Genomic DNA, 72,089 nt, shown 5'->3' with positions numbered 1-72,089 from the left:
TGCAGAAGGGAGTCTGATTTTGGACTCTCCAGCTTTAGTAAATAAACCCTTATATGACAAAAAAGTTTCCAAATGATTGAATCCAGGTATTTCCAGTGAAGGATACTGTTAAAAAACAAATCCAGGCACCTTCATTTTTAAACTTTTCAAGCCCTTGGTTTTTCTACAGCACGTGTACACAATAGTAAGTGTTTAATTAATTAAATAAAACTCCACAGAATGTATTGCAAGAGTCACAGTTCTAGCTCCCTGTCACTCATTCTTTGCTTTATGAATGGTAAAGCACAATAGAGCGGATGGGGGGCACAGCACCATCCTGGTGTCTTTCATGGACACCTTTCTGATGTGATGGGGAGATGGAAGTGATACTCTCTCTGTGCTTTAACAGAACAGCTCAATACAGCCTGGAGACTTGTATTCAATTAATCAAATAGTAATTATTTTATACACATGTAGTAGAAAGGTTTGGGATTGAAAGGTTTGAAAACAAAGGCTCCTGAAGTTGAGCTTTACTGCTGTTTTGTGCATTTCCAACCTTGTGGCCACACTGTGGTACCCATCCTGTTCCAGCATGACTGTGACCTTTCTCCAAAAGCTGTGTGCATAAAGATCAATCTATAACACAATTGGTCCTAGGAGTCCACAGATGTGATTCCAGTGCTTACCCAATGTGCATAAGGATATACACAAAATGATGTTGGGTGTCAGCACAAAAAAAAATATATCCAAGCCAAAGAAGAAATGTGAAAAGAGACACCAACTAGAAGCTACCAAATCATGTTTATTCAATAATAACATGTAAAAAATCATTGCACAGTATCAAAACCTAAAATGTTTATATCACAGCAACATATCTGCATACCTAGCCCTCTCCCATTTCCCAAGAAACCCTCACCTAACCCTAAAAACCCATCCAAACTACGCACCCTCCCTATCAGGTAACTACTGTCAGAGTATAATAGCCTATATCTGACCTGCATGTACCTAATATATCTCTGGGAATAATTATCAATAATACTATCCACAATACCATAATAGGCACTTCATAAGGAATATAAGCACATCAAGTCAGAGAAGGCCAAAAATGAATTAGTAAAGTAAATAGTATGTGCTATCACATAGATGAACTGGTTCTGAATGAAAAATTGGGTACATCTACAAATGATACAATATAACCATGTCCAAATATCCAGAAGAACATAAGTCAAAAGACTCATATTAGCAATGTAGAGATAATAATTGTGGATCAAGGACCAGCACTGAAAGCTTGAATGTAAGGACAGGCAGCCATAGGTATGTATCATACAATGGGCAACTCTGAGTATAAGGCATATTTGCTAAAGCTAAGTCATTTACTGGTACACCATGTGTAGACATGTAAAAGTCCTCTTGATCATCTATGGTCCTCATATAGAAGCTGCCTTGCTGCTAGGATAGTCACCAGTCAAAGCTAGATTGAAAAATATGATGCTGCTTGGGAGCAGTTGTGTGTAAAATCCTGCTATCTGCACTGGCCGGCTATACATTATATGTGGGTGTCCATACATCAGTCAAGATAAAATAGCAGCGGTATGACTGGTTGGAACTTCCACAGTGTAATATAATTATCTGCAAGTGTCTAGTTAGTGGTGTACAGGCTAGGTTACACATGGAAAATCATCAAGCCAGCATCACCTCAGTAATGAAGTAATCATACAGTCTCAGCCACTCCTGGTTAGACTTGTGAATTCCATCTATACTCTATGTTGTAAAACAAGGCTGCATAATCCTGTTGGCATAGACAGCAGTTGTTAGTTGAAGCACATTGCTAGTGCGGGTTGGCGTGCACTCCAGTCTGCCATGGAGATTGAGGGGATGTGCCCTGTGACATCAACGCGTTTAATCGGTAGGTGCATAAAGACTTTCTATGATGAGTTTGGTGAGCAGAAACTCCAGTGGCCTGGACAATTCTCTGAGCTCAACCGTTAATATCTTTTGGATAAATTGAAACATTAATGGTGAACCAGGTCTTCTTGTCTAACACAGTACCTGACTTCGCAAATATTATTTTGGTTGAATGGGCACAAATTCCCACACACTCCAAAATCTTGGGAAAGCCTTCTCAGTAGAGTGGAGGCTGTTATACTCACAAACTGGGGGTCAATTTCACCTGACTGTAACAAGTTTACACTTTGTGTGCCTCTAGCAGCAATCATTGCAGGTAATCACTGGCTCTGCAGACAACTACAACTAGCTGTGGCCACTGAGGACCTGCCATTGAAATGTACACGGCTTGGTGACCACAGTTAGTCTTTCACAAGTAACCAAAACAGCTGCAAGAATCAGCAGAACTCTGACGTTGTCATTTGCACTGGTGCTAGTAGCCAGTGCTAATGTAGCCTAAAGGTTTATAACCACTTTAATCCACTGAAGATCCAAAAACTGGATATTTGTCACACTTTCTTTACAGGTAAGGAAAATATTAATATTAGTCATGGTCAGTGTTGCAGAATCCCTTTGCTGACTCATCAGTGTTTTGTCATTTTTAAAAATTCTGGATAAGAGAAAAAAAATCTAATGCTGTCATGTGAGACATACATAATAAATATTACTAATAAACCTGTATACTGTTGGATCGCATGCCCTAGGTGTGCTATGGGCTTAACGCATCAAATGCTATGCTGAAAGCTAACCCGTGCATTGCCTACCACTAAGTCTCTGACTTAGAACATATACTGTATGTAAATCAAGATCTCCGACTTTGATTTCACTTCACCAGCTGCATACTTATCGGGTTAGTGAGGTTTATTTACTAAAGCTGGAGAGTGCAAAATCAGATGCACTTCTGCATAGAAACCAATCAGCTTCCAGGTTTTATTGTCGAAGCTTAATTGAGCAAGCTGAGGTTAAAAGCTGATTGGCTATCATGCACAGCTACACCAGATTCTGAGTGAACCAGATTTAGTAAATCTCCCCCAGTAAGTTAGAGAGTACTGAGGACTGAAATTGTCAGGAATAGCATTTTCAACAGGTCAACAATGGCAACCTTTATATTTTACTAACAAATAAAAAACCCTATTACACCATCCACATAACTGATCTTGTTGCAGCATCAATACTGGAAAGATTATTGAAGGACAAAAAGAATATCCATCCTCACCCCATGCATGCTGACTACTATGCTTAGGATTAATTGTGGCCAGGTGCTGATTGACAAGCAGCAGTGAAAATGCTGACAGCCATGCCCCCTACAACATGCCCCCTACAACATTCTTTTTTATTCCATTCTTGTGCAAGTAGGCACAGTCTATATGTGAGTGGCAACTCGTCTTTGAATTCAGGAGCAGTGCAGCATTGTTGCCATGCCATCACAGGAAGCAGCAATAGGTAGATTTCACTGATAGGTTCAACAGGTATTTGCAAAACAAGTGTTTGTGGAACTTTGCAGGGGGACTAAGAAAACTGTAAGAGCAGATAAACGAGCTGCAGCACGTAATCTTTTTATAATGTTATAATATTTATAATGATAAAGCGGAGTTCCAGCCGTTTTTGTGCTTATTAAAAGTCAGCAGCTACAAAAACACACACTTACCTGTCCTGGGGTCCAGCGATGTACTCACCTGCGCAGTCCCTTCTCTCCTTCTGTCCTCCACGGTGCCGGCATCTCGACTGTGGCCACCTGGTTGTGAGAGCTTGCGGCTTCACAGCCTGGTGCCCACTGTACATGTGTGAGTTGTGCCGTGCCTCCTGATTGGTTCGGCAGTCTCCTGGGACCTGTGAAATTTCCCAGGAGACTGCGGGAGCAAGGAGGGGGCTTTACCTCTGGGTCACTTCACCACGGCGAACTGAGACGAAAGTGAGAGCGGGTACCTGTCTAAACCAGATACCTCCCCAAAAGGTGCCAAATATGGCAGTGGAGGGGGGGGGGCAAATAAAAATAAACGGAGCTTCTGCTTTTGAGTGGAACTCCCCCTTAATAAAGCTATTTAATAATTTACAGGCTAAAATATATATTTTTAATCTTTTGGTATGGCTACTGATCAAAGCTACCTCGTAGAAGTTCTAATATATGTGTGTGTGCTTGATAGAGATGAGCGAAGTATTCAAAAATTCGATTCGACTGATTCGGCGAATTCGTGGAAAAATTTTGATTCGAGTCGAATATATTCGCTGTGAATTTAACTTAAAAAAGGGTGTTTCTAGGCTTCAGAGAGACTTAATATTAGTGCTGAACACTGTACCTTTAATTTAAATGCCCTTGGAGTCTGCTGGGGAAGAGAAATAATACTGTCAGTCAGTATGACATGCAGATGAGTGCCGTCGATCTTAGAATCACCGCACACTTCACTCATTTGGGCAGTCACGGGGCCAAAACCAGAGTGTGGAGCCACAGTGTGGCGGTGGAGGCAGCAGCAATGGGAGGCCATACAGCACCCTATGACAAAAATGGAAACCACCAGCAGTGTGAGGAGACCTGAAAGTGGCACATGCAGAGTGTGGCGATAGAGACAGCAGCAATGGGAGGCCGTACAGGGACCCATGACACACTCTGGACCTGGCAGCAGCATGAGGAGGCGGTACAGGGGCCCATGGCAGATTACGGGCCCGGCAGCAGCATGAGGAGTCGGTACGGGGGCCCATGGCAGATTACGGGCCTGGCAGCAGCAATGGGAGGCCGTACAGGGACCCATGACACACTCTGGACCTGGCAGCAGCATGGGGAGGCGGTACAGGGGCCCATGACAGATTACGGGCCTGGCAGCAGCATGAGGAGTCGGTACGGGGGCCCATGACACACTCTGGACCTGGCAGCAGCATGAGGAGGCGGTACAGGGGCGCATGACAGATTACGAGCCTGGCAGCAGCAACTTGGACAGGAGGACGTTCAGCTTCTGCACCGTCTGGTGCGTGCTCGCAAACTGTTGTCTCTTGGAAACGGATTCCAAGAAAGACTGCTGACGGAATCCGTGAAGAGGAGTAGCAGGAGAAGGAGCATCTGAACGAGCGGAATATGCCAACAAGCGACAACAGGGGCCCATGACAGATTACGGGCCTGGCAGCAGCATGAGGAGTCGGTACGGGGGCCCATGGCAGATTAGGGGCCTGGCAGCAGCTATGGGAGGCCCGTAATCTGCCAGCACCCTATGACAAAAAATGGAACCCACCAGCAGTGTGAGGAGACCTGAAAGTGGCACATGGCAGAGTGTGGCGATGGAGACAGCAGCAATGGGAGGCCGTACAGGGACCCATGAGAGACTCTGGACCTGGCAGCAGCATGAGGAGGCGGTATAGGGGCCCATGGCAGATTAGGGGCCTGGCAGCAGCTATGGGAGGCCCGTAATCTGCCAGCACCCTATGACAAAAAATGGAATACACCAGCAGTGTGAGGAGACCTGAAAGTGGCACATGGCAGAGTGTGGCGATGGAGACAGCAGCAATGGGAGGCCGTACAGGGACCCATGAGAGACTCTGGACTTGGCAGCAGCATGAGGAGGCGGTATAGGGGCCCATGGCAGATTAGGGGCCTGGCAGCAGCTATGGGAGGCCCGTAATCTGCCAGCACCCTATGTCAAAAAATGTAACACACCAGCAGTGTGAGGAGACCTGAAAGTGGCACATGTTTGGGGCATGATTCATGGCGGATTTAGTCAGTTGTGTCAGGAACTGGTGGTTTGAAATCCAGACTAATCCACGCCTGATTCATTTTCACAAACGTCAGTCTCTCCACACTTTGGGTGGACAGTCGTGTCCTCCGCGGAGTTGCAATACCTCCTGCCGCACTAAACACGCGCTCCGATGCCACGCTACTGGCCGGGCATGACAGCCTTTCAAGGGCAAATTCAGCTAGTTGGGGCCAAAGGTCAAGTTTCGTTGCCCAGTAGTCAAGGGGATTGTCTACCTCGGTTGGCAGGGTGCTGTCCAAGTAGGCCTAAGCCTGTTGTTTGAGGTCCTGCTCCAGGTCCACCTGATGCTGCTGCTGCGGCTGGTTAGTAGTTTCCTCACTGCGCTGGTGAAGAAAGCTACTCATCATCGACTGCAGACTGAGGCAGCCGCTGCTGGTGGAGCTGCCACTGCTCCTACCACCCCACCCCTCCCCTGCTGCCATGGCAGCGGAACGCGAGCGCACAGGGCCCACAGTGTCTGAGGATGGACGTTGGCGCAGACAGGCAGAGACCAGCTGACTACATAGGTGGTTTTTATAGTACGTTATTTTGGCCTCCCTCTCAGCAGGTGTGAAAAAGGCCACCATTTTTGAACGGTAGCGAGGGTCCAACAAGGTGGACAGCCAAAAGTCATCCCTCTGTCTGATGGTTATTATTCGGCTGTCGCTACGCAAGCAACCGAGCATGCTATGGGCCATTTGTGCCAAGGAATGCGAGGGACTCCCTGCCTCCATCTCCACAGCATACTGCCACGGTGCGTCTGGGTCCTCTGTCTCCTCCTCCTCCTCCTCCTCTACCAGATGCTCCTGCTCCTCCACTCCTGTCCGCTGAGTGGAAAAACCACCCATTTCACTCAAAAATTTCTTAGCACCAATGTCCTCCTCTACCTCCTCCTCTTCTTCCTGTCCTGCCCTGCCCCCACAGGGGTCATGTGGCGTTGAGATCTGTGCGCCACGTCTACCGCACCCTGACCAGCCATTGTTAACAGCATTTGTTCCAGGACGTGCAACAGAGGAATGACGTCGTTCATCCCATAGTCCTGCCGACTCACGAATAGCGTGGCCTCCTCAAAGGGCCTGAGCAAGCGCAGGTGTCACGCATGAGCTGCCAATGGCTGACATCTAAGTTACACAGGGAGTACCTTTATCCGCTTTTAACATCAGGAAATCTGTGATGGCCTTTCGCTGTTCGTAAAGGCGGTCTAACATATGTAGGGTTGAATTCCACCGTGTTGCAACGTCACAGCATGAGGAGTCGGTACGGGGGCCCATGGCAGATTACGTGCCTGGCAGCAGCAATGGGAGGCCCGTAATCTGCCAGCACCCTATGTCAAAAAAATTCTACACACCAGCAGTGTGAGGAGACCTGAAAGTGGCACATGGCAGAGTGTGGCGATGGAGACAGCAGCAATGGGAGGCCGTACAGGGACCCATGAGAGACTCTGGACCTGGCAGCAGCATGAGGAGGCGGTATATAGGGGCCTATGGCAGATTAGGGGCCTGGCAGCAGCTATAGGAGGCCCATAATCTGCCAGCACCCTATGTCAAAAAATTCAACACACCAGCAGTGTGAGGAGACCTGAAAGTGGCACATGGCATGAGACACTGTGGACCTGGCAGCAGCATGAGGAGGCGGTATATAGGGGCCCATGGCAGATTAGGGGCCTGGCAGCAGCTATGGGAGGCCCGTAATCTGCCAGCACCCTATGTCAAAAAATTCTACACACCAGCAGTGTGTGAGGAGACCTGAAAGTGGCACATGGCAGAGTGTGGCGATGGAGACAGCAGCAATGGGAGGCCGTACAGGGACCCATGAGAGACTCTGGACCTGGCAGCAGCATGAGGAGGCGGTATATAGGGGCCTATGGCAGATTAGGGGCCTGGCAGCAGCTATGGGAGGCCCGTAATCTGCCAGCACCCTATGTCAAAAAATTCTACACATCAGCAGTGTGTGAGGAGACCTGAAAGTGGCACATGGCAGAGTGTGGCGATGGAGACAGCAGCAATGGGAGGCCGTACAGGGACCCATGAGAGACCCTGGACTTGGCAGCAGCATGAGGAGGCGGTATAGGGGCCCATGGCAGATTAGGGGCCTGGCAGCAGCAATGGGAGGCCCGTAATCTGCCAGCACCCTATGTCAAAAAATTCTACACACCAGCAGTGTGTGAGGAGACCTGAAAGTGGCACATGGCAGAGTGTGGCGATGGAGACAGCAGCAATGGGAGGCCGTACAGGGACCCATGAGAGACTCTGGACCTGGCAGCAGCATGAGGAGGCGGTATATAGGGGCCTATGGCAGATTAGGGGCCTGGCAGCAGCTATGGGAGGCCCGTAATCTGCCAGCACCCTATGTCAAAAAATTCTACACACCAGCAGTGTGTGAGGAGACCTAAAAGTGGCACATGGCAGAGTGTGGCGATGGAGACAGCAGCAATGGGAGGCCGTACAGGGACCCATGAGAGACTCTGGACCTGGCAGCAGCATGAGGAGGCGGTATATAGGGGCCTATGGCAGATTAGGGGCCTGGCAGCAGCTATAGGAGGCCCATAATCTGCCAGCACCCTATGTCAAAAAATTCAACACACCAGCAGTGTGAGGAGACCTGAAAGTGGCACATGGCATGAGACACTGTGGACCTGGCAGCAGCATGAGGAGGCGGTATATAGGGGCCCATGGCAGATTAGGGGCCTGGCAGCAGCTATGGGAGGCCCGTAATCTGCCAGCACCCTATGTCAAAAAATTCTACACACCAGCAGTGTGTGAGGAGACCTGAAAGTGGCACATGGCAGAGTGTGGCGATGGAGACAGCAGCAATGGGAGGCCGTACAGGGACCCATGAGAGACTCTGGACCTGGCAGCAGCATGAGGAGGCGGTATATAGGGGCCTATGGCAGATTAGGGGCCTGGCAGCAGCTATGGGAGGCCCGTAATCTGCCAGCACCCTATGTCAAAAAATTCTACACATCAGCAGTGTGTGAGGAGACCTGAAAGTGGCACATGGCAGAGTGTGGCGATGGAGACAGCAGCAATGGGAGGCCGTACAGGGACCCATGAGAGACCCTGGACTTGGCAGCAGCATGAGGAGGCGGTATAGGGGCCCATGGCAGATTAGGGGCCTGGCAGCAGCAATGGGAGGCCCGTAATCTGCCAGCACCCTATGTCAAAAAATTCTACACACCAGCAGTGTGTGAGGAGACCTGAAAGTGGCACATGGCAGAGTGTGGCGATGGAGACAGCAGCAATGGGAGGCCGTACAGGGACCCATGAGAGACTCTGGACCTGGCAGCAGCATGAGGAGGCGGTATATAGGGGCCTATGGCAGATTAGGGGCCTGGCAGCAGCTATGGGAGGCCCGTAATCTGCCAGCACCCTATGTCAAAAAATTCTACACACCAGCAAGATGTGAGGAGACCTAAAAGTGGCACATGGCAGAGTGTGGCGATGGAGACAGCAGCAATGGGAGGCCGTACAGGGACCCATGAGAGACCCTGGACTTGGCAGCAGCATGAGGAGGCGGTATAGGGGCCCATGGCAGATTAGGGGCCTGGCAGCAGCAATGGGAGGCCCGTAATCTGCCAGCACCCTATGTCAAAAAATTCTACACACCAGCAGTGTGTGAGGAGACCTGAAAGTGGCACATGGCAGAGTGTGGCGATGGAGACAGCAGCAATGGGAGGCCGTACAGGGACCCATGAGAGACTCTGGACCTGGCAGCAGCAGGAGGAGGCGGTATATAGGGGCCTATGGCAGATTAGGGGCCTGGCAGCAGCTATAGGAGGCCCGTAATCTGCCAGCACCCTATGTCAAAAAATTCTACACACCAGCAGGGTGAGGAGACCTGAAAGTGGCACATGGCAGAGTGTGGCGATGGAGACAGCAGCAATGGGAGGCCGTACAGGGACCCATGAGAGACTCTGGACCTGGCAGCAGCATGAGGAGGCGGTATATAGGGGCCTATGGCAGATTAGGGGCCTGGCAGCAGCTATGGGAGGCCCGTAATCTGCCAGCACCCTATGTCAAAAAATTCTACACACCAGCAGTGTGTGAGGAGACCTGAAAGTGGCACATGGCAGAGTGTGGCGATGGAGACAGCAGCAATGGGAGGCCGTACAGGGACCCATGAGAGACCCTGGACTTGGCAGCAGCATGAGGAGGCGGTATAGGGGCCCATGGCAGATTAGGGGCCTGGCAGCAGCAATGGGAGGCCCGTAATCTGCCAGCACCCTATGTCAAAAAATTCTACACACCAGCAGTGTGTGAGGAGACCTGAAAGTGGCACATGGCAGAGTGTGGCGATGGAGACAGCAGCAATGGGAGGCCGTACAGGGACCCATGAGAGACTCTGGACCTGGCAGCAGCATGAGGAGGCGGTATATAGGGGCCTATGGCAGATTAGGGGCCTGGCAGCAGCTATAGGAGGCCCATAATCTGCCAGCACCCTATGTCAAAAAATTCAACACACCAGCAGTGTGAGGAGACCTGAAAGTGGCACATGGCATGAGACACTGTGGACCTGGCAGCAGCATGAGGAGGCGGTATATAGGGGCCCATGGCAGATTAGGGGCCTGGCAGCAGCTATGGCAGGCCCGTAATCTGCCAGCACCCTATGTCAAAAAATTCTACACACCAGCAGTGTGTGAGGAGACCTGAAAGTGGCACATGGCAGAGTGTGGCGATGGAGACAGCAGCAATGGGAGGCCGTACAGGGACCCATGAGAGACTCTGGACCTGGCAGCAGCATGAGGAGGCGGTATATAGGGGCCTATGGCAGATTAGGGGCCTGGCAGCAGCTATGGGAGGCCCGTAATCTGCCAGCACCCTATGTCAAAAAATTCTACACACCAGCAGTGTGTGAGGAGACCTGAAAGTGGCACATGGCAGAGTGTGGCGATGGAGACAGCAGCAATGGGAGGCCGTACAGGGACCCATGAGAGACCCTGGACTTGGCAGCAGCATGAGGAGGCGGTATAGGGGCCCATGGCAGATTAGGGGCCTGGCAGCAGCAATGGGAGGCCCGTAATCTGCCAGCACCCTATGTCAAAAAATTCTACACACCAGCAGTGTGAGAGGAGACCTGAAAGTGGCACATGGCAGAGTGTGGCGATGGAGACAGCAGCAATGGGAGGCCGTACAGGGACCCATGAGAGACTCTGGACCTGGCAGCAGCATTAGGAGGCGGTATATAGGGGCCTATGGCAGATTAGGGGCCTGGCAGCAGCTATGGGAGGCCCGTAATCTGCCAGCACCCTATGTCAAAAAATTCTACACACCAGCAGTGTGTGAGGAGACCTGAAAGTGGCACATGGCAGAGTGTGGCGATGGAGACAGCAGCAATGGGAGGCCGTACAGGGACCCATGAGAGACCCTGGACTTGGCAGCAGCATGAGGAGGCGGTATAGGGGCCCATGGCAGATTAGGGGCCTGGCAGCAGCAATGGGAGGCCCGTAATCTGCCAGCACCCTATGTCAAAAAATTCTACACACCAGCAGTGTGTGAGGAGACCTGAAAGTGGCACATGGCAGAGTGTGGCGATGGAGACAGCAGCAATGGGAGGCCGTACAGGGACCCATGAGAGACTCTGGACCTGGCAGCAACATGAGGAGGCGGTATATAGGGGCCTATGGCAGATTAGGGGCCTGGCAGCAGCTATAGGAGGCCCGTAATCTGCCAGCACCCTATGTCAAAAAATTCTACACACCAGCAGTGTGAGGAGACCTGAAAGTGGCACATGGCAGAGTGTGGCGATAGAGACAGCAGCAATGGGAGGCCGTACAGGGACCCATGAGAGACTCTGGACCTGGCAGCAGCATGAGGAGGCGGTATATAGGGGCCTATGGCAGATTAGGGGCCTGGCAGCAGCTATGGGAGGCCCGTAATCTGCCAGCACCCTATGTCAAAAAATTCTACACACCAGCAGTGTGTGAGGAGACCTGAAAGTGGCACATGGCAGAGTGTGGCGATGGAGACAGCAGCAATGGGAGGCCGTACAGGGACCCATGAGAGACCCTGGACTTGGCAGCAGCATGAGGAGGCGGTATAGGGGCCCATGGCAGATTAGGGGCCTGGCAGCAGCAATGGGAGGCCCGTAATCTGCCAGCACCCTATGTCAAAAAATTCTACACACCAGCAGTGTGTGAGGAGACCTGAAAGTGGCACATGGCAGAGTGTGGCGATGGAGACAGCAGCAATGGGAGGCCGTACAGGGACCCATGAGAGACTCTGGACCTGGCAGCAGCATGAGGAGGCGGTATATAGGGGCCTATGGCAGATTAGGGGCCTGGCAGCAGCTATAGGAGGCCCGTAATCTGCCAGCACCCTATGTCAAAAAATTCTACACACCAGCAGTGTGAGGAGACCTGAAAGTGGCACATGGCAGAGTGTGGCGATGGAGACAGCAGCAATGGGAGGCCGTACAGGGACCCATGAGAGACTCTGGACCTGGCAGCAGCATGAGGAGGCGGTATATAGGGGCCTATGGCAGATTAGGGGCCTGGCAGCAGCTATGGGAGGCCCGTAATCTGCCAGCACCCTATGTCAAAAAATTCTACACACCAGCAGTGTGTGAGGAGACCTGAAAGTGGCACATGGCAGAGTGTGGCGATGGAGACAGCAGCAATGGGAGGCCGTACAGGGACCCATGAGAGACCCTGGACTTTGCAGCAGCATGAGGAGGCGGTATAGGGGCCCATGGCAGATTAGGGGCCTGGCAGCAGCAATGGGAGGCCCGTAATCTGCCAGCACCCTATGTCAAAAAATTCTACACACCAGCAGTGTGTGAGGAGACCTGAAAGTGGCACATGGCAGAGTGTGGCGATGGAGACAGCAGCAATGGGAGACCGTACAGGGACCCATGAGAGACTCTGGACCTGGCAGCAGCATGAGGAGGCGGTATATAGGGGCCTATGGCAGATTAGGGGCCTGGCAGCAGCTATAGGAGGCCCGTAATCTGCCAGCACCCTATGTCAAAAAATTCTACACACCAGCAGTGTGAGGAGACCTGAAAGTGGCACATGGCAGAGTGTGGCGATGGAGACAGCAGCAATGGGAGGCCGTACAGGGAACCATGAGAGACTCTGGACCTGGCAGCAGCATGAGGAGGCGGTATATAGGGGCCTATGGCAGATTAGGGGCCTGGCAGCAGCTATGGGCGGCCCGTAATCTGCCAGCACCCTATGTCAAAAAATTCTACACACCAGCAGTGTGTGAGGAGACCTGAAAGTGGCACATGGCAGAGTGTGGCGATGGAGACAGCAGCAATGGGAGGCCGTACAGGGACCCATGAGAGACCCTGGACTTGGCAGCAGCATGAGGAGGCGGTATAGGGGCCCATGGCAGATTAGGGGCCTGGCAGCAGCAATGGGAGGCCCGTAATCTGCCAGCACCCTATGTCAAAAAATTCTACACACCAGCAGTGTGTGAGGAGACCTGAAAGTGGCACATGGCAGAGTGTGGCGATGGAGACAGCAGCAATGGGAGGCCGTACAGGGACCCATGAGAGACTCTGGACCTGGCAGCAGCATGAGGAGGCGGTATATAGGGGCCTATGGCAGATTAGGGGCCTGGCAGCAGCTATAGGAGGCCCGTAATCTGCCAGCACCCTATGTCAAAAAATTCTACACACCAGCAGTGTGAGGAGACCTGAAAGTGACACATGGCAGAGTGTGGCGATGGAGACAGCAGCAATGGGAGGCCGTACAGGGAACCATGAGAGACTCTGGACCTGGCAGCAGCATGAGGAGGCGGTATATAGGGGCCTATGGCAGATTAGGGGCCTGGCAGCAGCTATAGGAGGACCATAATCTGCCAGCACCCTATGTCAAAAAATTCAACACACCAGCAGTGTGAGGAGACCTGAAAGTGGCACATGGCAGAGTGTGGCGATGGAGACAGCAGCAATGGGAGGCCGTACAGGGACCCATGAGAGACCCTGGACTTGGCAGCAGCATGAGGAGGCAGTATAGGGGCCCATGGCAGATTAGGGGCCTGGCAGCAGCAATGGGAGGCCCGTAATCTGCCAGCACCCTATGTCAAAAAATTCTACACACCAGCAGTGTGTGAGGAGACCTGAAAGTGGCACATGGCAGAGTGTGGCGATGGAGACAGCAGCAATGGGAGGCCGTACAGGGACCCATGAGAGACTCTGGACCTGGCAGCAGCATGAGGAGGCGGTATATAAGGGCCTATGGCAGATTAGGGGCCTGGCAGCAGCTATAGGAGGCCCGTAATCTGCCAGCACCCTATGTCAAAAAATTCAACACACCAGCAGTGTGTGAGGAGACCTCAAAGTGGCACATGTTTGAGGCATGATTCATGGCGGATTTAGTCAGTTGTGTCAGGAACTGGTGGTTTGAAATCCAGACTAATCCACGCCTGATTCATTTTCACAAACGTGAGTCTCTCCACACTTTGGGTGGACAGTCGTGTCCTCCGCGGAGTTACAATACCTCCTGCCGCACTAAACACGCGCTCCGATGCCACGCTACTGGCCGGGCATGACAGCCTTTCAAGGGCAAATTCAGCTAGTTGGGGCCAAAGGTCAAGTTTCGTTGACCAGTAGTCAAGGGGATTGTCTACCTCGGTTGGCAGGGTGCTGTCCAAGTAGGCCCAAGCCTGTTGTTTGAGGTCCTGCTCCAGGTCCACCTGATGCTGCTGCTGCTGCTGCTGCTGCTGCGGCTGGTTAGTAGTTTCCTCACTGCACTGGTGAAGAAAGCTACTCATCATCGACTGCAGACTGAGGCAGCCGCTGCTGGTGGAGCTGCCACTGCTCCTACCACCCCACCCCTCCCCTGCTGCCATGGCAGCGGAACGTGAGCGCACAGGGCCCACAGTGTCTGAGGATGGACGTTGGCGCACAAAGGCAGAGACCAACTGACTACATAGGTGGTTTTTATAGTACGTTATTTTGGCCTCCCTCTCAGCAGGTGTGAAAAAGGCCACCATTTTTGAACGGTAGCGAGGGTCCAACAAGGTGGACAGCCAAAAGTCATCCCTCTGTCTGATGGTTATTATTCGGCTGTCGCTACGCAAGCAACCGAGCATGCTATGGGCCATTTGTGCCAAGGAATGCGAGGGACTCCCTGCCTCCATCTCCACAGCATACTGCCACGGTGCGTCTGGGTCCTCTGTCTCCTCCTCCTCCTCCTCTACCAGATGCTCCTGCTCCTCCACTCCTGTCCGCTGAGTGGAAAAACCACCCATTTCACTCAATAATTCCTGAGCACAAATGTCCTCCTCTACCTCCTCCTCTTCTTCCTGTCCTGCCCCCACAGGGGTCATGTGGCGTTGAGATCTGTGCGCCACGTCTACCGCACCCTGACCAGCCATTGTTAACAGCATTTGTTCAAGGACGTGCAACAGAGGAATGACGTCGTTCATCCCATAGTCCTGCCGACTCACGAATAGCGTGGCCTCCTCAAAGGGCCTGAGCAAGCGGCAGGTGTCACGCATGAGCTGCCAATGGCTGACATCGAAGTTACACAGGGAGTACCTTTATCCGCTTGTAACATCAGGAAATCGGTGATGGCCTTTCGCTGCTCGTAAAGGCGGTCTAACATGTGTAGGGTTGAATTCCACCTTGTTGCAACGTCGCAGATCAGGCGATGATGTGGAATTCCGTTCTGCCGCTGCAGCTCAAGGAGGGTGTGCTTTGCGGTGTAGGAATGGCTGAAATGCATGCAAAGTTTACGTGACATTTTAAGGATGTCTTGCATTGGGATGGTGGATTTTAGGAACCGCTTGACAACCAGATTGAACACGTGAGCCATGCATGGCGCATGGCACAACCTTTCTTGACGTAGAGCAGACACCATGTTCTTTCCGTTGTCGGTCAACATGGTTCCGATTTTCAGTTTGCGCGGAGACAGCCATCTGTCGATTTCTCTGTTCATTACACTCAGAAGTTCCTCCCCTGTGTGACTACGTTCGCCTGGACCTGGCAGCAGCATGAGGAGGCGGTATAGGGGCCCATGGCAGATTAGGGGCCTGGCAGCAGCTATAGGAGGCCCGTAATCTGCCAGCACCCTATGTCAAAAAATTCAACACACCAGCAGTGTGAGGAGACCTGAAAGTGGCACATGGCATGAGAGACTGTGGACCTGGCAGCAGCATGAGGAGGCGGTATAGGGGCCCATGGCAGATTAGGGGCCTGGCAGCAGCTATGGGAGGCCCGTAATCTGCCAGCACCCTATGTCAAAAAATTCAACACACCAGCAGTGTGTGAGGAGACCTGAAAGTGGCACATGGCAGAGTGTGGCGATGGAGACAGCAGCAATGGGAGGCCGTACAGGGACCCATGAGAGACTCTGGACCTGGCAGCAGCATGAGGAGGCGGTATATAGGGGCCTATGGCAGATTAGGGGCCTGGCAGCAGCTATAGGAGGCCCGTAATCTGCCAGCACCCTATGTCAAAAAATTCTACACACCAGCAGTGTGTGAGGAGACCTGAAAGTGGCACATGGCAGAGTGTGGCGATGGAGACAGCAGCAATGGGAGGCCGTACAGGGACCCATGAGAGACTCTGGACCTGGCAGCAGCATGAGGAGGCGGTATATAGGGGCCTATGGCAGATTAGGGGCCTGGCAGCAGCTATGGGAGGCCCGTAATCTGCCAGCACCCTATGTCAAAAAATTCTACACACCAGCAGTGTGTGAGGAGACCTGAAAGTGGCACATGGCAGAGTGTGGCGATGGAGACAGCAGCAATGGGAGGCCGTACAGGGACCCATGAGAGACTCTGGACCTGGCAGCAGCATGAGGAGGCAGTATATAGGGGCCTATGGCAGATTAGGGGCCTGGCAGCAGCTATGGGAGGCCCGTAATCTGCCAGCACCCTATGTCAAAAAATTCTACACACCAGCAGTGTGTGAGGAGACCTGAAAGTGGCACATGGCAGAGTGTGGCGATGGAGACAGCAGCAATGGGAGGCCGTACAGGGACCCATGAGAGACTCTGGACCTGGCAGCAGCATGAGGAGGCGGTATATAGGGGCCTATGGCAGATTAGGGGCCTGGCAGCAGCTATAGGAGGCCCGTAATCTGCCAGCACCCTATGTCAAAAAATTCTACACACCAGCAGTGTGAGGAGACCTGAAAGTGGCACATGGCATGAGACACTGTGGACCTGGCAGCAGCATGAGGAGGCGGTATATAGGGGCCCATGGCAGATTAGGGGCCTGGCAGCAGCTATGGGAGGCCCGTAATCTGCCAGCACCCTATGTCAAAAAATTCTACACACCAGCAGTGTGTGAGGAGACCTGAAAGTGGCACATGGCAGAGTGTGGCGATGGAGACAGCAGCAATGGGAGGCCGTACAGGGACCCATGAGAGACTCTGGACTTGGCAGCAGCATGAGGAGGCGGTATAGGGGCCCATGGCAGATTAGGGGCCTGGCAGCAGCAATGGGAGGCCCGTAATCTGCCAGCACCCTATGTCAAAAAATTCTACACACCAGCAGTGTGAGGAGACCTGAAAGTGGCACATGGCAGAGTGTGGCGATGGAGACAGCAGCAATGGGAGGCCGTACAGGGACCCATGAGAGACTCTGGACCTGGCAGCAGCATGAGGAGGCGGTATATAGGGGCCTATGGCAGATTAGGGGCCTGGCAGCAGCTATGGGAGGCCCGTAATCTGCCAGCACCCTATGTCAAAAAATTCTACACACCAGCAGTGTGTGAGGAGACCTGAAAGTGGCACATGGCAGAGTGTGGCGATGGAGACAGCAGCAATGGGAGGCCGTACAGGGACCCATGAGAGACTCTGGACCTGGCAGCAGCATGAGGAGGCGGTATATAGGGGCCTATGGCAGATTAGGGGCCTGGCAGCAGCTATAGGAGGCCCGTAATCTGCCAGCACCCTATGTCAAAAAATTCTACACACCAGCAGTGTGAGGAGACCTGAAAGTGGCACATGGCATGAGACACTGTGGACCTGGCAGCAGCATGAGGAGGCGGTATATAGGGGTCCATGGCAGATTAGGGGCCTGGAAGCAGCTATGGGAGGCCCGTAATCTGCCAGCACCCTATGTCAAAAAATTCTACACACCAGCAGTGTGTGAGGAGACCTGAAAGTGGCACATGGCAGAGTGTGGCGATGGAGACAGCAGCAATGGGAGGCCGTACAGGGACCCATGAGAGACTCTGGACTTGGCAGCAGCATGAGGAGGCGGTATAGGGGCCCATGGCAGATTAGGGGCCTGGCAGCAGCAATGGGAGGCCCGTAATCTGCCAGCACCCTATGTCAAAAAATTCTACACACCAGCAGTGTGTGAGGAGACCTGAAAGTGGCACATGGCAGAGTGTGGCGATGGAGACAGCAGCAATGGGAGGCCGTACAGGGACCCATGAGAGACTCTGGACCTGGCAGCAGCATGAGGAGGCGGTATATAGGGGCCTATGGCAGATTAGGGGCCTGGCAGCAGCTATAGGAGGCCCGTAATCTGCCAGCACCCTATGTCAAAAAATTCTACACACCAGCAGTGTGTGAGGAGACCTGAAAGTGGCACATGGCAGAGTGTGGCGATGGAGACAGCAGCAATGGGAGGCCGTACAGGGACCCATGAGAGACTTTGGACTTGGCAGCAGCATGAGGAGGCGGTATATAGGGGCCCATGGCAGATTAGGGGCCTGGCAGCAGCTATGGGAGGCCCGTAATCTGCCAGCACCCTATGTCAAAAAATTCAACACACCAGCAGTGTGAGGAGACCTGAAAGTGGCACATGGCATGAGAGACTGTGGACCTGGCAGCAGCATGAGGAGGCGGTATAGGGGCCCATGGCAGATTAGGGGCCTGGCAGCAGCTATGGGAGGCCCGTAATCTGCCAGCACCCTATGTCAAAAAATTCAACACACCAGCAGTGTGTGAGGAGACCTGAAAGTGGCACATGGCAGAGTGTGGCGATGGAGACAACCCACCGACTGTTTTGCTCGCTGCCAAGCTGCCACCCTCTTCTCCTGATGATGCGGAAGCAATAGCCTGATGACGACGAGGCTGCCAAGTGCGATCAGCCTCATCATCATCAATTAGGGTCTCCGCCTCACTACTAGCCCCCTCGGCTGCGTGTGGGTCAGGAGACAGACCTGTCTCTACACCGGCTACCGAGCCACTCTCCTCGCCACTACTTCTTCGCCTGGCTGCTGAAGAGGCGGATGTCTCCCCCCGTTCCTGACCGCCCTCTGCTAGCTCTTGCTCACTGTACTGGATGACACCGGGAGCACTAGCCTCTGGCTGCGAATAGTGCTGCCTCGACCCCTTCCTCTGCTGCCACGTCTGCTCGCTCCTAAAACATTGCCTCCTCTGCCACTCCTCTGCATGTTGTCTGACATACTCTTTAATTAAACGATTCTGTGTCCCTGAGTAACAATTCTGTGGCCCTAAGTAACGGTTCTGTGGCCCTCAGTAACAGTTCTGTGTCCCTGAGTAACAATTCTGTGTCTGTGCGAGTAACAATTCTGTGGCCCCAAGTAACAGTTCTGTGGCCCTCAGTAACAATTCTGTGTCTGTGCGAGTAACAATTCTGTGTCTGTGCGAGTAACAATTCTGTGGCCCTAACAGTTCTGTGGCCCTCAGTAACAATTCTGTGTCCCTGATTAACGTTTCTGTGGCCCCAAGTAACAGTTCTGTGGCCCTCAGTAACAATTCTGTGTCTGTGCGAGTAACAATTCTGTGTCTGTGCGAGTAACAATTCTGTGGCCCTAAGTAACAGTTCTGTGGCCCTCAGTAACAATTCTGTGTCCCTGATTAACGTTTCTGTGGCCCCAAGTAACAGTTCTGTGGCCCTCAGTAACAATTCTGTGTCTGTGCGAGTAAGAATTCTGTGTCTGTGCGAGTAACAATTCTGTGGCCCTAAGTAACAGTTCTGTGGCCCTCAGTAACAGTTCTGTGTCCCTGAGTAACAATTGTGTCTGTGCGAGTAACAATTCTGTGGCCCTAAGTAACAGTTCTGTGGCCCTCAGTAACAATTCTGTGTCCCTGATTAACGTTTCTGTGGCCCCAAGTAACAGTTCTGTGGCCCTCAGTAACAATTCTGTGTCTGTGCGAGTAACAATTCTGTGTCTGTGCGAGTAACAATTCTGTGGCCCTAAGTAACGGTTCTGTGGCCCTCAGTAACAGTTCTGTGTCCCTGTGTAACAATTCTGTGTCTGTGCGAGTAACAATTCTGTGGCCCTAAGTAACAGTTCTGTGGCCCTCAGTAACAATTCTGTGTCCCTGATTAACGTTTCTGTGGCCCCAAGTAACAGTTCTGTGGCCCTCAGTAACAATTCTGTGTCTGTGCGAGTAACAATTCTGTGGCCCTAAGTAACAGTTCTGTGGCCCTCAGTAACAATTCTGCGTCCCTGATTAACGTTTCTGTGGCCCCAAGTAACAGTTCTGTGGCCCTCAGTAACAATTCTGTGTCCCTGATTAACGTTTCTGTGGCCCCAAGTAACAGTTCTGTGGCCCTCAGTAACAATTCTGTGTCTGTGCGAGTAACAATTCTGTGTCTGTGCGAGTAACAATTCTGTGGCCCTAAGTAACAGTTCTGTGGCCCTCAGTAACAATTCTGTGTCCCTGATTAACGTTTCTGTGGCCCCAAGTAACAGTTCTGTGGCCCTCAGTAACAATTCTGTGTCTGTGCGAGTAAGAATTCTGTGTCTGTGCGAGTAACAATTCTGTGGCCCTAAGTAACAGTTCTGTGGCCCTCAGTAACAGTTCTGTGTCCCTGAGTAACAATTGTGTCTGTGCGAGTAACAATTCTGTGGCCCTAAGTAACAGTTCTGTGGCCCTCAGTAACAATTCTGTGTCCCTGATTAACGTTTCTGTGGCCCCAAGTAACAGTTCTGTGGCCCTCAGTAACAATTCTGTGTCTGTGCGAGTAACAATTCTGTGTCTGTGCGAGTAACAATTCTGTGGCCCTAAGTAACGGTTCTGTGGCCCTCAGTAACAGTTCTGTGTCCCTGTGTAACAATTCTGTGTCTGTGCGAGTAACAATTCTGTGGCCCTAAGTAACAGTTCTGTGGCCCTCAGTAACAATTCTGTGTCCCTGATTAACGTTTCTGTGGCCCCAAGTAACAGTTCTGTGGCCCTCAGTAACAATTCTGTGTCTGTGCGAGTAACAATTCTGTGTCTGTGCGAGTAACAATTCTGTGGCCCTAAGTAACGGTTCTGTGGCCCTCAGTAACAGTTCTGTGTCCCTGTGTAACAATTCTGTGTCTGTGCGAGTAACAATTCTGTGGCCCTAAGTAACAGTTCTGTGGCCCTCAGTAACAATTCTGTGTCTGTGCGAGTAACAATTCTGTGTCTGTGCGAGTAACAATTCTGTGGCCCTAAGTAACAGTTCTGTGGCCCTCAGTAACAATTCTGTGTCCCTGATTAACGTTTCTGTGGCCCCAAGTAACAGTTCTGTGGCCCTCAGTAACAATTCTGTGTCTGTGCGAGTAACAATTCTGTGTCTGTGCGAGTAACAATTCTGTGGCCCTAACAGTTCTGTGGCCCTCAGTAACAATTCTGTGTCCCTGATTAACGTTTCTGTGGCCCCAAGTAACAGTTCTGTGGCCCTCAGTAACAATTCTGTGTCTGTGCGAGTAACAATTCTGTGTCTGTGCGAGTAACAATTCTGTGGCCCTAACTAACAGTTCTGTGGCCCTAAGTAACAGTTCTGTGTCCCTGAGTAACAATTCTGTGTCTGTGCGAGTAAGAATTCTGTGTCTGTGCGAGCAACAATTCTGTGGCCCTAAGTAACAGTTCTGTGGCCCTCAGTAACAGTTCTGTGTCCCTGAGTAACAATTCTGTGTCTGTGCGAGTAACAATTCTGTGTCTGTGCGAGTAACAATTCTGTGTCTGTGCGAGTAACAATTCTGTGTCTGTGCGAGTAACAATTCTGTGGCCCTAAGTAACGGTTCTGTGGCCCTCAGTAACAGTTCTGTGTCCCTGTGTAACAATTCTGTGTCTGTGCGAGTAACAATTCTGTGGCCCTAAGTAACTGTTCTGTGGCCCTCAGTAACAATTCTGTGTCCCTGATTAACGTTTCTGTGGCCCCAAGTAACAGTTCTGTGGCCCTCAGTAACAATTCTGTGTCTGTGCGAGTAACAATTCTGTGTCTGTGCGAGTAACAATTCTGTGGCCCTAACTAACAGTTCTGTGGCCCTCAGTAACAATTCTGTGTCTGTGCGAGTAACAATTCTGTGTCTGTGCGAGTAACAATTCTGTGTCTGTGCGAGTAACAATTCTGTGGCCCTAAGTAACGGTTCTGTGGCCCTCAGTAACAGTTCTGTGTCCCTGTGTAACAATTCTGTGTCTGTGCGAGTAACAATTCTGTGGCCCTAAGTAACAGTTCTGTGGCCCTCAGTAACAATTCTGTGTCTGTGCGAGTAACAATTCTGTGTCTGTGCGAGTAACAATTCTGTGGCCCTAAGTAACAGTTCTGTGGCCCTCAGTAACAATTCTGTGTCTGTCCCTGAGTAACAATTCTGTGGCCCTAACTAAAGTTTCTGTGGCCCTAAGTAACAATTCTCTGGCACTCAGTAACAATTCTGTCTGTCCCTGAGTAACAATTCTGTGGCCCTAATAACGTTTCTGTGGCCCTAAGTAACAATTATCTGGCACTCAGTAACAATTCTGTCTGTCCCTGAGTAACAATTCTGTGGCCCTAATAACGTTTCTGTGGCCCTAAATAACAATTCTCTGGCACTCAGTAACAATTCTGTCTGTCCCTGAGTATGAATTCTGTGGCCCTAACTAGCGTTTCTTTGTCCCTAAGTAACGATTCTGTGGCCCTAATTAACAATTTTGTGTCCCTGAGTAATAGTTCTCTGTCCCTAAGTATCGTTTCTCTGTCCCCAAGTATCGTTTCTGTGGCCCTAACTCTGTCCCTGTCCCTAATACAGAGCGGTCTGCCTCTGTTCAATGACTGCAGGCAAATGAAGAATTCCAAAATGGCCGCTATTTATAGCTCGACCATTACACAGTGCTAGCTGGCTGGCTGCTGATTGGCTGATGCGATCACATGTCGTTGAGGAATGCATTATGGGTCAGCGCGCCTTGTCTGCGCGCCTTCCCAGACATCCCCGCTCCGTCGCCGCACATGTCAGCCGCCATTTTCGGAAAAATTTCGATTCGCGCGTCCGAATTAGGCTATTTTTCGGATTCGGAATTCGAAATTTTTCCGATATTCGACTCGAATTCCACTTCGGCTACTTCGATTCGCTCATCTCTAGTGCTTGATCTGGCTCAGAGGTGTGTAAAGGAAGCATTAAGGGGTTCAAGAGACCTCTGATGCCTCTGCAAAAAATACTCGACAATCTGCTGTATGGAACTTGTCATCCCCTTTGTGGTAGCCATAAAGTTGAGTGAAAAAAATATGAAATAAGTGTGTTTAACCTCCCTGGTGGTATTCCTGAGTGTAGCTCGGGGTTAAGTGTCAGGGATCCCCTCGATCCCCGCCGCGTTGGTCCCGGCGCAGGCGCAGTATGCCGCCCGGCGCAGGGACTCGAGCACTGGTTCCGGGCCGGCCGCGGCGTTCGAGTTCGCGCATGCGCAGTAGAAGCCGCGGCCGCCCGCTGGGCACCAATGGCAGCGCAGGGCGGGATATTTAAACGACCCTGAGCTGTCATTCAGTGCCTTCTGGTCTTTCCTGCATTCTGAATCCTGTGAACCTGTACCCTGTAAGTTATTGACCCGGATTGTACCTGACCTTGCTGTTTTCGCCTGTTCTGACCCTTGCTTTGCCTGACCTCTCTCCTGAATGCCCCCTATTGGATTTGACCTGCTGTTGCTGACCTGGTGTGTGACCCGACCATTCTATGCCCGCTGCCTTGTACCTTGCCGCCCTCTCTGTTACCGACCCGGCCCGTCTGACCCTGCTCATCCATCCATCCATCCCGTGCAGTGGGGTCTTCTGACCTCCTCACATCAGACTCTTCCCCGTGGGAGCCCCTTGCGCATACTACTACCACTGACGGACGCACCCGGTAGTCACGACCTGGTCTCAGGGAGCTCCAAGTCCATCCCCACCATCAGGGGCCCTGGTGAACAAGCACCCTGGGACTTAGACTCCGTGCGCTGGGGACGCCTATTCAGTGGAGTGCTAGTAGTACCGCCGGGCGGTCCCTTACAGTACCAGAAGGCCATGACTGAGTCTAGAGGAGGTCCCTCGCCGCTGGAGGAGATCTGCAGGCACCTATCCAATTTGACACAGGCCGTATCGGCCCTGCAGGATAGATGTCAGCAGATTGAAACTCAATTCCAGGCCTGCACTATATCCGTTCCTGCCCCACAGGCCGCGGTCCCCACACCTCCAGCTGTAGCAGCCCCTGTGCTGGTGTCTGGGGCATCCGCTCCACTCCCGGCGGCCGACCCCCGAGTACCCTTACCAGAACGTTTCCACGGGGACCGCACTCGGTTCAGATCATTCCGCGAGTCCTGCCTCCTCTATTTTGAGCTACAACCCCGAACCTTCGTGACTGAATCCGTGAAGGTGGGGTTCGTCATATCCCTCCTGCAGGGTGAACCCCAAGACTGGGCCCATCGATTACGGGGAAAAAATGACCCTCACCTTGGTTCGGTTGACAGTTTTTTTGATGCTATGGCCATCCTTTATGATGACCCGCAGCGGGCAGCTTCTGCTGAAGCTACTCTGTACACACTCCGGCAAGGCCGCCGAGCGGCGGAGGAGTACGCATCTGAATTTAGGCGGTGGATGGGGGATACTCGCTGGAACGAGTTCGCACTCCTGCATCAGTTCCGTGTTGGCCTATCAGACGGCCTGAAAGACGAGCTCGCCCGGGTGGAGGTACCTGAGACTTTAGAGGACCTAATAGCACTGACCATTAAAATTGACCGTAGACTGCGGGAACGCAGGTTTGAGAGGTCCGGCCAGGGTCACGGAAATCCCTGGGGATCATTTCAGGGTCCCAGTCAAACACCTAGGCCAGTCATCCAAAACCGGCCACCTGGAGACAACCCCGAACCCATGCAGCTCGGCCTGGCACGGCCTAAACTATCCCCAGAGGAACATCTGCGCAGACGATCCCAGAACCTGTGCCTCTATTGTGGAGAAGCTGGTCATATGGCGCGTTCCTGCCCGCAGAAACTGAGTAAGTGCACCTCTTCTTCCTTATCCCTTGGCAATGTTGGTCCATCCCAATACTTAGTGGTGCCCCTTTCCTTTCAGCTTCCAGAAAGGACCGTGGAAGTATCGGCCATAATTGACTCTGGGGCATGCAGCTGCTTCGTGGATATTAATTTTGCTCACCAGCAGGGTATTCCCCTTCAATTGAAACAGAAGGGGTTCAATATTTATTTGGCCGACGGTTCCCGAATAAAATCGGGGGTAGTGAACCAGGAAACCCCCTCCATCACCACTGTCATTGCCGGCCAGCACCAGGAACTCCTCCGCCTGGATGCTATAGCTTCACCCCTCTTCCCAGTCATTCTGGGGCTCCCATGGTTACGGGCCCATAACCCCCAGATTGACTGGGAGACCGGAGTAATCACGTTCCCTTCCCCATACTGTCGGATATACTGCCGCACTTCGGGCCCGGGGACCCCCCAAATCCTCCTGTGCTCTGAGGGGGAAGCTGAATTAAAACAAGTAATCCCTGCGGCCTACCATGGGTTTCTAGATGTGTTCAGCAAACGGGGAGCTGATACTCTACCCCCCCACCGCCCTTATGACTGCCCCATTGACCTGTTACCCGGCTCAGAAATTCCTTTTGGGCGAATCTTCCCCCTTTCAGAGCCCGAATTGGGGGCCCTAAAGGAATATATCGAGGACAGCCTCCAGAAGGGGTTCATCCACCACTCCACTTCACCGGCGGGGGCGGGAATCTTCTTTGTTGAAAAGAAGGACAAAACCTTAAGGCCATGTATCGATTACAGGGAATTGAACAGGGTCACGATAAAAAACCGTTACCCACTACCGTACCTGAGCTGTTCCAAAGTTTAAAGTCAGCAGTAGTTTTTACCAAGCTGGATCTGAGGGGGGCGTACAACTTGATTCGCATAAGGGAGGGGGACGAGTGGAAGACAGCCTTCCGCACCCGCTTCGGTCATTTTGAATATCTGGTCATGCCGTTCGGGTTGTGTAATGCTCCGGCCACGTTTCAACATTTTGTAAATGATATTTTTAGGGACTTTCTGGATGTCTTTGTGATCGTTTATTTAGACGACATTCTGATTTTTTCCCCGTCTCTGGGGGAACACAGAATACATGTAGCAAAAGTATTGGGGCGGTTGCGGCAGCATGGGTTGTACGCCAAGGCAGAAAAATGTTGTTTTGAACAATCCAGCATTGCCTTCTTGGGCCTGATTATCTCCACCGCGGGGGTCGCGATGGATCCCCAGAAGGTCGCTGCAATACTGGATTGGCCTGAACCCACAGACAGGAAAGGCGTCCAGCGATTCATCGGCTTTGCAAATTTTTACCGGAAGTTCATCAAGAACTTCTCGGGTCTGGTCTCCCCCATTACTCAGCTAACCAAGCTGGGAACCCGATTCAGATGGACACCAGAAGCGCAGGGAGCTTTCGAAGCCTTAAAGAAGCTGTTCACTTCGGCACCCATTTTGGGTCACCCAGACGCCGCTCTGCCCTACATCTTGGAGGTAGATGCATCGGAGAATGCGGTAGGCTCCATCCTCTCCCAACGAAAAGGCACCAAGGAACTGCTCCACCCGGTAGCGTTCTTCTCACGGAAGCTGACCCCAGCGGAGAGGAACTATGATATCGGTGACCGTGAGCTACTAGCGATCAAAACGGCGTTAGAGGAATGGAGGTACCTGCTGGAAGGTGCGGTGCACCCCATCTTAATATTTACTGACCATAAGAACTTAGAGTATCTGAGAACTGCCAAGCGTCTACGCCCGCGACAGGCGAGATGGGCACTATTCTTTTCAAGATTCAACTTCCATATTACGTACCGGCCGGGATCAAAGAACACTAAGCCGGATGCGTTATCACGGATGTACGAAGACGCCAAGGAGACCCCAGTACCTGACACCATCCTGTCCTCGGGTAACTTCTTGGTCCTTCAGTCGGACCTTCGTTCCAGGCTAATGGAGGCATCCACAAACTTCTCTACCCCAGGCGGAGGGCCGCTCCAGAACAAGGGGGGACTCCTATGGAGGGAAGATCGAATTGTGGTGCCGGAAGAAGCTCGAACCCTGGTCTTGGGGCATTGCCACGACCACCCAATGGCGGGGCACTTTGGCCCAGAAAAGACCCTGGAACTTCTCCGACGCTCATTCTGGTGGCCAGACATGGCTAAAGATTGTAAGGGCTATGTCAGGTCCTGTGTCACCTGCCAGAGGAACAAGCCCTCAAGAAACAAGGTTTGGGGTCTGCTGCGACCCTTACCTATTCCTGAACGGCCTTGGCAAAAGATCTCACTGGACTTTATAGTCGAGCTTCCGCCATCCCGAGACCACACGGCAATCCTGGTAGTCGTGGACCGCTTGTCCAAGATGGCCCACTTCATCCCGTTGAAGAAGACCCCCTCGGCGGCCGAGACCGTGCGAGTCTTCATTCGTGAGGTAGTCAGGTTGCATGGGGTCCCCGAATACATTGTCTCGGACCGAGGGGTCCAGTTCACGTCAAACCGAAAGGACCAATCAGACCTTAGAGCAATATTTAAGATGCTATACCTCGTTTACTCAAGATGACTGGCTGCCACTTCTTCCTTTAGCGGAATTTGCGTATAACAACGCCCGCCACTCAGCAACAGGGCAGTCCCCGTTCTTCGCCAACTATGGCTTTCACCCAGTCTTCCTCCCGGATTTGGTGTCGGAATGCCCAGTACCAGTAACACAAGATGTGGTAACATTCTTCGCTGCGAACAATAAGAAGCTTCAAGTGGCCATCAGTCGGGCCCAGGAAGACTACAGGAAAGCATTCAACAGGAAACGGAGAGGAGATCTGGTATTGCGGCCTGGGGAGAAGGTTTGGCTGGCGACGTCCAATCTAAAGATGCTTTGCCCATCAAAGAAATTGGGACCCAAATTTATAGGCCCCTTCTGCATTAAACGGATGGTTAACGAAGTAGCCTATGAACTCGCCCTCCCTGACACGCTCAAGATCCACCCGGTCTTTCATGTGTCCCTTCTGAAGCCTGTGGTCCCAGATGCCTTCCCTGACCGGGAATCTAGACCCCCGGAAGCGGTAACGGTCGAAGGAGAAGAAGAATTTGAGGTTGAAACAATCCTGAAGTGTCGAAGGAGGGGAGGCCAGACCCAATTCCTTATCAAATGGAAGGGCTATGGTCCTGAGGACAATTCTTGGGAACCAGCCCATAATGTCCATGCACCCAGACTTGTCCGGAGGTTCTTTCGCGATCACCCGTGGTGGAGAGATCGGGTGGGCATCCGGAGGTTGCCCGTAGGGGGGGGGCAATGTCAGGGATCCCCTCGATCCCCGCCGCGTTGGTCCCGGCGCAGGCGCAGTATGCCGCCCGGCGCAGGGACTCGAGCACTGGTTCCGGGCCGGCCGCGGCGTTCGAGTTCGCGCATGCGCAGTAGAAGCCGCGGCCGCCCGCTGGGCACCAATGGCAGCGCAGGGCGGGATATTTAAACGACCCTGAGCTGTCATTCAGTGCCTTCTGGTCTTTCCTGCATTCTGAATCCTGTGAACCTGTACCCTGTAAGTTATTGACCCGGATTGTACCTGACCTTGCTGTTTTCGCCTGTTCTGACCCTTGCTTTGCCTGACCTCTCTCCTGAATGCCCCCTATTGGATTTGACCTGCTGTTGCTGACCTGGTGTGTGACCCGACCATTCTATGCCCGCTGCCTTGTACCTTGCCGCCCTCTCTGTTACCGACCCGGCCCGTCTGACCCTGCTCATCCATCCATCCATCCCGTGCAGTGGGGTCTTCTGACCTCCTCACATCAGACTCTTCCCCGTGGGAGCCCCTTGCGCATACTACTACCACTGACGGACGCACCCGGTAGTCACGACCTGGTCTCAGGGAGCTCCAAGTCCATCCCCACCATCAGGGGCCCTGGTGAACAAGCACCCTGGGACTTAGACTCCGTGCGCTGGGGACGCCTATTCAGTGGAGTGCTAGTAGTACCGCCGGGCGGTCCCTTACATTAAGTTTCAGTACCAGAAGTGGTAACCCCGAGCTACACTTGGGAATACACTGCAGCGTTGCTCACAGATTCCCTCCAGCACTTACCTTGTCCTGCACTCCCGTGATGTCCCCCCTGCAGTGTCCCCGGCCATCTCCTCTGGCCGATGCCGGCATCCGTCTTCCGGGTTCCATTCCCTGCGAGCGTCGGGACGTATGGGGACGGAACTGGCGGGAAATTCAAAAATTTAAAAAGTGACATTCACTAAATACACTAAAATCACATAGTAAAACACTACTGTATCAAACCATTTCACATACATTTTGTCCCGAGTGCTTTGTCCTGTGCCTTTCCTGCATTTTTACTGTTCTTTCTGCCTGGAAACTGCAAAAGTGAAAAACATTATTTTTTTCTAAAGTATTTTTGTGTTCATATAATAAAAAATAAAAAACCAAGTGGTGATCAAATACCACCAAAAGAAAGCTCTATTTATGTGAAAAAAAATATTTAAATTTCATTTGGGTACAGTCTTGCATGACTGTGCAAATAGCAGTTAAAGTAGCACAGTGCTAAATAGCAAAAAATGGTCTGGTCATGAAGGAGGTAAAATCTTCTGGAGCTGAAGTGGTTAATTAATTGTGGCTAATTGAGACGGGAATACAGCTGGTATTAGACTGTAAAGTTTTTTGCTCTTGCTGTGTTTTTTCAAGTTTTCAAGAGTTAATTTGGCAAAGTTCCTATAATTTGTATTTATAAACAGCGGAAGTTATTACTTATTACTTTCAGCAACAAGCGTAATAGAAGAAACATTACAGCTCATGTTTGTTTTGACAGATTTTTATGAAATTATCAGGACTGTCTGTACTTTCTCTGTAACACAATTATCTTCCAGGCAATTGTCTCTCATTCTGCTCACTATCCCAGCCCCACAATCAGTACTCTGCCCCCCCTCCCTCCCCTATAATGATTTTAGTGAGATTGCACACTTGACCACGCATGCAGTGGTGTATTCAGTTCTTGTGCTGCCCTAGGCAACACAAGAATCCGGTGCCCCGCCCCTCCCCAAGCTCCATCACCCTCCACCACCGCTACCACTCACCCCCCTGCCAACACCCGATCACCCGCCACCACCATTCGCCACTGCTGCCAACACCTGATTAAAATAACTAACCTGCATAAGAAGCAGCCGGCCCTCCCTGCACCATCCACCAGTGCGCAGCCTCCTCACCAGATCCCCATTCCTTACACTTCTTCTGGAGGTGGCGCCGCCCAAAAGCAAATGCCTATAATACACCTCCCATTGTACCATACATCTCCCCAACGGTGTATTTACAGTGGGGCAAGCAAGGCATTTGCCTTGCCGTAAATACGCCACTGAGGAGGTGTATTGTACTTCGGGTGGTGCATTATACATCGGTAGCTGGAGGTGTACTGTAGATTGGGAGGTGTATTGTAGGCATGTAGTGGGGGATGTGTACTGTCGATTTGTGGGCGGGGGAGGTGTATTGTAGATCAGTATGTGTATTGTATGTAGGGAGGTGTACTGTAGATTGGTAGGTTGGGGGTGTACTGTAGATCAGGAGGTATATTGTAGTCGGTACTGGGGGATGTGTATTGTAGATTGGTAGGTGGGTGATATGGGGAGGTGTATTGTAGGTAGCTATTGGAGGAGGTGTACTGTAGATCGAGGTGGGGGAGGTGTATTATGGATCTGTATGTAGTTGGAGGAGATGTATTGTAGGTTAAGATTTAACCCCTGACATACAATACACTTCCCCCAACTACATAAAGATCTATAATACATCCCCCTCCACACATACTACTTAAGCATTAAGTAGTGGGGGAGGTGTAATATAGATTGGTACCTCTTGCACATGCTTCCTCAGCTCCTTCTCCTGCTCATACTGTGTGATGAGCTGCTCATGTCTCTGCATACAGGCCGCCTCCAGGCTCTCCAGCATGGCCACCACCAGCAGCATCAACTCCTTCACTGCCTAAAGTGTATGGGGAAAGGAACGAGCGCTGGATCTAACAGAATCAAGCCGCTAGCATAAAGGTAAACCTCGTATACCCTCTTCATAAAAAGTCAAATACAGCAACAAATTGCAGCGCTTGAGTATATAATAAAGGGAAATAACATATAAATTGCAGAATTGAAAGAAATGACATTCATTTTATAACATGCACCAGATCCAACGTTCATAAATTAATGTCAACAATGGTCAGGTAAATAATAGAAATTCATTCCACTAATCAAAGTGCCTTTAGTGATAAGGTTGTTAGAGTCATAGGTTCTGGGGGTATACCCAAGTGACAAGCAAATCCGTGACTTCCGTGATAGGGGAATAGCTGTAAAATGCACTAACCAGATAGCGCAAATAAATGCGCATTGGAGTATAATGACCTACTCCTGGTCACAGCCAGATGGTCCTCAGCGTAAAGCCCTCAGGAACACCAGTGCACCACTCTTGCCTTCTCCTGCCACCAGGGGGAGTGCGCCTCTTTCCAGTATCACAAAATGGCTTTATATCCTCTATCGCCAGGATTAGTGTGCTTTCATATCAGGAGATCCTCTCAGGGGCTCGGCAAAAAGACCCAGAAGAAAGAAATCTTGATAGTGTAGTATTTTTATTCAAAGGGTAAAAGCAAGTAGTACACTTACATGGTAATGTCCAAAAAAGCTGATTCACAGAATCCAAAAAGATGGCCGACAGTCAGATGCATGAACCAGTGGATAATCCGTGGTATGAGAGGTGTCCTTATCCCTAACGCGTTTCCTGGCAATGGCACATTATCAAAGGGAATGTGCCTCTCAACCCAGGTCCCTTATTTATAGGGGGACCTCTAATTGTTCAAAAGACGCTTTTCTGCATCATTTTAGCGCTACTGCGCATGCGCAATGCAAGCCTACCGCGTCATCGCGGTTAACCCGCGCATGCGCAGATCGCATCCGGCGGCCATTTTGCTGAAGTCCAGGATATACAAAGACAGGAAAAACGATCCCAGCCCAGAAAGAGGGGACTTGGATAGAAGAAAACCCTCCTCACAAATCCCGCTGTGCTGGACGATCTCTGCATTAAAGGAATCATTAAGGGGGTGATCCAGAGATATAATAAATAAATAAGCAGGGATGTAAACCACTCAAGGTATTATTTGTAAAAAACGGTGTTGTAGAACTACAAGTACCAGCCCCCTATGTTCATGCATAACTGCCAGAGGCCATCAGTAAAACTTTACAAACAGAACTGTTTAAAACAATAGAAGTACCATAAAAGGACAAATTAAAGCCAACAGCAATTTAAAAACGATAAAACACAGCAATGTAATGTGCAAAATGCAAAATGTAAATGGTCATTTAAATGCGGCAATGCTCATACAAATATAAATAATCATGGTAATGATCATAAACATTACATTAATGGTCATAAAAAATGAAAAATAAATAAAATGGAAAAAAAAAAAAAAAAATTATCAGTATTAAGATAACCCCTAGGATATTCCCAGGGAAAATAAGGTAAACTAATGGCAACCCTGTATGGATCATTAAGGGGTGTTAACGATACCTAACCATGTTCAACATATACACAACAAAAGTTGTGTGTAAAATGGTAAATCCAATAATGGGAGAATCACCGGTGAAAGGTAAATAAATGTTGTTAAGAACAAGGTTACTACTCCTCCAGCTAATTACTAGAAAAAAGGAGGGGGGGGGGAAAAGAAGCCCCCCAAGGTAAGATGATGGTATTTATGGACCTTAGTTCCCCGCGGAAAACAAAATGATACATAAATAAATAAAAGACCATGCTAATAAAACGTACATACTGGATAATTAATAGGATGAGGCAAGGACAACCCAAATGGATTTAGCTGGTATCCAAAAAGCAATTAATATCTATATCAATATTTAACCCATGTGGGGCAAGTGTTCTTAGTAAAAAAATCCATTTGGTTTCAAGTTTCGAAACAGCTCTTAATTTGTGTACTCCTCTCCAGTGTCTATGTATTGTGTCAATTCCTATAAACCTCAGGCCATGTGGGTTCTTGTTGTGTGCTTGACGGAAGTGCAAGGACAGTGAGTGTTCCTTGAACCCCTTGTTAATATTCTTCAGGTGCTCCCTCAATCTATCACGAAGTCTCCTAATAGTCCGTCCCACATATTGCTTCCCGCATGTACACTCCAGCAGGTATACAACATGGGTACTATTGCACGTGATGGTAGACTGAATTTCGTATGTTTTACCAGTTGTGTTGGAACTAAATGTGGTTACCGGATATTTATGAATTCCATTATTAGTGCATAGCATACATCTATTACAGAGGAAAAAACCTTTACGGTCGAAGAAGAAGGAAAGTTGTTTAGGTGGGTTAACAATGTTAGGGGCCAAGGTGTTTCTCAGAGGAGGTGCCCTACGGAAAGTGATTTCGGGGGCTTCCGGTAAATGGCTCCCCAACACCGGATCATTTTTAAGAATTTTCCAATTCTTCCTGATAATACTAGCTACATCCCTAAAATGTGTAGAAAAGTTAGTGATAAAAGGACAGTATCTCTCAGTGGTGGTTCTTTGTTTAGTGATGATGAGGCTATCCCTATTCATACCGCCCACCTTGTCCCTCTCTACCTCAAGCATATTGGCGTTATAGCCTTTTTCAATGAATCTCCCCTTAAGGATCTCAGATTGGAGAACATAATCCTCTTTTTTGTCACAGTTTCTGTAGATCCGGAGAAACTGTCCCCTTGGTATGTTGCTCAACCATCTCGGATGATGACAACTGTCTTTAGGGATAAAGCTATTCCGGTCTGATGATTTAAAATAACTCCTAGATAGAATTTTAGGGCCCTCAATGTATAATGTCAGGTCAAGAAAGTTAATTTCCTGATTGCTATATTGAAAGGTGAGTTTAATATTAATATCATTAAAGTTCAGTGTGGTGAAGAAGTTGTTCAAGGTAAATTCATCCCCTTCCCATAGGAGCAAGATATCGTCGATGTACCGACGATAAAACAATAGTTGTGGCCACTCTCTGGAGTAAATGAGATCCTCCTCCCATCTTGCCATAAATAAGTTGGCAAGACTCGGAGCAAACTTCGCGCCCATGGTGACCCCAGTGAACTGCAGGTAGAACTTATTACTAAACCAAAAGTAATTGTGGTTCATAGTATAGTCGAGAAGTTCTAGTAAAAATGCCTTTTGTGAGACTGGTATGTCATTAGCTGTATTAAGATAATATTCAGCAGTGGCTAGTCCATCATCATGATTAATATTGCTGTACAAAGCCGCGACGTCAGCGGTCACAAGAAAGGTGGGCTGCTTAAGGGTGACTCCTCTAATGTCTGCCAGTACCTGTTTCGTGTCTTTGAGAAACGCAGGGGTGGTACAAACCAAAGGTTGGAGGAAAAAATCAATAAATTCACCCACACGCGAGCACAAAGAGCCGATCCCACTAATAATAGGAGGGCCAGGGGGATTCACAGGGTTTTTATGAACTTTTGGTAGACAGTATATGACCGGTAGTCGAGGGGCCGTTGGACACAGATAGTCCTTTTCTTTACTGTTAATAATCCCCTGTTCAAAACCTCTTTTCAATATTGCCTTTAATAGTTTTCTGTAAGTAATAAGGGGGTTACTTGGTAACTCTTTATAGGTATTCCTGTCCTTCACGATATTCTCTACCTGTGAAAGGTAGAAGCTTTTGTCCATCACAACTACACCTCCTCCCTTATCTGCTGGCCGTATTACCAGTTGCTTTTCTTCTAATAGGCTTTTAACCATTAAGTCTGTTTGTTTTTTGTTGTTAAGATGGTTGAGTTCACTGCCTCCCCTCATTGCGGCTGATCAGCAGCTCCATCTTGGTAGATGGAGGCCACCAGAGTGGAGACCCGCCCTGGCCTCCTCCTCCTTTACCTCCATCACTGACACCAACCGGGACCACCACTCTACCCCTGACACCACCACCAACAAACATCGAATCACCTGCCATCGCCCCCTTCCTCCGGCACCACCGCTAACAACCGATTACAGCCACTAACCTGCAAAAGATGCAAGCAGCCAGCCATCAATGCACCCTCCAGCAGTGTGCAGCCTCTTCACCAGGTCCACGTACCTGCCACTCCTTCCTGGGGGAGGCGCACTACCTTCCTGAAAATTGCTGCCCTAGGCAAACACCTTGTTTGCCTTACAGTGAATACGCCGCTGTACGCATGTCCAGCTAAAGTATTGTCTTATTGTCCAGTTATGCACACCAGTATTTTATGAATCTTTTCAAGGCCACTAATGAGTTTCATAGTGAGGTAGAGGTTGGTGGGATAAACACAGAATGCACAAGAGAACCAGGAGACACTTCTGACAGTTGGATAGAAACCTATGACCTGGAAAGAAAAGAAAATTCTAGGCCATGAAAATTCTTTTCTGTAGCAGCATGAGGAGAAACCGAAGGCTTGGTTGGTTGAACTTCGAAATCAATGGTGGCGCCATCGGATTACAAAACGCACAAAATTTACGATTTTCTAAAGAAAATTTGTTCGGAATTCGACCCGTGTATGGCCAATCAGCTTCTAACTGCAGCTGATAGTTTAATTAAGCTTTGGCAATGAAACCTGGAAGTTGATTGGTTTCTTTACAGAGTTGCACCACATTTTGCACTCTCCAGTTTTGGTAAATACCCCCTCTCACCACAGGGACTCAGTAATGATTTGTATTTGAACTGTTTTATGTCTGATTGTTAAAAAAATAAAAGATATGTAATGTGTCTTTGGCATAATAGTATCAATATATAGTATGATGTGTATGATAAAGCTGAGGATGTCTTCATCTATATTTTATTTGATGTATAAATGTAGTAACTTGCAAAGCATCTGTACTTGTTTACAATGCACATTGCTTAAAGTATAACTGAAGGCAAAATTCTTCCAATTGGGATACTAGTACTCTAGTGACTACCAAAGATTTCTTTCACTCTGGAGGGATTTCCTCTCACTTTCTACTGTGGCTATTGCAGAGGAAATGAAGACTCCCCAATGGGCCAGGGATGGCAACAAAACTTGACGAGTTATAACCCTCCCTTACCCTATCCAAAATGAAAAAAAAAAAAGGTTTTGCTATCACTTCTACTTTAAAGCAAATATTAGTTAGGGTTTGCATTAACCTTAAGAGAAAGTTGAAAACAGATTAACATTTCTATGCAATATTTCATTCTGTAATTTTCTGTATAGTTACCTCAAAAACATCAATGCAAAAACATGTTTTCTTTTTATTAATAGAAAGTATTGTTATGTACATCTGCCTTTTATTTAGCACGTGTAACATTCACACAGTGTTTTACACTTTCTATGCCCCATGTGCATATCTTGAGCTTGAAAATAAGACTCTTTTCGAGACTGGCCCTAGTTGGCATTCAGTTTTTTTTTTGGCCATTGATATTTTTCATATTATCCCATCCTTGGCCCTCCCAGGCCCCCCCCCTTTTTTCGAGCAACCCCCCCCCCTCATTTTTTCCATTGTTTTCTATTTTCTCTCCGGTACTCCCTGTATTTTTTCACTCTTCTAATTAAAAGAAAAATGCAGTGTCCTGCTCTGTTACAGTCATGTCCTCAAATTTGTGACATGACCAGTTTGCAAATGGACACAGAGATCAAAGTGAAACCATATCTTTTGTGTTTCAATCTAAATTTATGTCTACTCTATTGTGCAGGGTTCCCTATCAATAGCATTGTTCTCCATTTTTTTGTTGGTTGGGTTGTATTGTTACCTGATGATGGCCTGTACATGTAGGATTTTATTGTTCATGCTGCAGTTATACAAACAGTGTTGGATACTGCTAATCCTAAATAAGGAATTTGAAAAAAGTGACTTGTGCATTATTACAAAGCTCTAATTAAGCTCCTTGTCACTCTAGCAAACCTCTTGATGCCGTTTAGCAGTTAGTCTATGGATTCTTCAGTCTATCAGAGATAACCAAGGTATATACATATGAGCAGGGGCGGACTGACAGCTCATGGGGCCCCTGGGCAATAGGGGATCATGGGGCCCCTGTGTACTTGCCCAAACTCAAAAAAGCCTATGAAAAAGGTACCAGGGGCATCTCATGGGGCCCTCTACTGACCCCGGGCCCTCGGGCAGTGCCCGAGTTTCCAAATGGTCAGTCCGCCCCTGCATATGAGGTGTCTAAATTTAGTCTCTCTGAAATGAAACATTATCAAATCCTTTAATGTCTGGAATTTCCACTCCTTTGTCTTACTCCTGGACAGTGCCATCCTTCATATCTTTGTACCTCTCTCCACGATTCTTCACCAGGGCAGGTCCCTAGTTTTCAGTTGGTCTACAACAGCTTGCAATATGCTACAATAACAAAAGAAAATTAGTTTAGTATGAATGTTCATTGACATATTATAGGAGGCCATTCTGTAAAAAAAAAAGGTTCTTGGGTTCTGTATTGTTCAGCTTTTTTGGGCTTGCTTTTGGATAGCAAAGTGTTTATACTCTAACCTAGATCTAGCATAGGAAGTGCTTTTCCATACCTGAAAAATGTTCCCTTTGGCTTGAATGACCTTCACAATACCAATGACAGGAATCCATATAAGGCAGAAGACGACCATTAAAAATCTTAATATAATTGCCCATTGTGGGTAAACTACACCAGCATATGCTGTAGTTTCGTATGTGACCAAAGACCAGATTAAAATGACCTTTAAAAAATGACATAAAGTAAAATGGTTTATATATGAAAAATTAAGAAGCTATTACATATGCAGGAATATAACAACTGTAGTGTTTCTCAACTCTCCAGACTCATTCAGCTTTTCTTGTAATCTAAGCTTTAATTACTGAACTTTGTCCACAACAGGCATCTTTCAGCAAAGCAGTTAATTTGCCTTTATTGCAGACCCCCTCAAGCAACCAGCAAAATGTAAATAAAATTGTAGAAGAAAATCTTATCTTACACCCTTACACTGGGCCTCTACATGGGATTCTAGGAAAAGTGAGCATTCCAAATCCCTTGAACAATTGCTTCTGCGCAGTGATAGAGTGTCTTTATATGACATTTGGTATCCTGAGCTTTCCTAGGATCTTGCAGTAAGACCCACAGGCATTATTACAAGAAGCAGACATAGGGTAGACATATGTTTTCTCTTTATTTTTCTTGTGATTTTTTTTAATTACTTTTGCTGCACATTTTTTACAAGGGAGGGGGGTTGCAACATAAAACGACCTTGCATTTTTATGTAAGTGCAGCACCCTCCTAGATAGGTGCTTGGATTAGATTGTTTTAGTTTGGGCTGTGTTCAGTGGATTTGTGTTTTTGTGTTAGGTAAATTTAGCTTGTCTCACTGTAATCAGTGTTACTTCAGTTTATGGGTTATGCAATTTTAGCTCTAGCTCACTGTAATCAGTGCAGCTGCATGTGATTGGTTAGGTCTGTTCTACAGTATGTCTCACAGGCTACAGATTTAATTGCTGTCACCCTGTCCTTTCAGAACTCTCTGGATAGTTCTGGACCATAGGTGCGGAGTAATGTAAATGGGTAGCATGAATATTTATACTGTCCTAGCCAATCATTGTGAAGCCCTGCACAGGTAGCTGCTGGAAATGGGTATAAATAGTCTGAGACCTGGAACAGAGTTGTTTTTTCCTGCAGAGGAAGAGCACAGCCTCAGGGTGGCTGGTTGCCCTCTTTAGGCAACCCCGCCATGTGCTCACTGATCGTGAAGTCTCAGCTTGGCTAGTTGAGGGACTTAGGTGCTGAAAGTTGCTGGAAACTGACTAAGGCGTTGTCATCTGAGGATCTAGTCCAGATATCTTTACTAGGTATTTGGACTAGATCCTTAGATGACATTTTGGCCAGAGGCAACCATCATCTGAGGACATTTGGGAGTACAGACTGGTTTGAGAGATTCTAGTGACTGTGGACTGCTGCCTTCTTTCTGGTGCTAGAGAGTCAGATGCGTGTGTCAAAGTGACATCAGCTGGTGTCCTGAAGAGTTCAGTCTATCTACTTCTTTGTGAAGGGACTCTGCTCAAATTTAAAACAATAACAAAAATGCCAATTGTGAGCAGCTGCCTAAATTGTGTGTAGCTACAATCTCATAGAAATTATAATAAGTGAAGGCTGCACTGTACCTACCTTAAGTAAGCAAAATGTTAGGTAACTTTAGCTTGTCTCACTGTAATCAGTGTTACTTCAGTTTATGGGTTATGCAATTTTAGCTCTAGCTCACTGTAATCAGTGCAGCTGCATGTGACTGGTTAGGTGTGCTCTACAGTATGTCTCACAGGCTACAGGTTTGATTGCTCTCACCCTGTTCTTTCAGAACTCTCTGGTTAGTTCTGGAACATAGGTGTGGAGTAATGTAAATGGGTAACATGAATATTTATACTGCCCTAGCCAATCATTGTGAAGCCCTGCACAGGTAGCTGCTGGAAATGGGTATAAATAGTCTGAGACCTGGAGCACAGTTGTTTTTCTCTGCAGGGGAGGAACACAGCCTAAGGGTAGCTGGTTGCCCCCTTTAGGCAACCCCGCCATGTGCTCACTGATCATGAAGCCTCAGCTTGGCTAGTTGAGGGACCTAGATGCAGAAAGTTGCTGGAAACTGACTAAGGGGTTGTCATCTGAGGATCTAGTCCAGATATCTTTACTAGGTATTTGGACTAGATCCTTAGATGACATTTTTGCCAGAGGCAACCATCATCTAAAGACATTTGGGAGTACAGACTGGTTTGAGAGATTCTAGTGACTGTGGGCTGCTGCCTTCTTTCTGGTGCTAGAGAGTCAGATGCGTGTGTCAAAGGGACATCAGCTGGTGTCCTGAAGAGCTCAGTCTATCTACTTCTTTGTGAAGGGACTCTGCTCAAAATTTAAAACAATAACAAGAACACCAATTGTGAGTAGCTGCTTAAATTGTATGTAAACACAATCTCATAGAAATTATAATAAGTGAAGGCTGCACTGTACCTACCTCAAGTAAGCAAAATATGCATGCAATTTATATAGAAAAAGTCCCAACAATTACCCAAAATGTTACTAAGAGTGCAGCAGTTTCAAGTATGCAATTTCTGTGCCTGGCTGCTGGGCAACTACTGGGAAAAAGAACCCTGAGCTATCATACAGCGGCTCCTACAGGGGTAGTGCTACTAGAGGTAAAGGGGTGCAATGTGAAGAGGAGCCTAGTCTTTGCCCTGCTGGCTGTAAGTCATATATACCATATTAAGTATTTTTATGCAATAATTAAAAAGACAATTTAAGTTTTAAATGTTAATTATGGACACAGAAATTAAAAAAACACACAAAATTGTAAACCTTTTGTTTTGAAGTGGACAAATAAATGCATTACAGAAATTACAACAGTCCAAATTGAAGTGATCACTTTGTGTCAAGATGTACCTCAATATATGACTACGCTCAATTGTTATAAATGGATAGAGCCATGATAGAACTTACTGCTAGTAATACAGGGGATACAAAATACCAGCATACTCTCCACCACAGCCAGAATATCCAGTGCTTCTTCCCAAGCATCATCTCTATATCCAGGATAACTCTATTGCCACCTATTAAAATGAACAGTAATATCATCTATCACACTTGTCAAATGTATGATTTTCAAAGGTTAATCATGATAAAATGAAGGTAAAAACTGTAATGTATTTTAAATGATAAAACATTTGGATTGACATTTTTACTCTTACCTCAATGTAAATTTTGATGTGACTTAGATAGGTGGGCTTTTTATTTTTTTAGCAAACTGCTCCTAAAATATTCAGACAACAATCCTGTTGGACAGCTATGGCTCACAGTGTAAGGTACAACACAGACACCAACATATACTATGTTTGTTACCACTACTTGCAGAGCAGGGTAATTAAAGAGTTTTATGCAGCTTTAAAACTGAGATTTTAGATTTTATGAGCTTTTTAAAGTGTGGTATTCAAAAAATAACAGCTTCTCAAAGGATTAGCAGCTTTTGTAATTGATCCTAGTATGTTGTAATGTACATATGCATAGTGCACAGTCATAATAAGTGAGAACATGTTAAAGTACATACCATATATCCAGATCACAGCCACCAGCTCCAAAACAGCGGTAAATAGAAGAGCCCATCCACCACAAAATGAGTCAATGAGGTTTACCCAATATATTCCTGACTGTAGAGATAATCAGTTAAATTTTTGTCTGCTATTTCTAATACACCATGTATAGAGCTTTTGAATTATTTAAAACTTTGGCGTTTTTTTTCGCCTATAACCTAGGCCCCACCAACAGAAAGTAAAATATATTTTGTACCAGGACTTTATTTGGTAAATTAATTTAATTGATGAAGAAAGTAATATTCTTTCTCAATGTTTTAGGTCACCCAGAATATATATGTATCAGTTTTTTTGGTAAATGATGGAGAGTGGCTTTTTATATTTGTTGGGAAGGTCAAGCTGGCAGACTCATGTTTTAAATCACAGGTTGGCAAACCTATGAAAGTCATTGCCTGAAGTTCTGCTCTCTATATTAGATTTTTTTAATTTCGTTTATACTATTTTCTATAAATTTGGGAAAGGAGTGGAATCACCCAAAAAGGAAAACCCAACACTCCAAGGTAGGATTTAAAGTACTTGGCAAATATGTTATGTAGATCTCACTCCACAAGAGATTTAAAAAAGATAGATGATATTTCAGCTCACCTAGAACTAGACTATTATTTTTTTGCTTGGATTGACCCTTTGATTAAGTAAAATAAGGATGCTATTAAATCTTTCCAAATACTGTATCAGATAAAAGGACACACCCCAATCTACCCATACCCATATTTGTGAAGCCATTCCAATTCAGTAATACCATCCTAGGGAAACATTGATTAAGGATTAAATTTTTTTACTTGTTTTTGTATGTTAGGAATAAATCTACAATTTTAAGAAAAAAGGAACATTTCGCAGCGTTTCCAATTTTCCAGGTCTTACTAATCATGAAGAACATTTAAAGGATAAGTTCACATTTCATAACATGTTACACCCATATTCAGTTATGAAAGGACCAGTTCCCTCTCCTCCCCATTCCCCAGTTTTGACAGCTAGCAAGGAATCTTCTCCCCCAACAGCTATCAAAATGTACAAAAAAAAAAACACGGTCATGCTGGGACTTCACTTATTCAACCACATCACACATTCACAGTCCTCCGTGAATGACAAAACAACAAGTCCCGACAGCCTTAGCACCTGTTGTCTTGTTTTTCTCCATGAACTACGACGGCGCTGTGAGCACTGTGGTAGTTCATTGATTCTTTCTGTTCTTTCTGTCAGAGTGTATTGGCTTGCTCATACGGGATGTACGATCAAGCAAATATACTAAAAGGTCTGCAGAAGACCTGCATGGTGCCAGTAATCTGCTGATAGCTGGTGCAATGCTTTACAGGCTCCTGCAACAAAAATTAATAAATGCACATTTTTTACTTGCAAAAAAAAGCACATTTATTAATTTTTGTCAAAAGGTGAACTTTTAAATGTATTTATTTTAAGGCTTGCAGCAACAGCCAGACAAAGGTTTACCTGTGTAACGCATGGGAGCCCCAATAAAAATAACACAGCGCATATTGTCGTTGTCAAGGGAATCCTCATTTTTTTCATTACTTTTGGGAAAACATCTTGTATTGTTGTAAGAGTTTCTATAAGGAAATAAATAAAATTAAGTGGATTAAACATACCCTATATTGCCAAAAGAATTGGGACACCCCTCCAAATCATTGGATTCAGGTGTTCCAATCACGTCCATGGCCACAGGTGTATAAAATCACAGTGCTCAGAAGTCGCCAGCTTTCTGCAGAGTCAATAGCTAAAGACCTCCAAACTTTGTGTGGCCTTCAGATTAGCACAAGAGTGCGTAGAGAGCTTAATGGAATGGGTTTCCATGGATGAGCAGCTGCATCCAAGCCTTACATCACCAAGTGCAATGCAAAGAGTCGGATGCAGTGGTTTAAAACACGTCACAACTCTAGAGCAGTGGAGGTGTGTTCTCTGGAGTGATGATTCACGCATCCCTGTATGGCAATCTGATGGATGTGTCTGCGTTTTGCGGTTGCCAGGAGAACAGTACTTGCCTGACTGCATTGTGCCAAGTGTAAAGTTTGGTGGAGGGTGGATTATGGTGTGGGGTTGTTTTTCAGGGGTTAGGCTTGGCCCCTTAGTTCCAGCAAAGGGATCTCTTAAGGCATCAGCATAACAAGACATTTTGGACCATTTCATGCTCTCAACCTTGTGGAAACAGTTTGGGGATGGCCCCTTCCTGTTCCAACATGACTGCGCACCAGTGCACAAAGCAAGGTCTATAAAGACGTGGATGAGCGAGTTTGGGGCGGAGAATTTGACTGGCCTACACAGAGTCCAGACCTCAACCCCATAGAACACCTTTGGGATGAATTAGAGTGGAACTGCGAGTCAGGCCTTCTCATCCAACATCAGTGCCTTACCTCACAAATGTGCTTCTGGAAGAGTGGTCAACTATTCCCATAGACACACTCCTAAACCTTGTGGACAGCCTTCCCAGAAGAATTGAAGATGTTATAGGCTGGAAAGGGTGGGCCAACTCAATATTGACAAACAATAAAAGGGAAAAATTCTCAGCTCAACTTACCGACCAGCTTGCGAACAAATCGAATTGTCCTGTCTAACAGTATGCGTTAAAAACAGGGATTTAGTTAGCACACATTTGCAAATACATGCGTAAGCTGCATAGCCTCTTCACGGCACCCAATATTCTGCAGTTCCTAACTCTAAATTTTGAGAGCCTCCATAGTATTAGCATGTGTATATATGTGTCCCTGTACCTTTTAGGAGGGGTGGGCTCCCTCAGGCTCACCTGCCCTCAGACTATCCATTTATACATGTGCTTCAACTATGGAGGTTCTCAAAATTTAGAATTAGGAACTGAAGAATACTGGGATGCTGAGAAGAGACTCTGCAGCTTACACTTGTATTTGCAAATGTGTGCTAATTAAACCCGTTTTAACATAAACTGTTAGACAGGACAATTCAGTTTGTTCGCAAGCTGGTTGGTAAGTTGAGCTGGGAATTTTTCTCTTTTATTGTTTGACATGCGTCGCCTTTCCATGTTTTCCTTATTGTGAAGGCCAGTTATAAATTAGGGCAGTGGCCATTTTTTGTACAGTTGATATGCTGGTGAGAGGGTGCACTGTACACCCTGGCTGCCATTGTGCTATATGCTGGGTGTTTAGTGCACCCCTGTACCTTTAAGAAGGGGTGGGCTCCCTCTGGTTCACCTGCCCTCAGTCTATCCATTTAACCACTTCCCGACCGGCCGTTGTATATAAACGGACGGTGGCACTGCAGGGTCGGGTGGCCGTCTATAAATGGCCTCCCTGCACCCTGCTTGTGCGTGCTCCCTGGGAGCGCGCAGCACTGCGATCCAGTGCCCGCTGTGTCCTCCGGACACAGTGAAACACCGATCGTCGGACGGGACCTCTGTACGAGGTCCCGATCATGTGATCACTGATTGGCCAATCAGTGATCACATGCAAAGTAGTAAGCAAGATGTCACTTCTGACATCATTGCTTACTATGTGTGAAATCTGTGAATGATCACAGAGGTCACATGGTACAAGGCTATTCACAAAAGCCTTGTACCATGTGACAAGCTGTGACCAATCACAGCTCACTCTGTATTTCTCAATGAGTGCAGGAATGCACACAGAGAGAAAGAGAAATGATTGCTTTTACATCCTATATGGGTGTAAAAGCAATCAGTGTAAAAAAAAAAAAAAAAAATCTTTATCACCCCTCACAAGTAGTACAGTGTCACCATGGTGACACTGTACTGCTAGGGTGACAGTATGTAAAAAAAAAAAATAAAAATAAAAAATAATAATATAAAAAAATAAAATAAAAATGTAAAAAAAAATGTTTAAAAATTATAATTTTTGCTTATAAACTAATTTGGATTTTTCTTTTTTACTAAAAAGATAACGGAATAAATTTTGGCTAAGATTTATGATGAAATATTATTTATTTGCAAAATTTTATTAAAAAAACACTTTTTTAAAAATTTTTTGGACATTTCATTTACATAGCAAAAAAATACAAATCCCAGTGGTGAATAAATACCACCAAAATAAAGCTTTATCTATCTAAAAAAAATGGTAAAAAAATTCATTTGGGTACAGTGTTGCATGACCGCGCAATTGTCATTCAAAGTGTGATAGCGCTAAAAGCTGAAAATTGCCCTGGTCAGGAAGGGGGTAAAAGTGTCCGGTCTGGAAGTGGTTAAACATGTGCTTCTACTTTGGAGGCTCTCAAAACCTTAGATAAATATATTTTTTGTGTAAGGATTAAAATACCTTTTAGGCATTTATTGCTTTTGTGTTGTCATCTAAAAGATTCACTCAATGAAGATGAATACAAAACATCACAAGCAAGAGGAGAGGGGACACTTGTTCGAGTGACAACTGTTAAAGTTGGGATCTACCCTCAGTTTGTTTCATTCTTCCTGTTGTGTCTCTGGAAGAGGACATGAGGAGAAATGTCCACAAGACATACATAAAAACTGACAGAAGTTCTAAAATTAGAAAAAAAAAAAGATTTTCCTGAAGTTTAATTGTACTCTATAATAAATGGTCTTAATGGTCTTAAAATGTGACATCAAATCCAAGGTTAGGGGTAGTCATGCTTCCTTGCACAGCTTTTACAACAATTTACACAATACAAACTTAATGAACATGATATTTCTCTGATCTGATTGAGAAGGTCAGTTCACATGTAGATTTTCCAACAAATAAAAAAATTGCTGTAATAAAACAAGTGCTTCTGACATTGTCATTGCGTCTTTGGGGTCCATTGGGGTAAAAATGCAAATTAGCTAGCCCCCAATATAAAATTGTTGCTCCCCTCCCCCTTTCCTGACTTAAAACCTTTATGTCAAAGAGGAAAAGAATAAAACTGAATAATACTTATTTTACACCTAAACTTCTGGTATGAATTACATTTTCATGCAATGTGTGCTATAAATACCCTGATCTTTGTCCTTGCGATCATATTGGGCTGTTGGACTGTGATGAGCACAGCCTGAGATTTGTTTATATTATCGGGAAACATTAGGTTTCTCCTAAGCTCAAGGACATTGCTTGTTACTGCCTTCTTCTGGGGAGTATTCTCCAGTAGCTAGAGTGATAAGATACAGTGTTTTGAGTAATGAATATTTTTTTCCCCAGCCAGTCACTGGAGGATTCTTGCCAGTGATGTGAGCTGGAGAAGTTAATAAATATTTAGAGAGAGCTTCTAAAATGGTCTTTCTCTCCCAGCCTCTGTCTGTTGAGAATGTGCATTTAGAGTGTCCAATTCTTACCTCCCAGGTCGGATAGCTGAGGAGGATCTGATCACAGGGAAAGGTCTTTCCTGGGGCAATGATCCAAGAAATCTAAGCTAGTCAGTGTTAGTGCTAGAGAACTAGGAATGTGGCTACCATTAAGAAGCATTCTCAGAGGGGTTTGCTTTGTGAAAGAATGAGAGCTTAGGGAGATCTTCTCTCAGGTGGGGATTGCATAACTCAGCTTTGTAAGGTATTTGTGACTACTTGGCCTGAAGACCAGTTCCTGTTGGGAGGCTGCTACTGCAGTATCTTTAGTTGCCAAGAGGTACTTAAAGAGCCATTGTCACTGGGAGACTGCTACTAAAGAATTTAGGGCCACAAATTTGTGGTTATTATCTGATCTATTTGTAGGGGCAAGCTGTCAATACAGCATTACAGCTGTCATCAACTTTGATATTACTGGGAGGCTGCTACTAGAAAAATTAGAGCCACCAGCAATTTTTTGCTGACTTGAAAAGGCCAGATATATTGTTCATGTTTAGGGTATCATGTGCCCTTAACCCCATCTCCATATATATTCAAGCCAGCAGGGGAGGCCATTGGTAAGGTGGAGGAATCCAATAAAATTCAACAGTTCCTTCGAAGGTCATTGCTACACACATATTGTTCAGGCTTATTTACTAGAGAAAAAAGGAAAAACTCACATTGGAGTAAACACTGTATTAGAATGAAAGGGGCATAGAATATCTATGTGACTCACCAATTAGTGCAAACTGAGAGTCGAGTCCCAATGCCAGGAGCATACAGAAGAATAAAATAGACCAGAGGGGAGACACTGGAAGCCTGGCCAATGCATCAGGGTAAGCAATGAATGCCAGTCCAAATCCTGTAAGATGATAGGTAATATTAAGATACGTTTTTTGATCAATAAAATGTATTATTGTGCATGTTAGGTGTTTTAAAGTGAATCTGTTAAAAATTGAAACATGGGAGTTACTGATTGGTGACTAGGGCTTTCATTCTCGTTTTACTGCTTTCTAACTTACGGCCATGGAATGAACATTTAAGAAAGGAGTTCAGACCTTTCAGACTAACTGGCCACATGTTTGTACCAGGCTAGTGACTTAAAAGATGGTGAAGCCAGGCTGAAAACAAGAATGTCTTTTGATATCTTTTGATAAGTGACAGAAGTAATATTTGGCCATGCACTCACAAGTGGTTACCTGTTAGGACAGAGATATGTTAACCATCATTGCTGGCTTCTAGAGTATAATCAAGCTATACTTTTATAAATGAAATATATATATATATATATATATATATATATATATATATATATATATATATATATATATATATATATATTAGAAATATTGTACATACAGTATGTATGCAAACTATACATTTTTTTTCCACAACAAACAACAAAATCTATATATATATTACGTCGTTATTGACATTTGTATGAAGAAAATCCTGAGGATAGGGATGCCTAGAGGGTAAATATACTACACTCCAACAGAATTAACATGTGTTAATGTATGTGTTTCTATTCCATTGGGGCCATGATTTTTTTAAAATAATTGTTCAAAAATATTCTCTCGGAATTCTGAATAGCTCATTGATATTAAATTTCTAAATCAATACACATATATGAGTATAGGTGTGTTGATTTAGATATTTACCATAATCAAGCCATTTATAATATTGAGGGAATAAGTTTGAACATTTATCCTAAAAAAATACCTGTATATTTATTTTATTTCTTAATTGATTCCCCCATCCCACTTAAAGGTTGAATTACTAAAACTGGACAGTGCAAAATTTGTTGCAGCTCTGCATAGAAACCATTCAGCTTCCAGTGTTTATTGTCAAAGTTTAATTGAATAAGCTGAGGCTAGAAGGTGATTGGCTACCATACACAGATTCTCCTGTTTTAGTAAATCAACCCCTTGGTGTTGGCCATGAAGTCTTATAATTACTTTCAGTCTTAATCCAGTTTTATTAGTTGTATGGCCCTGCTTGAGCTTAGAACCGCACAGCATTTCCTCCAAAATATGGCAGCTTCTTACAGCCACAGCCCTATTCATTCCTATGGGAAAGCTATACTCTGAGTGACAGATTAAGACTGCCATGAGTACAGCTTTCCCATAGTAATGAATGGGGTTATAGTGCACATGTGCAGTGAGAAGTGGATATTTTTGGAGGTAAGGCTGTTTGGGTGGGACATTACAGTGAAGATTGCTGGATTGGAGCTCAAGGTAAGTATAATACCTCGTGGGCAGCACTAAAAAAAAAATTACAATTGTCCTTTAAGTAAGACTTATTATCACTCAAAAAGGGACATGGTTATGGTCCAGGAAGAACTCCAGACAAAACATTACTGAGAACATGTGTTTTTTGGGTTTTTTCTTTTTAGATATACAGTATCATACCAAATACCAATTAGCAATCCACAATGGTGAGCCTGTAGCATGAAAATCTATTTACTACAGGTAGCAACTCTGTTACCAAAACAACGCTGTTTTAAAAACAATAAAAAAGGGGAATTACCCTCATCCACATTATCGGGAACCTTTTTGCCTGACACTAGAGCCATGTGACCAAGGATGGAGAAGATAGCAAATCCTGCAAGGATGCTGGTCAGGCAGTTTATAATGGAAACCACGATGGAGTGCCAGTAGCAGTTGTTCTGGAATTTGTTATAGGATGAAAGAGCAATCAGTCCTCCCCAGGCTGTGCTAAGAGAATAAAATAGTTGGGTAGCAGCATCTCTCCACACCTAGAAAGGAAAAGCAAACATTTAAAGCACTCAAACAGTAACAGAACTAACAGTATTGATTTCAAAGGAACATTATCTAAATCTCTGAAAGTGTCTCTAAAAGTTTTTCTTTTTATTTTATAGAGTGGGCAGGGAGGTTAGAACAGTGATATTTGGCCAGTGATGTCAGTGCTATCCCAACCCCTTGCCACGCAGAAATACAGTATATGTGCCTCTTCTGATCTTCCCCCTAGCCATCAGAATGATTTAAAGGGAGACTATAGTATTTTATATACCTATCATGAGAGAAATATATGGTTGCAGCTGCTGACCTTTTTCTGAAAATGCTAATTGAATGTCTGTGCCTAACATTTATATTTCTGAGCTTCAGACCCAGAACAAGCATGCATCAAATGAAATAAAAAAATCAGAATACCTTTCATTATATTTTTCCAGGTCAAAAAGTATGGAAGCCAAAGCATCAGCATGATAGATAGACAGCAGTTGGAACACGTTTATTTAATGAAAGGTGTTTATTATTGAAAACAATCTTATCTTTGCATGTTAGTGTTAACATTTTACACTTCAGTAAATCAGGCTCTGTATGTCTTTAGGATTGTATCAGTTATTCATCACAGAAACTACAGATAGCTAGTAGTAAGGAACAACTCAATACAATTTTGGCAGTAATTAAAATGTGATAAAGTAAACATATAACTGTTAGAAATTCCTATTAACCATAATAATTATTGCTAATTGTAGCCACACTGCTTTAAACAAGAGTGTCCATAGAAGGTGCTGCTTTCCATTGGTTTCCCTAATTCCATATTAGGGAAGGCGGTGATCTGAAGGGGGTGATAAACAATAATTTCTCAAAATGTGTACTGGAAAGACAATATAGTTTACTCTATATCACAGGAATGTGAGAAAATATCTACAAAATAAGAGTTTCTCTTTTAGATTGATGCCATCAGAACAGGTGTCCCCATCTGACTATTTTTATTTATCTCTGTTTCGGGTGACAATTGTAAAACTTGGATGGGTTTCCCATCACCTTCTGTCTTGGTGACAACTTTACCCATTAAAAACAGTAAAGCGAAATTACAATGTAACTGAGCACCACAAACCAAAAGCACTATATAATTAATTTGTAATATTCAAAGCAAACTCCCCTATCCAGCCATGTCTTCATGCTTTATTTTGCTGAGAAATCACTTAGAAAAACACCCGATTTCTTGCCGTGGCTATTTTGAGTAAGGGCAAATGATTCTTGTAGAAATTGCTTCCTGGAATTAATCTTCCCTTAGCTCAGGCATACAGGCAGGAGGGTGTGCTTAGCTGAGAAAGCCCCTCCTCCCCTCCTGAAGACTCCTGGGTTGTATGACATCATTTGCCTATGCAAGGAAACTAGGAAGTAACTAAAGAAATATAAAAACAGATTGAAACAAATATGATATACTTTCCTATCTATTTACTAATGCTAGCAGCAAAAAGATTTAAAATAGTCAATGTTGATTGAGAGCGTGATGTTCCACTTTAAGGGCCCCTTTACATTTTTGCTGTGCTTTAATGCAGGTGTGCTAACTTGCATTAACATGCATTGCATTAGGGTAGCCTATACAAAATGAATGGGCTGCCAATGCACCCTAAAATGCTTAAGATGACTCTTGCAACTTCCAAAGCAACACATGGCAACACACTACAAGGAAGTGCATCGGGCTGTCATTAAAAATGAATGGCACTGCAATGCAGCAATACGTGTGTGCCTTACGGCACACGTTGCCACAACCTGAAAGTGTGAAGTCCATCTTTAAGCTTGTATTGCATCAAGGGACCTAGGACTTTTTTAGCTGTAACATCCATTATCAGTAGAAATATAGTCTTATGAGTTACTTTACACACAGTCACAATATTTTATTTGCCTTCATACCAATTGTATAGATGTCATTAGAGTTTATATATATTTATTAATCCAAATGTATTTGCTAAATGCATAGTGGTGCGCTCCATAACTGTTGCATGGTTGCTCTGACTGTAGTTTTGTCCTAATTTATATGAATTTCCTTTGGTTTCCTTGATTTCCACCCACAATCCAAATAAACACACTGGTAGTTTCATTGACTTCTTCTGAAAATTGGCTCACGGTTGTGCATGAATATAGTAAGGACATTAGATTGTGTACTTTTTTGGGGAACTGGAAAGACAATCAAAACACTTACTTCTCCATTAGAAAGCTTTGAAATATCAGACTGTTGTCCAATAAAGTATTCAATGCCATCCCTTGCTCCCTCCAGTGTGACTCCTCTAATAAGAAGAATAATGAGGACTACATACGGAAACAAGGCTGTGAAATACACCACCTGAAAAACAGTTATTACAGCTTCACTCATTTATTACTATAGTTTTATTCAGCATCAGATCACAAAGTACTGTAGAGAAAAATTTAATGTTGAAACAAAAATGATCACAAAACAAATTTGAGAAAACCAAATTATACGATTATTATGGGCTCCTATTTGCACAGCATACCTATATACAGTTTATTTTATATATATATATATATATATATATATACTATATTGCCAAAAGTATTGGGACGCCTGCTTTTACATACACATGAACTATAGTGGCGTCCCCGTCTTAGTCCATAGGGTTCAATATTGAGTTGGCCCACCATTTGCAGCTAAAACAGCTTCAACTCTTCTAGGAAGGCTGTCCACAAGGTTTAGGAGTGAGTCTATGGGAATGTTTGACTATTCTTGCAGAAGTGCATTTGTGAGGTCAGGCACTGATGTCAGCCGAGGGCCTGGCTCGCAGTCTCCACTCTAATTCATCCCAAAGGTGTCCTATCAGGTTGAGGTCAGGACTCTGTGCAGGCCAGTCAAGTTCCTCCACAACAAAGTCATTCATCCATGTTTTTATGGACCTTGCTTTGTGCACTGAGGCGCAGTTATGTCGGAACAGGAAGGGGCCATCCCCAAACTGTTCCCACAAAGTTTGGGAGCATGAAATTGTCCAAAATGTCTTGGTATGTTGATGCCTTAAGAGTTCCTTTCGCTGGAACTAAGGTGCCAAGCCCAACCCCTGAAAAACAACCCCACACCATAGCCAAGAGCTCACATGCTCAGAAACTAAAGAATACATTACAATACATTACATCATCGCAGAAAGTTGTATTCTGTCTTACAATCATTTTCACAACTCTAGTAACCTATTAGATTTAAATAGCATGCAAAGAAAAATGGACAATCATTTGTCTGATATTCTCGTTGGAACCAGGCTTTAGTTCTCTATAATCTGTCCCATAGAAAGGCTGGAGACTGGCCTAATGCAGTTTTTATTAACATAAAATGAAAGCCAGGTACCAAACTTTTAACCCTTTGTGAAGACAGTCAGTGTTTTAATCTGGCACGAATGATGATGAGATCTACCAGCACAGTACAGACAGGGTTAATTATCACAAACACAGCTACCCAGCCTCCTCATAACCAAAGAGAACTAAGTAGGGTTTTTTTCTGCAATTTTGAGAAATAAACATCTAAAAAACATCATAGAAATTGTTATCATTTTTTTTTAGCAATACTATGTGACATGTAACACATATAAAGTAGGTTTTATCCCAATTTGGCTGTGAAATGAAAATATACTTTATTTGAAGCCTCAGATGAAAGCTGTCACTCTAGTTATTGTACTATTGTACTTAAAAAGGATGAATTTGTTCTGTTTCTAAAGCACACTGCATAAAAAGCAGTTTTTCTTTTTGGGTCTATTTAAAGTAGAACCCTTGGCAGGCCGGTAATTAAAGTGTTTGTAAGCCCAAAGAATAAACTTCTCTTATTTGGTCTTTTTTAGTCTGTTAATCATAGTATTTCATTTTTTTTTATTGTTATATCTGTTTATTAAAGAGGAATGTTGTTCCCTGTGTTCAGGCAGGTTTTTTTTTATTGTACAAGAGGCATGTAATGTCTCTACTGTGTTAAAATACACTTACTGTAGCTGCCTTTTCCTTAGAATGTTTTGGGTTTCTGCAAACTGATGTGTTTATTTTTGGTGTGGAAGTATGCAGCCCTGATAGCTGTTACCACGTTACATACTTAGCATGCCTGAAAAAGAACACTTGCTGTCTTCCTAGCATGAGTCCTAAACCTATCTTTAACACAGACCCAACCCCTAGTCTCAGTCCAAAACCTCAAACCAACCCAAAAACTTGACCCTTGGCCACAACCACATCCTTAAACCTAATTTACGCTTTTCATACAGTGAAGGAAATAAGTATTTGATCCCCTGCTGATTTTGAATGTTTGCCCACTCACAAAGAAATGATCAGTCTAAAAATTGAATGGTGGGTGTATTGTAACACTGAGAGACAGAATAGAAACAACAAATTAAAAAAAAATGCATGTCTAACAAATTATGCACCGATTTGCATGTTCATGAGGGAAATAAGTATTTGATCCCCTTCACAAAACATGACTTAGTACTTGGTGGCAAATCCCTTGTTGGCAATTACAGAGGTCAGACGTTTCCTGTAGTTGGCCACCAGGTTTGCACACATCTCAGGAGGGATTTTGTCCCACTACTCTTGGCAGATCCTCTCCAAGTCATTAAGGTTTGGTGGCTGACATTTGGCAGCTCCCTCCACAGATTTTCAATCGGATTAAGGTCTTAAGACTGGTTAGGCCACTCCAGGAGCTTAATGTGCTTCTTCTTGAGCCACTCCTTTGTTGCCCTGGCTGCATGTTTTGGTTAATTGTTATGCTGGAACCCCCATCTACAACTCATTTTCAATGCTCTGGCTGAGGGAAGAAGGTTCTCACTCAAGATTTGATGGCCTCGTCCATCATCCCTTTGATGCGGTGCAGTTGTCCTGTCCCCTTAGAGGGGTCCGGTCAATCCCAGGCTTGGAGGCCCTAGTAGAGATGTGGACTGGCCTATAAATATGGGAGAGTCAGGAAGACAGAGGAGTTGGGTGGAAAATGGAGTGCTGAGGAGACGGTCAGTGCCTATGAGGGGTCCCCTAGGCCTGGGGGGTGGCTGGCCTCTAGGCTGGGTGTGTGCTGGCTCAGGAGGTTACATTCTGTGCAGAAGCAAGGATGGGATCAAGGTCTGGAACAGCAGGGAGCAAGGAGGACAGTGTAAGTAAAGCAGCACACTTTGGGATCTACAAGGGGAAAGATTGCCAAATGTAGCAAGCTTTCTAAGGACAGCACTGGGCTCAATCATTAATCCTTGTCTCGGGAGATCTTCCAAGAAGCCAGGAGGGCTGGTAGTGCTTTCAGGCTGTGGAGCTGGGAGCAGCTCTATAAGGGGAGAAAATATGTCTCTGCATGTAGCTACAAGAAGTGATTTTTGAGGGGCTGCTAGTTCCTGACCCATAAAGGGCAGCTGCTACTGAGTCTCAACGACTGACGGCTTTCAGAAAAAGTACAGTTCAGGATCTTGTACATAGGAGGGAAGTATCCCCCTTCCATGGTTTCAAGCCAAACTGGGCATCACATAATCCCTATTCCCCATCCAAGCTGATTTCCCCTAATAAAAGAACAAAACCAAGCCATGGACTGGTCAATGTCTTTGCATGCAAGTTGGTGCGAGGAATATCTGTTGCCTGGCTGTGCAGAGAGAGGCTCAGGGATACCCACAACCCAGCAGCACTCACAAGGGTATCGCTACATATACATATAGCTGTGGGGTGAGGAATGCCTTGGTGCAAGTTACTGGCCCATTACAGGACACCTGGCAGGCTCAGCAATGTGGCTTTGGAAGTGCACCCAGGACACCCAAGCTCATATCTAATGATGACAAGACTATCGTATCACGGTGATAGATACTTTCAGATTAATACTAATGAGAAAATACTATGGTGACAAAAAATTATGTAATAAAAGCCTTCCTGGCTATTTTCAATTCTCAAAAGAAATTTACATAGAAAACCCCGTGTGCCAAAATGAACTCCTCTGCATTTACCAGTGAAACCTTCACTCTTAGCAAACAAAAATGGATTTGCAGTGTTAAAAAAATATTACAGTGTTTATCCAAAACATTTTGAAGACGTAATACAGAGTGCAGTGATACTATCCAGAAAGGGATCATTCAGAAGACAAAATAGACAGGAGGCTAGGGCTGGCTGAAAGTTCAGGAGGATCAGCTCCTGCAACTCTTGCTCCTGCAGTAAACCAGGAAAAAAAAGGTGAACCTACCTGACATTTCACTAGAGAGGATACGCTTGTAGACAGTTGGTATCTGATGGGGTGAATCATGTCAGAACAGAGAATGCAAATGGTGTCCTTTCCTGTACCTGTTGAAATCCAAAAGAGATTGTGGGACCTTGCCTAGGGCGCAATACTGCCCTAATTAATCTCTGATACTGTTTCATGTACAAATGGAATATATGGTTTTGGTAGGTACAAAAAAATTCACCACCTCTGTCAGTACATCTTAAACCCTGTCCTGATTTTGTTATGTTTGTACAAGTATAACCCATACATTTTTATTTTTATGCCATGTTCTATTCTGATGATCTGGCACAGAGAGACTTTATGTACCAGATCTCTGTGAATGTTTGTGTCCACTGAGTATTGAAAAAAAAGCTTGTATTTTGCCTTCTTATGATCTGCATAATGTTGCTGCCAGTCAGTTCTCTAATGTTTCTCAGATGTGCTCTTCTGTTTGTATTACACAGCAGTAATATTTAGATAGCACATTTAAACCCAACTGAACTTTTAGTTTAAATCAGCAAAACACATTCCAGGTGGATTAAAACAAATGGTGTTCAAAGTCGTACAGTTTTTGTTATTAGGAAAGCAGCTACAACATGCAAAGAATGTGCGCGATCTCTGTTTGGAAGCAGTAGTCTCTCTGCAGAGGACCAACACACCACCTGCTGAATCAGAGCTCTCCAATCATCAGCAAAAATCAAACAAGCTGTAATAAATATAGAGCTGTACAGTAGGTTTGGCTTAATATAGAGTGTGTCTGCAGAGAGACCACTGCTTACACTCAGAGACCAAACGTCCTTCTCTGCAGCAGGCTGGCAGGGGACAGGCTTCACAGGTTGTGGCTGCTTTCAGTAATACATTGAACACCTTTTGTTTTGATGTTCCCAAATGTATTTAGCTGATTTAACTAAAGGTTCAGTTGTTCTTTAAAGTTAAAGTTAAATTGTAGACGATTTTACCAATGTACCAAAAGTTGTAGTACAAAAGGGAAAATGTATGACACACTTCCAATGAGGACAAGACAAAACTACTTTTAACGGCGAAGGTTTAGAGCCTCTGTTGGGTTTGTATTGCTTTTGTATTGCTGTGTGCCTTCTTTTAACTGATGGAGGTGATGGGAATTATCTCAAGTGAGGAAGGGACAGATCTTCTGTGATGTATATATTGATGTGTGTGTGTTCCTGTTCTGGTGATACCTGTACCTTCCTTTTGGTCCTGGTGTCACAGTGAAAGGGAGGGGATGGGTTCTACCTAAAGCAGTCAGACAACAATAAAAGCCTGACAGAATATCCATCCCTTCCTCTCCCCACTAAAAGTCTTTCTAGAGATTAGCATAATAATTTACTTGGAAAATGATATCCCTATACATCCAATTATGTATCTACAATGAACAGATTACAATCCCTGTCAGCACAGGGGACTTTCATGCTTCCATAAATACTCAACTGTCTTGATACTCCAATGATATGCCAATGTTTTACCAACGGTTATATCAATGATGCCAATACAATTGCCAAAATCACATTTGGATGGTGGTGTTTCCCAGTATTTTCCCTGTAGTTAGTTCAGTAATGTCAGTACAGTCAATAGCACAACAGACATATTTACCTTTCCAGATGATTTTATTCCTTTGACAAGTGCAGCAGCAGTTATAATCCATGCCAGTAGTAGACAGAGTGCCAAGTGCCAAACCACTGTGCCTGTTTCATCCATACTGTCTGACCGCTTCAGAGCTACTTTACTGAAAATACAAAAACATTTGCTCAAATATGCAACAGTACCCAAACATCTCCATAGTTTTTTCTTGTTTTGTTTCTCCTTTTCCAGCCTTTCTTTTTTAGTAGTATAATGTGTGTGTGTGTAGTGAAATGGTAGTTGTACATAGAAAGCAGACATTATATTGCCATCATTAGTACATTCTGATTTTTATTTGAATAACAATTGAAATGGGCCAATTGAAAAAAACTGAATGGTTTCCCCCATCCACGCAAGCTACGTGGATGTTGGGTTCCAATTGGCTGCAGTGCTGATCAAACAAAAATTTTCCAACAAGTCTGTTTACAAGAAGTCGATTATTAGATCGACTGCTCATGCATGGGAACAGCCATAAGTGGATCAAAATTTGGCTGGTTCTTGCTGAACTGGCCAAAATTTGATCTATCTATGGCCAGCTTTATTCTTCTGCTTGGTGATCATGGGTAGGACTGATACCACCCCACTGAATACTGTAATGAGCCTGAAGGCATGATTCTTTATATGGTTTAGGACTGGTGGATGCATTGCTATCATTTGTAGTCAACTTTCAGTTGTAAAAATAAAAATTAATAAACGGACATTTGCATTTTTGGACCACTTGCCAGCTTTATCGTATGCTGTACCATGAATCAGTAGCCCTAATTATATGTGCTCCATGTTAAAAATTCCACTGAAATGTAAGAATGTTGCTGGGGGCGTTGGAGACTCTTTCTGTAGTTAGCCATTCACTAGACAAATAATATTTTATTTTCTTTCAAGAAACCAAAGATTATAGAGATATGAAACTCTTTGAAGGCTATCTCTAAGAAATACACAAAAATATTGAGTTTCTAGGACTATGTGGTCTCTCTTTCAAGCTAAGATGTTAAAAATGATGCTGTAAAAGAGTTATATACAAAAAGTATGAACATTTTGTTTCACGCGTTACTCAAAGCAAAACCCAGAATTCCTAATTGTTTGCATAGAAAGCCTCAAGTAATGGATCAAAGTAATTACATTCATTCATGTGGAGAATTAAAGTGACACTAAACTCTGGTTTTAAAAAAAATATCCAATTTATTGTATATTATTGTATATATAATCTTAATTTAAAAAAGTACCCTCAGTTGCTCTCAGCCTCCTACAAATCTCTAGATTTCTTTCTTTTTTTTTTTTTCTAGATTTCTTTTTTTATGCTACTGTGATCTGATTTTTTGTTTGAGGGTGGCTATGTTCATTATCCATAGTCCCACCATATGAAGGAATGTAACCACCCTTCCTTGCTCACTCCCAAAATGTACTAGGGACTATGGGATTTTTAGTATTCATTGAGCAGTGTACATGGCTGCAACTAATGTGCACAGGTCCTTCCAAACAAATGGAAGCGAGGGGGGGAAAGGGTTCGGAAGCTCATATAGGAAGTTAAAAGAAGGCAGGAAAACACAGTAAGAAAAATTTCATGAAAGACAGACTACAGGACTATAAACTAGCAGATGTGTATAGATTATTCTTGGAGAATATGGATGTCCCTTTTTTTGGTATCCCTTTCACTGTCTGGTTCTAAGAGGTGATGATGACCTTAGGCGATCCATCTACATGGATCTCTTATGTCACATAAAAAAGACAAAAAATGAAGTAATAAGTTAATTCCTGATTTCAGGGTATCAACTATCATGAAAAAATATTTCCAGGTCTTGCTGTCTCTTTGTGACTTCAAATTCCTTCCAGGCAAACAGGCAAATATACAGATGGAATATATATACACTGCTTTGTCACACAGTTCTGCCTGGCAGAGCAAGATATCTGATTTTTCTCTGCAGCATCCTAGTAAAAGCTTCAGGTCTTGTCCTAACCCCATTCTCTTGAACAAAAATGGGAATGCACATACCCACACACCAAAATTCATGGGAAGGTAAATACGTACGCATGCAGCATGATGATGTCTTCACACATGCATGCGCCTTGACGTCATCACGAACGTGCATCACAATGTCATCATGTCATGACTTTGGCACATTCGCATTAGGTGCCATCTTGTGGTCTCAATGTAGAAGACAGGCGCTATTTACATGATATGTGTCCTACAATGTAAAGGAACCTAAATAAGGCTTTTGGGATCCTTTTCAAAAAGAGAAAAAAGAGGGTTAGATAAATGACTAAAAGTAAGAAAGCATTCAAAGGCCCACCAAGGACAAAATGAAAAACTTGCAGTTTTTCTGCAGGGCATGCAGTTCTTGTTCAGCTAATTTAACAAAAAGTACAGGTACAGGGCTAACAGCTTTTTGGATTGTGATGTTGTTTTCTAAAAACCATGCTGAACCTCTTCTTTCTGAATACTAGATTTTTAGATGGGAGTGATTGAGATTTACACTTTTTGAACCTCCCAATCTAATTTTGGAAGTGTATGAAGAATCTATGATCTACATCTTGATAGTATCAAACACTACATGCAACAATCCTACGATATATTAAAACCTTAATAAATGTTAGGTCATTTGCCCTCCCATAGGTTTGGTATGTGGGTATGCTCATCCCTGTCTTTGTTCAAGTATATGTACATGCCATGAAAGGGAGTTTGGAAATTAGTAGAATATAGTAGGCATTAGTTTAAGTAACTCTTGTCCTAACCCCACTCTCTGATTTAACAGTGAAAGGAGAAGCAGCAGACTGATGAGCTTGTCTCTCTGTCATTCTGCTAGCATTTTATGTGCACATTCTTCTATTATCACATTCCTTGTACTACAGCACACCTGGATTCCACGTTGTGCTTCTCCCATTTTCTGTACGGGAATGGCATGAGGCTTATACCAAGCACACTGCTTGAATTTAGAAAATACATTTAATGATGTATCACTGAACATAGAGCTGCATTAAAGTGCTACTAAACCCACAACAGTAAAATCAGTCTGTATATACAGTCTGGTCCATAAATATTGGGACATGGACACAATTCTAACATTTTTGGCTCTATACACCACCACAATGGATTTGAAATGAAACGAACAAGATGTGCTTTAACTGCAGACTGTCAGCTTTAATTTGAGGGTATTTACATCCAAATCAGGTGAACGGTGTAGGAATTACAACAGTTGGCATATGTGCCTCCTACTTATTAAGGGACCAAAAGTAATGGGATAATTGGCTTCTCAGCTGTTCCATGGCCAGGTGTGTGTTATTCCCTCATTATCCCAATTACAATGAGCAGATAAAAGGTCCAGAGTTCATTTCAAGTGTGCTATTTGCATTTGGAATCTGTTGCTGTCAACTCTCAAGATGAGATCCAAAGAGCTGTCACTATCAGTGAAGCACGCCATCATTAGGCTGAAAAAACAAAACAAACCCATCAGAGAGATAGTAAAAACATTAGGCGTGGCCAAAACAACTGTTTGGAACATCCTTAAAAAGAAGGAACGCACCAGTGAGCTCAGCAACACCAAAAGACCCGGAAGACCACGGAAAACAACTGTGGTGGATGACCAAAGAATTCTTTCCCTGGTGAAGAAAACACCCTTCACAATAGTTGGCCAGATCAAGAACACTCTCCAGGAGGTAGGTGTATGTGTGTCAAAGTCACCAATCAAGAGAAGACTTCACCAGAGTGAATACAGAGGGTTCACCACAAGATGGAAACCATTGGTGAGCCTCAAAAACAGGAAGGCCAGATTAGAGTTTGCCAAACGACATGTAAAAAAGCCTTCACAGTTCTGGAACAACATCCTATGGACAGATGAGACCAAGATCAACTTGTACCAGAGTGATGGGAAGAGAAGAGTATGGAGAAGGAAAGGAACTGCTCATGATCCTAAGCATACCACCTCATCAGTGAAGCATGGTGGTGGTAGTGTCATGGCGTGGGCATGTATGGCTGCCAATGGAACTGCTTCTCTTGTATTTATTGATGATGTGACTGCTGACAAAAGCAGCCGGATGAATTGTGAAGTGTTTCGGGAATATTATCTGCTCATATTCAGCCAAATGCTTCAGAACTCATTGGACGCCGCTTCACAGTGCAGATGGACAATGACCCAAAGCATACTGCAAAAGCAACCAAAGAGTTTTTTAATGGAAAGAAGTGGAATGTTATGCAATGGCCAAGTCAATCACCTGACCTGAATCCGATTGAGCATGCATTTCACTTGCTGAAGACAAACTGAAGGGAAAATGCCCCAAGAACAAGCAGGAACTGAAGACAGTTGCAGTAGAGGCCTGGCAGAGCATCGCCAGGGTTGAAACCCAGCGTCTGGTGATGTCTATGCGTTCCACACTTCAGGCTGTCATTGACTGCAAAGGATTTGCAACCAAGTATTAAAAAGTGAAAGTTTGATGTATGATTATTATTCTGTCACATTACTTTTGGTCCCTTAACAAGTGGGAGGCACATATGCAAACTGTTGTAATTCCTACACCGTTCACTTGATTTGGATGTAAATACCCTCAAATTAAAGCTGACAGTCTGCAGTTAAAGCACATCTTGTTCGTTTCATTTCAAATCCATTGTGGTGGTGTATAGAGCCAAAAATGTTAGAATTGTGTCCATGTCCCAATATTTATGGACCTGACTGTACAATAAAGCAAGCTTGTTATACTCACTGTAGAACCTAAGGGGTTAATCCTCCTCATTGTGTAAAAAAGCAGTGTGATCCTGTCTTCTCTGATCATTCCCTTCTTTTATTGTCCCCAATCCACCTGCTGATAGTAGAGAGCTCTAGAAGACAGTCTGCACATGCTCAGTTTAATTTGTATGGCTAGAGAGTTTTTTTTTCTTTGGGAGGGTACATCAGCACAAGGCCAATCAGCACTGTCCAGACAGAGGGTCAGGGGTCATGCAGCTTCATAGGACTGAAATGGACATAGGAATGAAAACTCCTTCTTTAACCAGTGCAGACAGTGATAGAAGTCACAAGACTGCTATATACTGCTGATGAGAAAAGGCATTTAGCAGTTTATATTTACCAAAATAATTGCATTTCCATGTTCTGTGTACTGTGGAAGACCACATATTATGAATGCAGGGTCCTGGGTTTAGAAACACTTTAATTTGTGTCCTTTTTATCTGCCTGGAGCTCAACTTTAAAGGGTACTTCTACTTTTGCAGTCGAATTTGAGAACACCACATTATATGTTTGTTATGTGTTCCTAAAATTATTTTTTTTAAATATTTCTAACCTTGTATTCCCCAGAGGAGGTGTAATGGCTGACTGCAAGGTCTTTTGAACAATTTTAGAATGAGCCTGTCCCAAGTCTGTGCTACTTAACATGCAATGCAAGAAGCCTAGGCTCTAACCTTTAAATCTTTGTTAGGACTGATGTTGTTCACATTTACACTAAATAATGAAGATCTGTCTGCACAGTACAGGCAGGGCTAATTATGGCAAACACAGCTGCCTATAAACAAAGAAAACTCCCTAGGATTTTTCCTTGCTGGAAGGTAACAGAGCATCTAAAAATGTAAGCTGCAATTTTTACATATTGTTTTAAGTTATGCTATGTGAATGGGGACATGTAAGAAATATAAAGTTAGGTGTTATCCAAATTTGGCTGCAAAAGTGGATACACACTGTAAGCAGGTACATTTGTGAAGTACTGTACAGTTGTATTTCAAGCTGAAATCAGCCTCAAGTCTAGAGAACACAGCCAGAGAACTGACCACTGTGTGTTCTCCTGCCTAGTGTGGTCAGTTTTTAATAGGTAAGCAGAGGGACTGACAAGAACACCAGGGATTTCACACAAAGGAAGCAATACAAAAAGAATTGAATACTTTTTCATACAAGTACATGGTACAGCAGGCAGCTATAAGGAATATGAAATGTTTTGTTTACATACTCTTTAAAGTGGAACTTTATGCTAAGTAATTAAAATGGGCGGACAGTCAGGATTTTTAATGCAGAAAAGACATGCTTTGTCTCTTCTGCATTAAAACTACTTACCTGCCTATATGCCCTTGTACAGGGAGCTGCACATGCCCAGATCACTGTACAAATTCAGCAATGCTGAATCTGATTGAACTCTTGAGCGTGCGCAGGAGTGATGTTATCCCCACTGGGTCAATGACAGTGGAGGGCGATTGAGACATGGAAGATGGCCACCAGAAGATGCCAGCTGCCAGATGAGGAATTAGAGGAGGCCACATCGCTGGAGCTGAGGTGAGTATTGTTCTGCTTTAAGTTTTGCATACCGTTAAAAAATATATCAACTGTTTTAGGACAGAAACTGAGGGAAATCAGTTCTGACTGGAATTGGCCTATTTGCAACAGAAATTTGTAGGAAAGTCTGTTACAGACATTTAATAGTACCATATTTTATAGGCGGGTATCGGACAATTAAAATACCTGTTAAGAATTCCAACTCAGTTCTTCCTAATCTGGCAACACCATAGCTCTGGTCTTCCCAGTATCTTTGGCTGGGGGCCTAGCCAACTTCTTAGGTTGTGTCTTGATCAAGTTTATTATAGAAATGGCAAGGTATAAATATCACACATGAATAAAAGTAAAATGGGACTTTGGGGCGAGAGAAAAGGACAGGTTTCTCAGATTATACTAATTGCCATTCATCTGATGAATTTTACTGTCACCTGACCAACCTCTACACAAAAAACCTATCCACTAAACGTACTCCCAGTATTGCTTGCTTGGTAACTCTGTTGTGTTGTCTGAAATACAAGTCAAATTTTGTTCATGTACTGAGGACATATTCATAGTAATTGTAGCATTGTCCAAAGTGACGTTGCAAAAACCTGTAAAAGAAAACTTTCAGTTCTCATCTGAATTTTCATGATTTATACAAGCATATTATATACGGTAATCAATAAGCCTACTTACCATTTACAGTGCCTTGACATCTACTATCTGCCCATTCATAGCAATCATTCCATGGCAGATAGCTTCGAAATGAAGAAAATAAATAAAATAAGCTGTAAGCAATGATGACATTGTAGTATATAGATACAAGAGTTGATATAATCACCATAGTAAATCCAACACCTAGAAAAAAATGACAATAATCACTAGTGACAAGTAATTTTTAATACTTTTTAGCAGGAAAAATATTTATGTTTGCTGTAGCATAGAGGAAAGTACCTTATCAACAGTTTGTAACATTGTTCCAGGAGATTATTTTAAATGATCACAGTTAAAAAATTCTTGCTGAGCAGCACTTACTTGTAACTGTTTAAATATATTGGAATAAAATGGATAATATGTCTTTGGATAAGAGATTTTGTATTCCGCTTTACTCAATCTTGGGCAATCCATGCTTCTCCCCGGGCCCTGATTGTGGACTATCCCGCTCATTGCTGGATTACAACTACTTTCAGGCCTCCCACTTTCTTACTTCCAATGCTTGGCCTACATTGTCATCGCATTCGGAAGGTTGTTACTGTATGCGCTAGATTTTTGGAAAGCTCTGCAGTTTCTTTTGTTCTCTAGGGCCCCCTACACAATATTGCTGCTCACTGCTGACATTTGAGGTGCTTTTTATGGATAGTGGTATTCTTTTTAACACACTTTCCAAGATGTACTCCCTTTTGATCACCCTGCCGGGTGACTTTGCTTTGTCTTGTATCCATGGGAAGCAGATCTTGGCAGGACTTTTACACCTGATCAAAGTCAGAACATTATTCATTTGACCTTAAAATCCTCAATTTGCACACATGTCCAGGAAGGCAACTTTAAGCTTTTAACAAGATGGTACGCCATCGATTCTTCAAAGTTGTTTTCCCAGGGCCTCTGATTGCTGTTGGAGATGCCAGGAGGAGTGGGGGATGCTAAACCACATCTTCTGGTCTTGTCCCAAACATACAGTATGTGTTTATTATGCTATCTTTTTACTTGCTTACTTTCCTATAATTAGGGTTATTTCAAATTCATATCAATATCTAATATAACATAGCATTTAATTTATCAGGGTATGTACTATAATATAAGGAAATATACTATGACGGGGCTTAATATTTCAAGTCCTGAGCTACTAACCAGGCCTTAAGAGTTACTCGCCACCAACAAACACACACAAACAGAGACATCTGTACACAGACATGTACACACACACACATACACACACAGAAACATGTACACACACACACAGAGACACATGTACACACACATACATACAGACACATGTATACACACAGGCACGTACAGACACACATACACACAGATACATGTACATACAAAGAAATACACACGCACAGACACATGTACATACATACACAGACACGTGCACACACAGACACATGTACGTACATACACACAAACACACACATGTACATGCACACACACACAGACACATGTACACACACACAGACACATGTACACACACACAGACACATGTATACACACAGACACATGTACAGATACACACATGTACATACACACAGACACATGTACATGCATACACAGACACACACAAACACACACACATGTACACGTACACACACACACCCATAAAAAGTTGCAGTACTTCGTTGTTCACTCACAGACCCAGGTACTGCACTCTAGGGGGAGGCAGAGAGCACAGCACACACTCCTTCCTTTGCTTTCACTGCGCTCAGCTATTGAGCAGTCTGACAGCTCCCAGTGTCAATGACAGATCCAGCCTGAGCTCCGAGCCTGCTCAGCAAGTTGGCCCTGGGGGACACACTCGCCCCCACCATGATTTCCACTTGCCATTGGCGAGCAGGTGAGTGGAAATTTCAAGCCCTGTACTATGATATAATACGATTTAAGTGTAATGTCTCCCTCTAAAGTTTGAGACACATTTATTATTTTCTTGTTGGGGTTTCATGCTTTTACGTGGGTATATAATTCATTTTTAAAAATTCTTAGGAGGTGGCTCAAAGGCTCTTTTTTATTATAATTCAAACAAATTCCACTTTTGCTTTGAGTTGATTACAAAATCTTGGCAACGCTATAATCAACACAGATCAAGTTAGATTTGTAGACCAAAACAAGACCATCTTCAAGCATTCTATTCGCTAGTTCATCATCAAGTTGATTACACCTTATCTATGGCAGAATGGCTTGGATGCAGGGGCGGACTAACCATTTGGAAACTCGGGCACTGCCCGAGGGCCCGGGGTCAGTAGGGGGCCCCATGAGATGCCCCTGGTACCTTTTTCATAGGCTTTTTTGAGTTTGGGCAAGGACACAGGGGCCCCATGATCCCCTATTGCCCGGGGGCCCCATGAGTTGTCAATCCACCCCTGCTTGGATGTGAAAGCATTGGAGATGAACTAACAATCATTTTTACAAATCTGCTCCACCATTGCTCTCAGTCTGCTGCAACACTTTGATCTGCTAAGCTCTAAGCATCAGATCCATTGGTAGGCACAGTATTTTGCTTCTTACTTTTTGTTTTAAGCTGTAATAACTACATTTGGAATGTTGGGTCACTTTCATTGGATACCAGTCTGTCACAAAAAAACAAAAAGGTCTGTAACACACAGCTCAAGGGCCTCATAGATAATGCTTGTTCTGAGTCAATGACTCACTTAGCAGTAAAGCAAAGCTTTAACACACCTTCACTTCTCCAAGTCAGCAATGGCAATTTTCATATTTATGTCTTAAAAAGTTCCTTTTAAATGGTCGCAAAAAGTTAAAAACAAAGTGTACAGCTAGGTACTTATAACATAATGTGGCAATTACTGACAGTAAATGCAAGATAGACTTGTATGCTCAATTAATACAATCAGTGGTAAATTGTTTTACTTAGTAATGCAATGCTTATAAATGTCAAAATCTGATTTTGGCAGCTCAGAAAGGCTATTTCTTCAAACAGGTTCTACCAGCCTGCTTACTTATTCCAATAAAAGAATACTGGATTATAAAATAGTCTGTAACAACAAAACAGGCAATGAATATAAGGCCCCTTTCACACGGGCATTCCGTGAAAAAACATCAGTTCAGTCATGTTTTTTCCAAGAAAAAACAGATCAGTTCACATCAGTTTTTCATTAGTTTACATCAGTTTTTCATCAATTCACATCAGTTTTTTATCAGTTTACATCTGTTTTTCATCCGTTTTTTTTATCAATTTACATCAATTTTCATCCATTTACATTGGTTTTTCATCTGTTTACATCCATTTTTTGTCCATTTACATCCGTTTTCATCATTTTTTTTGTCTGTTTTTGTCCATTTACATCCTTTTTTCATCCATTTACATCCATTATTGTTCGTTTACATAATTATTTCATCCATTCTGTTTTTTTTAATGGACAAAAAATAGGGTTTTCTTTCATTAAAAAAAAATGGATGTTAATGGATGCGGATATTAACGGATATAAACGGATGATCATTTGTTTACATCTGCTAGTCCATAGAATTATGTGAGTGTTCATTTTCCATCTGTAAACAGACAGATGAAAAACGGACATAAGGAATGCCCAAGGGGCCTTAAGATAATAGGGATAGAGAAATGTATAGCCAAAGTAGCAAGTGGGGTGTGGTACACATTAGTGTGGTACTAATCTCTTGTGTACCTATTGTTAAGCTAACTTAGCCAGTCTTGGCTGGTTCAGCAAGGACCAGCTGAGATTCGCTCCATCTATGGTCAGGCTGGTTGTGCTGAAACAATCCATCGATCGAATTCAGTACAACCAGCCTGTCAAATGTTTTTTCATGCGATCATTGCTGACAGCTACCAGCCACCAGCAGTTATAACTGTGTTCTTCCAGAGGGGTGGGCTACCCGATGGCAGAGCACAATAGCACACAGGAGGAATTCCCCCAAGAACAATCACAGAATTGATGAGGGAACCAAGCAATTTTCTTTCCTACCTTACGTGGTGGAAGGAAAGAAAATCGCAAACTCTGTGGGCTGCTTAAGTGATGTTAATATGAAATACAATAGTGCATGGCTCCAATGGACAAAATGTAATAAACAAGAAGACTATGTTAAACAGAATAATGTTTGCATTTGAACCAATTAAGAAAAAAATCAAAGATCTTCATTTTCAGATTTTACAACGGCTTCCGGGGTTTTGCATAGGAACAGATTTTACCGTCAAAGATAGCCAATACCCACAATCCTACTCTAAACTGTCTCATAGGTAGCAATGATCAGGTTGCCCTGTAATGCATCCTAGCCAATATCTTGCTTCTCCTCCTTCAGTACAGCACCAGCTGGGGCTGGCAGAGTGGTGAGAGGACAGGCATAGGAAAAATTACTTGCAATGAGTTTTCCCTTACTACTCACTCACCAGTACACCCTTCACAGCAACAGGACTGCCTCTGCAGAGTTGATATGCCAGTTTTCCAAACTCTGAGTGATGAGATATTTTGGTTGTCATGCTTGTGGTGGTGTTTTACTGGACAAGTGGTGACAACGGGAACAAGGAGGGTCTGGTAGGGTGGTAAGAGCAGAGAAATCAGTGGAAAGCTGTGTTGACTGTATGCCAGACTAAAATAAGGAGGAAAAAACAATTAGAGGATGAATAACAGAGAAATATTCATTAATGCATCAAAGGATCATTTCTATATCAATTCTTTGGCATGAGAATCTTTTTTTATTTTAAATGCCTCTGCCAGGTACCAGGAATTGTACCACCCTTGTACTGTCTTGGTTTCCTATATATATTCAAAATTATATTCATAATGCCTTTGTTAATTATTTCTGACTCACCATCCCCTTATAACTTCATCATTAAGTACTCTCCCAGTTTCAATTGTTCTGGGATCCTAACTACTTTTGTTACATCATTTTACAGTTTTAAAAGTATTGTTTTCTCTGAAACTATCTACAGTACATGGCTTTATGAAACCTGTTAGAGATGTTCTGCTAAGGATGGCTACTCATTGAGGGTGATTTACTAAAACCGATGCAGCTGTGCATGGTTGCCAATAAGCTTCAAACTTAAGCTTGTTCATTTAAACTTTGACAATAAAATATGGAAGCTGATTGGATTCTATGCAGAGCTGCACCTTATTGTGCACCATGCAGTTTTAGTAAATAAGCATCATAGAGTTGTCTCTTTAACCTGATTTGATAGTATTCAGCAAATAATGGCTGAGCATCATAAAGAAACAGTGGTCTAATTCTTCTGAAGTATACCAGCAAAGTTTCTTGCACAGTGCTGGGATCACAGCTATATGAATGACTGGAAGATTCACATTAGTTTCAACCAATAAAATAGTGGCACAGTCCCAGTCTGGTGATAGCAGTCATATGGGTTCCCAGCCACATCTACAGACAGAACCTGTAGGTGGACCAATCTTAGATTAAATGTTAGGTAAGAACTGGGGACTTTTTTTTTGTTTAAGGGATTCATAGTTTAGGTCTGCTTATTTAAACACGTACCTTTTTATCTTTACTCAACTTTTGTTGAGTTTCAATAATTAAATTAATTAACTGTCCTACTATTTTACAATAATCAAATGACTACTTATTGGTACCATTGGTTTTTTTTAAAGCTTAACTCGAAAAAAAATCCAGCTGAACACATACTGTATATATATATATATATATATATATATATATATTTTTAGGTTCATGCTAAATTAATTTAGCTAATGATTAGAAACACATCTAAAACACAAACTTGGGGACTTTTAATAAACATAAAAGATCAATCCTGGATGGCAGTTAATCCTTTCATTGTCTACAAATCACATCCAATACTTCTGCAAGAAATTAATGAATGTGTTTTAGATGTGTTTCTAATCATTAGCTAAATTAATTTAGCATGAACATAACAATTTAATTACCAGTATTCAGGGCTTTTTTTCAGCAGGAACTTGGGGAACCGCAGTTCAGGCACCATCAGCACTGAATGTATGCAATTTCAAGGGGTGCTGGGGTGTGCTGGAAGATCTATTGTTGCTGGATGCTGGGGATCTATTGTCACTGAAGGCCAACTATTTTTGTGTGGTGGTCTACTGTTTCTGGAGGGGGATCAGTTGTTGCTGGAAGGGATCTACTGGTGAAGGAGTGGTCTATTGTGGATTGTTGCTGACTTCTGGGTGATATGTTGTAGCTGTTGGGGGTGGTATTTTGTTTTGAGGGTTCATTGTTGCTAGATGAATCTATTGTTGCTGATGGGGTCTCTGTTGCTGGCTGTGGGGGATCTATTGTTCTGCTTTTCTTGTTATCATTAACAAATTTCATACAAATTATTTAGCATCACAAAATGATATTTGGCTATTGTGTTCTCTAACAGGAGCGGTACTGGGAGGTGAGCATGGGGGTGGAGAAAAAAAGTGACTCAAAAGGGGGGAGTTCCTGCACCTATTTTTTGAGAAAAAAAAGCCTTGACAGTAATAGATAAAATAAATAAGACACGTTATGCATGTTACTATATTTGCTAGTTTCAGTCATGTTTATCCCACAATTGGTAATACCGGTACCTAGCATAGTTCTCAACTTTCAGGCTTATTCAGTAAAGTAGAGCAAGATCAAATTCAAATATACATTGTACTGAAACAAACCCCAACTACTTAGATTGCACTCTAGTGGAGTGAAACATTTCTGATAGGTTGTTATGACCTACATTATTTGCATTCTACTTATTTTTACTAAATCAGACTTAACTTTAACCCCTTGGCGTCGATGCCTTTTGGCCCTTTAAGGGTTTCAGAAGTCGGGAGGCGGGGCTTGGTTTAGCCCACGGCGGTCACATGTCCTTGAGAGGTCTCGATTGAAAGAGGAGATCGGGACCTTTCTGTGAGTACCGGACATGTGTGCTGGGGGCATGCAGGGTGCGTGCTCTCAGCACATATGCTTTTCTTAATTGCACACAAATGTGCGGCCAATCGGCGTCAAGGCCCAGGCGCCGGGAGACTGCACATTTGCTTGCGGCCGGCTCCAAGAGGTTACGATTGTTCTACCAAAGTAGTAGAGACTAGTTATTCAGCAAAATGAAAGTTCACTTTGCTTAGCAAAAAAAGGCAAAGCTATGTTCACTTTGATACCCAATCATTAACCCTATACTGTAGTCTCTAAGGCTTGATTCACACTAGTGTGACTCCAAAATCATGCAATTTACAGTGCAACTTTGCAGTGCGCCTTTCATGCGACTTTTACACTCTGTGGTACTCAAGTCACAAGTGAGTCACATTGAAGTAGTGCAGAAACCTTTTTTAAAGACAATGCAACTTTAGTTGTATCTGGAGGGTCCTCTCACTTTTTTGGGAGTTGACTTGGTGACCAGGTCTATTTGGACTTTGATATGCTTTTTTTGCTATAGAGATTTGTGAGTATACATCTACTTTTGAATTAATAAAGGTATTTCCCAGGTAATGCATTGGGCTGGTGAACCCTTTTGCCCTTGTTTTCCAATAGTAGATTTATATCAGGCATATTGCTAACAGCTATAATCACAGAAACAGATCGACTCCCAGCTGTTTATCACACTCAAATGACTTAGATCAATTGTATGGCTCTCCCACAGTAGTCCATCACCCTATTACCATTACAGTGACAGTTTAGAAAGAGATGATCTATGCTAGGGCTTACATTTTCAAGTCCTGAGCTACTAGCCAGGCCTTAAGAGTTACTCGCCACCAACAAACACACACAAACAAAGACACCTGTACATACACACAGACATGTACACACACACATACACACACAGAAACATGTACACACACGCACAGAGACACATGTACACACACACATACGGACACATGTATACACACACAGGGACATACAGAGATGCATACAAACAGATACATGTACATACACAGAAATACACATGCACAGACACATGTACATACACACAGACACATGTACATACATACACAGACACATGTACACACAGACACATGTACGTACATACACATAAACATACACATACATGTACATGCACACACACACAAACACATGCACACACACACATACATATACATACACGCAGACACATGTACAGATACACACATGTACATACACACAGAAACATGTACATGCATACACAGACACACACAAACACACACATGTACACGTACACACATACACACACCCATAAAAAGTTGCAGTACTTCGTTGTTCACTCACCGAGCTGGGTACTGCACTCTAGGGGGAGGCAGAGAGGACAGCACACACTCCTCCTTTGCTTTCACTGCGCTCACCTATTGAGCAGTCTGACAGCTCCCAGTGCCAATGACAGATCCTGCCTGAGCTCCGAGCCTGCTCAGCAAGACGGCCCTGGGGGACACACTCGCCGCCACCGTGATTTCCACTCACCATTGGAGAGCAGGCAAGTGGAAATTTCAAGCCCTGATTTATGCTATGGCCAAGCTGAAAAAAATGTTAAAGGCTTTTAATTGGAATTTGTTCTAGAACAAAAACACCAAATACCCAAAGCCATAAAATCAAGAGCTGAATGTTGCTACACTCTAAATCCCAACTTTCCTAGTTCCATATTTATATTCAATTTTATTGAAGACAAGTAAATTCTTTCCATATTATAGCTTATGCTT

General features: G+C 44.7%; 1 pseudogene; it reads right to left on the bottom strand.

Annotated features, from left to right (window-relative positions):
• Positions 1 to 36,903: 36,903 nt before the first annotated feature.
• LOC149440939 (sodium- and chloride-dependent neutral and basic amino acid transporter B(0+)-like) lies at positions 36,904 to 69,436 on the bottom strand (annotated as a pseudogene).
• Positions 69,437 to 72,089: the final 2,653 nt, after the last annotated feature.

Source organism: Staurois parvus, unplaced genomic scaffold (genome assembly GCF_062004578.1).
Source record: "Staurois parvus isolate SC_StPar_1 unplaced genomic scaffold, SC_StPar_1.0 ptg001045l, whole genome shotgun sequence".
Classification (NCBI taxonomy): domain Eukaryota; kingdom Metazoa; phylum Chordata; class Amphibia; order Anura; family Ranidae; genus Staurois; species Staurois parvus.
The sequence above is the reverse complement of the archived record's forward strand: the minus strand, read 5'-3'. Positions and strand labels throughout refer to the sequence as shown.